This window comes from Anguilla anguilla, chromosome 3 (genome assembly GCF_013347855.1).
Source record: "Anguilla anguilla isolate fAngAng1 chromosome 3, fAngAng1.pri, whole genome shotgun sequence".
Taxonomy (NCBI): Eukaryota; Metazoa; Chordata; class Actinopteri; order Anguilliformes; family Anguillidae; genus Anguilla; species Anguilla anguilla.
In genome coordinates, this window is record NC_049203.1 from 11033656 (window position 1) to 11094603 (window position 60948).

The window sequence follows — 60948 nt, forward strand, 5'->3', positions numbered from 1 at the left end:
TTAGGCTAAAACTTGTTCTCCCCCCTCTCTGCTGATGTGTGGTTGAGCATTCTCGTGCAAAATGGCCGCCGTGTGTCACCCAGGTGGTTGTTACACATTGGTGGCGGTCGACACTCATCACTGTAAAGGACTTTGAGTGTGACAAAAGCACTATATAAATGCAAGTAATTATTATTAATATTGTTAATGAAATGTCTTACAGGATTGGTAAGGGAAGAGATGCATACTAGTGACTGAGTATGTAGAACAGGACACAAGATGTACCAACAAAGTGAAAAGTTCCAGAAGGAAACAGAGTTACAGGGTCCTTTGACAGGTTGAGGACCAATCTGAGTTCCCGGTCAAGACACTGTTCTTATTAATAGTTCTACAACACTACCTGCTCTATTAACCTGCTTTTGTCCAAAATTATCACAGATTAATTTTATATCTTTCAAAAAAAAAAAAGATCTTCCTATTAGTAACAATGAGTATCACAAATAAGTGAATTTTGAAAGCAGTATTTAATAGCTTTTTGTAATTTTGGTAGGACTGGCACTGCACTGGATTAACAGAAATTAATTTTTTATTTGAATTATTTCATGGATAAAACACTTTTTAATTTATTTTTGTTGTGTGGCTGTGACTGCTCAATGAGTTTTATAAGCTTTCAAAACTTGAAAATAGAAATGTATATGTGTTCAAATATCTTAACTGAGAATGATGCTCTGATGATCTTTTTCAACATTGTTGTAACAATTTTTAGCAGAACTGTAGCTAAAGTAAAAAACAAAAACAAACTGTGTTTCTCCTGTTTTCTTTATAATAGTGTTATCATTCCACCACACACAAATCTGCCCTTCTCAGAGCTCCCACCCACCAGCATGACCCAGGGTGGCTGGGCTGTGTAGGGGCCCCATCTGCACTCTCGCTGTTGTTTTTATTCTTCGTTGATGAGGGGGGAGGGGTGCTTGCAGTGCTGTGATTGGTCAGTGAGGTATCCGTGTAATGCAGTCTGCGCTGCCAGTAACATGTTTTTGCTGTAGGCTACATTTTTTTATGCTAAGAATGGAATGAGAAAGGTGTGTTTTACAATTCACTATTTCACCCTGTGTTTATTCTTGTTCTGTGGCCTCGTATGATATTTCTCAAGCCAATAGCATCTCAGAAGGCTGCAAAAACTCCAAAATGCCAATGTGTATGGGACAGTCACTAGTGCAACCAGCACTTAAGCCATATCCAAATCTCCTAGTGTGGTGTGGTGTGGTGTTTAGTCCCTGACCAGGAAACCCTCGGTGCTGTGATTCCATCTCTAACTGCAACTCTCTCTACTTTGCCCCTGTCTCTGAATACAATAAATGGAGGGCCGACAGTCTGTTCTTTCTGTTAAACATGTTCTGGGAGCTGTGCCTGGGAATATGTCCAGGCTTTGATGCACCATAGACACAGTTAAAAAGGAGAGTTTTTTTTCTACCTTTAAAAGGGTAGGCTAGTGTTTGAGCTGCCCCCAATTTAGGGCATTTGAAACATCAAATTAAAAGTTCTTTGAGCTGCCCTTCTATGTTAAGTGAAAAAAAAATGGATTATGCTCTTGAAATGCCAATGTAAGGACAGCATATTTCGTAATGATTAAAATTGTGCCAGCTATACTTAATGGTATTTGTGAGGATTCAGATGGTTAACTCGTAGAAAAGTCCTATTTCAGTCAGTGCTCTGCATCCAAAATCTGCTTTAAAACCCGAGGACACGATTCATATGATTTATTTTGCAACCCCGCTAAGTTGGTGACTAGACTGCTTTATGAAACTCTTAGGTTTTCTGTAATGGTTTCACGTTCATTCTCAGAATTTTAATGACGATGGCCCCAATGACTTTTACAGATTATGTGCAGTAGGCTAGCAGTAACAGTCGCACTATGCTAAAATAATTAAGCTTTCGTGGCTATAAACAGTTTTCAGCCAGAATGAGCAGGACCGCGACAGTAGCCTATACATAAAAGCTAGAAACTGTCAGACTGCTCACGATTTGAATTGAGCAATATTTACTGAGGTTTTATGTGAATGCGACTTTGGCGCCAATGCTCCGCCGCTTATCTCTCCCTGTTTCACAAGCCGTCCAACACAATAACAGGGAGTGACCATTGCAAACCCCCCACCCCCTACCCCTACCCCTACCCCTACCGCTACCCCCTACCACCACCACATCCACCATGGGGATCATATGACGAGCAGAGCTCACAGGTGGATGCTGGGGTGGTGGTGGGGGCGCAAAAGCTTTTCTAAAAGGCATACATATACAGGACTAGGAAGGGGTAGTCAAGCAAGGCTAGCAGCAGCATGGCAGAATGAGCAGGTAAGGGTTAGTGGCTTAAACAGCCCTCCCATTAAGGGCCTTAGCATCATGTGAGCCGACGGTGACTTGGCGCTTCTTGAGCTGTCTGCCCGAGCTAGCTCCGCGAGCTTCACATCATTAAGAAACATTTTTTCTTAAATTAAGCACTCGGCATCCGAAATCTGTTAGAAAACCCGTGGTTATGATTCATGGGATTTATTTTACGACCCCACTAAGCTTCTGACTAGACTGCTTTACACAACTCTTAGGTTTTCGTTCTCAGAATTTTAATGACTAGGGCCCAGTGAGGTGCATGGGTTCTGTGCAGTAGCAGTAGCACTATGATAAAACAATTAATTTTATATCCGTGGCTAACTGTTTTCAGCCAGAATGTGTTAATATGCATATAAACTGGGACAATTTAACAATTATGAGGAAACTGTCAGAACAGAGAGGGAGACGGGGAGACATTTTTTTATAGATCTGGGACTGTCGTCCTCGATAGCCTATTTGGCTGCTCATATAGGGGGAAAAAGGCTATCACATATTCAGGCTTAAAACCTAATCAACAGTATATGGCCTAAAGTTGGCCTCCGTTGTGGTTCTGGAAGCAAATATCTGTATTATAAGTGCAATCAATCCCGCCACATACATTTTACCACTTATATTTAACTTAATTGTGGGAAACAAATAAACTCATTTGAGTTTTTGATTAGTTTGACTATTAACATTATACATAAGTACGGAGTATGCATACCAATATATATATATATATATATATATTTTTTTTTTTTATTTTTTTTTTTTAAATAAAATTTAAAAAGAACTTATTTTGAGCAGAGGCCAAGTCTCTTGAGGCCAAGAGAAATTTTGTTAATTTCTGCTAATGTGCCTCGTAATACATACAGACTTATGACTGTGTTGATTCATGCAATTTGAACGCTAATGAAACAGAACTAAACGATCTACAATTTATGCTGTGAAACAACCGTGCAAATAGACTCCCTGGGTGCGGTTCTTCTCGGACTACAGTTTCGCTCAAATACCGTGTAAATCCACTAGCATTTATATAACTGCTTTAATATAGCATCGGTGTTCAACAAGTGCGCTAGCACAGTGCACATCTAAGTGGCTCAAAACGTGTAGCATTTTCTGTGCACCCAAAATGCAGTCTTTACTGGCGAGGGCATTGTAAATTTAAAGTTTTGAATTTAAAGCTCTGTTTAACCGTCGAAGAAGCCAGTTTATTTCCGCCCAGTTGCTTAGTAGGATCCTTGCTGCTGTGGAGAGAGCAGAGGTTTTCTGAAAAAATCCCAGAACTTTCTCAAATGTAGGCATCTCAGATATTCCAGCATGATGATACTGGGTAGTTTTCTTATGAAACTCTCCAATCTTGTCTGATCACATTGCATCTTTGGTATGAACTGGGCTTACAACTAAAATTACCAGACCTAATGAGGGAAAAACCTGTGTCTCCTGCCATTCGTACCGCAATAATGAACCCTCTTTCAAAGTCACTTAGATCTTTTCCTCTAACCATCTTGAAAATCAGCTGGGTTTGCTCAGCATTTTCATACATGCCACAGAGCATGATAGGATGTTAATTGCTTAATTGTATCATGCAGTACACCTGTATGGAAGCATCCGCATTCGTTATGTTTCTCCACTCATTTATTCAGGGTTTTCCTTTACTTTGTCACCCATCTGCATATTGCAAAATTGCTAATTCAAAAAAATGGCTAGCATAAAGTTATGAGCAGGAGAACTAGCCCTGGAGATGAATAGGCTATTAAGAGGACTACGAGTCGGAGTTTTTGACCGACATGTGAATCTTGCTCTCAAAATACAGAAATCAAATAAGAGACTGCGTGCATTGAGAGTTAGCCTACTTTTTGCTGAAAATCGCAGCCCAGCGCAGGGATGCTAATATGCAGATGAGTTAACACCGGTTTCATTTTATAGCCTATTCAGTTTCGGTGATAAGAATTGATATCGAAATGCACGCTGTTCCCCAGATTTTCAAGTAGCCAGATGGATTGAAAATACAGGAGAAAATGAGCCTAGCATATAGGCCTACAAGCATCCACTGTTGAAGGTTCAGTCATATGTTTGACAAAGCTCATGTGAACATATTTGACTGATTAAACTACTGTTTAATTAATTTCAGATTCAAGTTTAAATGGCGATCCAGCTCTGGGCTATTTTAAATTGGACTTCACACTTTCAGACGTGCTATGATAATAAAAAATTGGTATTTTAAGTTATGATTAATTGAATTCTGTAAATAGCTTACCATGATTAATATGTAATGTTTAAATTACATATTAAAGGTAAAATTTTAGCTCTTATCTGCAGTCTTTCACCAGAGGGCTAAATTCACTGACTTTGTAATATTTTGGTTCCCGCGCTGAAATTGTCTTTCCATTACACATTGGTCATTTTCATTTGAGTCATCCACTGAGTGACTCAGTCTTTCCTTTCCCACTCTCAAGTAGGCCTGGAATGTTCATCTGTCACCAGCAGACAGAAATTTATAAATAAATCTTCAAATTATGCATCTCAATTTTCATGGCAACCTTTGTTCCTGCTGGGTGATGGATCCATCTAAATATAGCAGTCCTTGATGAATTGGTGTGCCCCAAACCCTGGACCTGACTGTGCCAGTGTCAACAGTGGCTCAGAGCCCGGCAGGGTGCTGTGCAGTTGGCCTCAACTTCACCCAGGGAGGGAGGGTCTCAGTTCGCATGGTTTTCCCTCCTACTCCTGCAGGAGCATCTCCTCTGATCTGAAGTGATGGAGGCTATCAATATCTATACTCAAAAAGATGAAAATTACTTGAACTAGACTTTCGCATCCTTTTAAACAATATCTCTTATCGTATTATCTTGGTATTTTGTGCTTGTGTTTTTTCATTAGCTAATCTGAAAAACAGACAGCCAGCATGGTTGATTTGCATTGTGGTGTGTGATGTCGTGCCAAATTTCTGCTTGGGAAGTGAACACTCTTAATGTCAACAATGCCTCAGTGAAAATGCTGAGTGGTTTTGCTTACAGTACAGTAGAGTAATGCAAAAATAAAGAGTCAGAAGATGTTAATGTTAGATCATGTTAAAGAAACATACACACACACTTACACATTACTGGAGAGGGTCACAGTGTTCCCAGACCTTTACAGTAAGTGTTGTACAAGAGAACAGACAGCATTTTTGGGGAGACGTCAGTGTCTGGAATCATGCCATGCTTGCGGGCATAGTGATCACCCCGTCCTGTGACAGAGATTCTGTATGTTTCCTTTTATGGCTTACAGCTTCCCTCTCCCTGAGGCCAATCCTCGGTTAGGTTAAGTGATTTCATTTGCTTCTCGGTGCGACAAAGCCTTCTGCTCATATGATGCGATTAAATATTCCATTAATGCATGTGTTTAGAAATGTAAGATATGAAAGCTGATTTTGGTTTATTTATTATTAATAAAATAACTATTTTTACCTTTTAAAATCCTATCTAACTCACTAACCATGCTTCATAATCATGGATTATGGGTTTTGGCCTGATTATAGCCAGTGGTGATGATGAATAAGAAAAATAAAAAGACATGAGTTATGAAGTACTTCAGTGTGAAACATGAAGTACTTCAGTGTGCATAGCCTAGAATCCTGGCCCATTTGCAGGGGGATGCCTGGGGAGCCTGGCTCATTTTCAATGAGGTGTCTGTGGATTCTGGCCTATTTGCAAATGGATGCCTGACGATTCTGACTGATCTTCCACGGAGGGCTCCCAGGAAGATCAGCCTATTGGTGCTAGCCTACGGGACAGCTAAATGAACCACTCCGTTATATCTTCACAAGATATAATGTAATTCTTCATATCCTACACACCAGCCAGACCTCTCTGTTCTACAACCTCTGGGCACCTGGCCCCTCCCCCCTGTGTGCCTACACTTCCCTTTCACATCTCGTAACTGTGTGAAACCAAGATGGGTGGTGACAACAGACACTGTTTCCGATAGTTGGAAAGATGCATGTCTGCGCCACAATGGTGGGAGTTGGTTTAAAACGGATGTTTCTGTGGAGGTTTCTAAGTTAGCTGGCTTTCCCCCGCAACCTATAGATCTTATAAAGATAAGGGGAGTGAAGAACATTTAATGGATGTGAGTGAACCTGAACGGGAAAGGGCAGGGGCAAGCGCGCTGGGTGGGGCCGAGGAAGGCGTACTGCGTAGAAGAGTGCACAGCAATGACGTCATGAGGAGAGGAGTAGTGCTTATCGGGCAAGCAGAGACAAGAGTATATGCCGACAAGCATGCTGGCAACCCAAATGGAGCATGGTTCCTGATTCACCGTGTCTGCCTGAGAGAACATGCTGTTGTTCTGTCTGCCATGACTCCCTCAGACTATGGCGGTGGGTCAGGGCGGTGGGAAATTCCTGTGATAGTCTGCTAGCCATACACACGCTAATACTTGTATTTTTTTTGAGAGTTTCTGTTCTGGACCCATGCAAGAGTACAGTATGCGATAAGCAAATTAGACAATCCCCATCACTGTCTGTCTTGTCCATGTCTTGTGTAGGTAAATTTATGCCACTGTTTAGGGCCGCAACTAATGGAAAAATTTCACATAGGTCACCAAAATCACAGGTCACATGACTGGTGCTGTTATCAAGACATGTACCATAATGCATTGCACTGACACGGGCTGGGTTTAATTAGAACAAATACCAGTTTAAGCTCATAATGTGAAGGTTATGTTCAAGCTGTACCATACATTTCCTGCTGAATCTACACAATGAGTGGCCTGAAACATTTAAATTAGTTATTTTATTATTAGTAATACTGCGCAACTACGCAGAAATTCTCATGAAGTACTCTGTGCAGTGATCATGCCCGCTGACACCTTTCTGTTTTATTCAGCGTTTATTCATGATATTACAATAATATATTTCTGTTTTTCAGAAAAATAATTTTTTTAAAATGATAATTAAAAGAAATACTGAATCAGAAATGCTCATTGAAAGTGAGATTAAATATTGTGAAACGTGCAGCTGAAAACAGTTCAGTGCATTATACTTGGATTAAAATAATAATAAGCATGGTGGAGATGGTAATTGAAATAATCACTGCTTAATCATACCTTTTTATGTATTCAACAAGATGTCTAGGTCTGATTACGCAGTGATAGGTTTGTGGTCATGGATAATGGGAGATTCATGCGTGTATGTGCTAAAAACCTATTTAAGGGCTCCCCCTAGTGAAATATGTGGGAAGAAGCATTTGATCGGGATTGTGACAGATTGCATAAAATTATGGGCTGTCGGTATGTACTGTTATTATACGGTTTATTTATTTGACAGACATTAATATTAACAGCTGTTTACAAGGCTATCACAATTAGATGCAATCCTTGAACTGTAATTACTGCTGCAAGAACAAGGTATGAACAAGAGATAGGTATGCATGTACAATGTGCATCACACTGGCAAATCCAGAGGGGCTTCACCGGGACAGGGGGAATCAGGGGGATTCAAGCTCAACAGAGCTCACTTGTGAAGTGTCCTAGGTACTTTCCCTCTCCTCGGACTCTGGAGACCCCCTCCCTCCAAACAAAAATGTATACATTTCTGTCCAAGCAAATGAAAGGATGTTTGTCTGGATCACATTTTCCTGAGCTAGAACAATGGGAATTAAGTCCAGTAGTGTGTGTTTGTGTTTGTGTATGTGCGTGTGTTCGTGTGTGACAGAGAAAACTGTGATGTAATTGCTTCAGTAGCGAGCATACAAAGCAATCATGTCAAATGTCTCCACTGAATTACAGTACACTGTTCCAAAGTAGCCAGACTGTCAGGGCGGTGTTGTGAGGCCCTGAGTGTGTAGAGTGAAGCCGTCCTTATTTCCTGTGGTTTTTGCTGACCAGGAACAGCCGAATTCATTTGAATGCCCTGGCAGAGACTCGGATGTGTGTCCACACCCCAGGACACAAACGGACCTGTAGGCAGGCAGACAGTGCCACCCCGAGGATGGTTTCTCAGCCTGTGAGGAGCCAGACTACGCTTTAATTATTGTCAGAGTTTAGAAGAGAGGCGTGGACCATCAGAGCCTGTGGAAAAACTGGTCCCAGGGGGCAGCAAAGAGTATCATGAATCTGGACGTGGTTGATCTTTCCACAGAACAAGGGTGTAAGACTCCTATTCCACACCAGCAGAACCGATTCAGATTGATTCATTTGATTCATGATTCTTTTTTTTTTCTCAGATTCTGCATGAGCAAGTGGTGATTAGGTTATTCTGACATGCTGTCATTAGTATCGAGACATTCACATGGTTGAACATGTTCTGTAAAATAGTTGGATTAAGCTCTCTTCAGCTAGCCTGATGTCAGGTATTGTGAAACAAACCCAAAGTATGGAGAGGCTTCACAGAAGAATTTTGCTAATTATACTTATTCTATACCTTATAATGAAGGCATGAAATTTGACAAATGCTTGTTGCTGAATATTTTACTGAACAAGAACAAAATACAGAGTGGTTTATTTCACAGAAAATATTGGTTGTATATAGTACTGGAGCATATTTGAGAGTAATTTTCGAGCCCAGAAGGAAGTGAAATACAAAGGGGTCCATATTTTTAATTAATGAGTTCAGATTAATATGTCTCCCCCACCTGCTGCTAGAAATGGTTGTCTGTGCTCTTGCTGTATTCACAGAAACTCTCACTGTGTTCATCATAATGTCCGGTTCAGGGTTTCTGACTTAAGATTTCCAAATGAAAAAAGCATAAACAATTGCGAGCAGGATAAGACCAGCTCATCTCATGATTTGGTCCCCAAAACTTTGAGAAGCATTTTAAATGAAGCTGGCACACTGAATGCACCTCTTTGAATGCCCTCACTTGACAGTTCCCCAGGGATAACTTGGCTGCGTTCCTTAATTGTGGCCAGAGTTCATTTAAATGGGATGACTGCCATGCCTGAGCATGCTCACCTTTATAGGTTTTGGTTGACTGGACAGCTGAGGCTAGGAGCTACTTTGGATATCCGCTGCATTACAGAGTAATGATCCGTCACAGGCCCGTGACCCCAATACATCCCAGCAGTGCTGAGTGGGCATTAGAAAAGAAATGATTATCCTCTTACTGGGAACAGATCCCATGTACTACAGAGAGAGAGAGAGAGAGCACAAAGCTAAGAAATGTACATCACAAAGTTTATAATTTTATTAAAATCTAATTCAGGGATATGCCTTTTCTGCCGCACTAAACTAACCTGCAATAAAAATGCTAAATGTAAGACTAATGTTGCGGTAGGGAGTGCCATGGGCCAATACACAATTGGCCATAGCACAACTCAGGAGGGAGGGTTTTACTTTGAAAGTATTCCCCTCCTCATAAACCAAATCTACTTTGGTCAGTCAGATCTCTCTTTGTGCAGTCCGTTAGCAAAAGAAACGTGAAGTTCAGTAGGTGGATTTCAGAGTAAAAGGTGGTAAAACTGGTTCTATGTGGTTCAGAGTACACACTGCTGGTGCTCATCCTCCCAAACAGACATAGGACATTGTAGTAGATGGGACATAATAATGGTAGGCCATACAGTAGATTCTGTAGGTTTGGGAAAGCCTAAGCTTGCAGTGCCAGTAATTACTGGTCTTGTGGGTAAATGTGCGTAAGACCAGTGACCTAACCTTGGCTAGAGAGCGGGGAAGCCCAATGACTCAGTGCTGCCCAGGAAAAACTTTGTGCTGCCTGAGGTTAGCATTGGGTGAGATGGAATGTTTCACAGAACCGGTGGAACTTTGTATACGCTGGGCCTAGGAAAAAAAAGCAAAGAGAATGCTGTAATAAATTCAAACTACACAACAAGGCTCACACTACCCAGACACCAAAGGTCACCAACGTCATGCCTGCCCAGTGCAGTCCAGCTGTCCCATGTGGCCATGCGTGCATGATGACTAACATCTGCAGTCATGATCTCAGTTGTGAAGGTGCTCCATCGTGTGGTCGAGTTTTGGCAAAACAGCCATGCCTTGGCTGGACTCATTTCCCCCCTCCCCCTTTTTAAAAAAAATCTGCCTCTTTCAGGTCATAGGCATATCAATCACACAGTCTTCATATGGGATAGCCCTGCACTACAATATAAATGAAATTACAGTTGCTTTCTGTACAGAATGCTAACTGTATCTGTCCGGTTGTGGTGTTGCTTAAGTGCACGCGTAAACCGAAGGGGTAATATGGGTAGATGCGGCAAAATTATTACTTCTGTAGGACGGCAAAGACGGTCATTATGTTGATGTGTCCATGAAGTGTTCACTTTCATTGGGAATAATCCATGTTACTCCCTTTTGATAACGTATGCAAAATTGTATAATTAGATCCGCTGATCCAATAATACGTTTGATCACCTTGATTGCTAGTCATGCGCGTGCATAGTATTTTGGAAACACGGACAATATCCTTAAACTGAGTGAGAAAATTGACAAAATTGTCAGTAAAAAACAAATCTAAGAAGTTCAAAGTCCAAATGCACTAAAAAATAAGCGGATTAGCTGCAAGACGGTGTCTGAGACAGATCACCTCTATTCGCAACGCAGTTCTCCAAGTTTCACAGAAGTGCCGTGGGCATGACGCAATGTCTACCGCTGAAAAAAGCAGCTGATCCCATAATTACACTTCTTCTTCTTCCTGTATTTTTTGCCCGTTTCACATTTGCGGCTCAGCTTCAACATTAATTTCCCGGCTGCGACTCAACTAGTGATGTCTGGGAATTGTCGAGGAACTGGCGACTCTCAGAGGAAACGCACTCGACCACCGGCTTGGTGGCTAGGAAAACAAACAGCCGCTGGGAATGTGCCCGTTGGTCTGAAACGTCCATTTATGCTACTTAGAAGGTCACAGATCGAACCTAACTAGAATGATGAGAAAATAATACAACTGCACCTATTACACTTCTATATTTGAAACACTTTATCACCTGTTTGTACTTTGCAATATATTGCATTTGCGTACGTATTTTCAATCATCATTGATCAGATTGTCATGCTCTGTGTTCCTTCAGGTGCTTTTTAGAGTTAATGTTACCCAGCATATGGACAAATGTTTCCTTTAAATGTATTTTTATAAGCATCTATTCAATGGCATCTCGCACATACAGGAATGCCTTGCATCTCTAATGCTGTCTGGATAAAGGTGATATATATGAGGGTCCTGCACAGTGTCTAGTCCTGAAATTTCACTCTTAGATCAGTGTACCTACAGAATCTCAGCCATCTTACATAGCCTAAAGGGAAGGCCTATGGTTATGTATACCGCAATCAAAATGTATTTCACTTTAACTGTTGTTTTTACATATGAAATACTGTCACATATTCAAACTGAAAACAGCGCAAGTGAATGTTTCTTTATAAGTGCTGCTTTTGAAGGAAGCAATTTCTTGTTATATTTTAGGACTGTTGACTCTTGCCAGCACTTAGAAAACCCAGAATATATGATATTCAGGCTAAACAGCACTCCTGTCTTTATCTACTATTCCCTTGGTGATCTATTTTATTGTGGCTTGTAAGTGTTGGATCCTTTGTGTGTGTTTTTACTCCACCTAGCAACTGCAAATATCAAGCTCTGTTTTCTGATGTAGCTGGGATTCCTTCTGTATTTGTACATCCATGAAAAAAGAGAAGTTTTGATGTGGAATGCCTTCTACTTTTAATCTTTTACGGTTTATGAATGTGAAATGTGATAATCGGTGGTGCAGTGGGTAGCACTGTTGCCTCACAGCAAAATGATTGTGGGTTCGAATTTCGGCTTGGGCCTTTCAGTGTGGAGTTTGCATGTTCACCCCGTGTCCATGTGGGTTTCCTCCCACAGTCCAAAGACTTGCAGGTAGGCTAATTGGAGACTCTAAATTTCCCATAGATATGAGGGTGCGAGTGAATGGTGTGTGTGCCCTGCGATAGATTGTAGCGGCCTGTCCAGGATGTAATCCTGCCTCTCGCCCAATGCATGCTGGGATAGGCTCCAGCACCCCCCCTGCGACCCTGCCCTGGATAAGCGGGTATAGATAATGGATGGATGGATGAATATAGCCAATATGACATATTTCAGGTTTGCTAAGCACTGGCAAGAGTCAAGTCCTAAAATACACCCTATTGTGGATTTAGTCCAATCCAAATGACACAATTTAAGATGAAATTCATCATAATATTGATCACTTTTTCCATGTGTGGTCTCGTTGCTATAATATTTCTATTGTTCGCCGGTGGTCCAACACTGCAGCGATGCTCAGCAGCAACTCTCACATTCAATTCACACCTATAAAAGCAGTGCTTCTCTCCAGCAGCGATTATGAACGTGGGCATTTCAGCGGAGCTCGGTGTCAACGGGGGAGAGCCGGGGAGAGGCACGTGTTTTGTTTGTGCGTGCGTCCAGGTGTTTGCATATGTGTATGTCTTGGCCGTGGATGGCACAGCAGAGGAGGCGGAGAAATGTGAGAGCTGCCTGCAAACTTTCTCCAGAGCGCTGCAGTCATTTCCTTAGAGACGGAAAACAAACACACTCTCCCTTTTCAGGGAGGAAGTGACTCAACCGCCGCTCTCTCTGACTTACGCTCCTCGTGCTTGGACAGATCGTTTGATGCACCGACCAGACTCCTGTTTCCCATTGTTCTCCGTCAATTTACAGTATTCACTAATACTATACATTTTTACAATTCAATATTATTCCTTCCTATAATTCAGAAAAAAATAAAATGCACCATGTTTACTCTACAACTGTAAATATTTAGAAAATATTGGTATTAGGATGCTATCCCACAAGAGAGTATATATTTTTGTTATCAGCGGTCACTGTACAGTATAAGGGACACTATCCTTGTTTTTCTAAATAATTTATCTCTTTGAAAAAAAGCTTTTATATCCAGAGGTTATCCAAAACTCACATTGTCAAATTTGGCAGGCGTGTATGGATGTTGGGCCCTATTTGATTAGCTGCCATTGGGCAAGTATTTTGGTTACTAAATCAAATACAGCTGCCAAATGTTGACATTACTGAAAATTCTGTTAAATCAACCAAAAAGAAACACAGCCCTGAAAGTGAGCGTGCTGTACATAGTCCACATATAGGTAACATACATCTTTAGTGACAAACAGCTGGCATGAACATATACTTTGCCCAACATTTTAATTGTACTTCATAAATTGTTTTGTGATCTATAATTAATTTTCAGGAACTCTAGGAAAACAACCCCTGGCAAATCCTTTACCTATGTTGTGTGAATAACAATATGTGCTACATGGATGAACTGATAATAAACTGTACATGAGATTTATTTAGCAGATGCTCATATTCAGGCTGACTTTACTGGAGAGCGTAAGTGCATTCACCTAATTGATTTTAAACAAGATGTAATGTATCTTATAGCAAATAGGACATTAATCACCTGCATCATTTTAAAGAACTATATTTTCCTTAAGAATTATATATATATATATATATATATATATATGTATATATAGCACTTCTATTTAACTTGGTCAGTTGCAAGAAAAATTGAATGTGACAGGTTATCCTCCTTCAACCTGTAGAATGGACCTCCAATTTATGCTCACAGGATACCACACTAAATACAGCATAGGTTTTTAGTTACAGTGCTGTCATTATTTGTTAACTGTATGTTCCGAACATTACATCATATTTCCTGCAGGTCACGTGTCCAATTAGTGCCCACCTATGGATCCTGGTGGTCTAGGTAAACCCACCATACTCCAGGTCAGTTACCGACTGTCAGTTAACAGCGACTTGCAGAGCTGCGTCATTATCGCGGTGTGTGTGTGTGTGTGTGAGAGAGAGAGAGAGAGAGAGCGCTAAACTTCTGCTGCCTGGCCGAACGCCAACAGCCCGCTCTCTCTAGCACTGAAGCACTGGCTCCCTCTAGCTTTCCTTTTTTCTTCCCCTCCCTCCTACCCAAAGTTTCAGATACGCACACATCAACCATCCACGCAACGGCGCGGAGTCAGAAGAAAAACATATTCAGCAAACAGAAAACAAAGTTACTTTACTCCAGTATTTATCCAGCTGACATAAAGCCAATCTGTCTCTTTAAAGTAAGCTATTTGTAAACTTTTTTTTCTGTCGCGTTTTCACTCTGTTGCGTTTTGCTATGCGGGAAGACGCGAAGTGGCTACAGTGCAGCTAGTTGTTTTTCACTTCTTTCATAGAAGAAAGTGTAGAATCGTTGCGCTAGTTGCTGTTACCTTCATTTTGCTGTTTTACGATTCTTGCGGCAAGTTGAGGAAATCTACAGTTTCCAGCGTTGTGGAACGAGATTAAGTGAAGAGAACAAGAAAGTAAGAAGTGGCCGAAGACTTGCTGGTAGTTTACGCAACTTTTTTTTGCCTCCGTGCACCTAACCCCGCGCCGCGTCAAGTAGTTAAGGATGCTAGCATGCCCTCTCTGACCATTTCCCACCTCGTTCTCATCTGGCTGGGCGTACAGAGACTGGCCCTAGGCGCCGAGCGCATCTCGGCCCGAGAGCGCTTCAAGGTAGTTATCTCCCCTGTGATCTGTAAGAGGACGTGTCTAAAGGGGCAGTGCCACCACACCTGCGAGCAGGGCAACAACACCACGCTCATTGGCGAGAACGGCCGGTCCGCGGACACCCTCACCGGGCCCGGCTTCAGAGTCGGTGAGTAAGCACACTTGAGTGTCCTTAGCAATTTTAATGGGTAAAGGTTTTTTTTCCCCGAAATCGTTTAAATATGAGGAGAATGCATTCATAACTTTATTTCAAAATAAACTAACATACCCTACATTAGCGGACACATTTATTAATAACACGTTTGTTTATGGCTAAATCATCGCAGAAATAATAGATATAACCCCTCAGCGTGGGTCTCGCTTTGTGTCTTCGATCTAACCAGAACTTGTATCTAACCAGACTGACTATTTGTGTGGTTTGCATTTTGAATAGCTATATACATAGACAGCCGTGGTTTACTGTTGCAGAGGGAGTTACACAGAGAGTCGTTTGATGTGCTCTTGCGAAGTTTAGATTTCAGAACTGAGGAGTTGCAGGGCTGTGTAGTTCATCACAGTTAGACTAAGTTTCCTTGAAAGTACATTTCAAACTAAGTCACAGCCTGAATTTAGCGTTAGTATTCCATTCGCATCCATTTAATTACTGCTGCAAGTGCATAATGCATTGCAGTTGTTTGTTTTGTATTGCATTTTCAGACGCAAGATGAAGATGCTTCCTTTAATTGCTTTTGTTATTACGGTCACTCTGTGTATCTTGTGTAGCAATTAAAGGCAAGTGAGGCATTTACTCAAGAGCAAAGTCTATAGCGGTCTTTCCAGTCTTAAGTCTTTCTTTGGGAAAAAAAAAAAAAAGCCAACGGCAGCCTGAGTCTGAATGGAGTAGAATGATACAATTGTGTGGTTATCAGATGAATGTCAGCCATTGCTGTGTTTGTATTAGCTAGACAATGTGGGCATGTGAATTATTTATATATATATATATATATATATATATATATATATATATATATATATATATATATATATATATATATATATATATATATATACACACACTGCTTGGCCAAAAGTATGTGGACACCTGACATCCAACATTAATTATGGGCATTAATATGGAGTTGGTCCACCCTTTGCTGCTGTAACAACCTCCACTCTTCAGGGCACACACACCATCCACATACCATTCAGTCACACACTCTTACCTATGGGCAATTTAGAGTCTCCAATTGGCCTACCTGTATGTTTTTGGACTGTGTAGGAAACCGTAGAAGCTGGAGTACACAGGGAGAACGTGCAAACTCCACACAGAAAGGCCTCACTTTGGATCATGAGCAGTTCATTTTTTCTGCAGATTTTCCTCTTTCCATCAACTTGGTACATGTTAATACTCATCTCTTCTGTTCATTAGATTTTGTTCCAGAACTCTACAGGTGTTTATGTACTTTTTAGCGAATGCTAACCTGGCCTGTTCTTGAGGCTTATCAGTGGTTTGTATCTTGCGGTGAACCCTCTCAGGTTATGCTGGTGTGGTCTTCTCTTTATGGTAGTCTGTGAAATATCTGTGTCTACATCCTGCAGTGCTCTTGATCTGTTTGACAGTTGAAAAGGGGTTTTTTCTTCACAATAGAAAGCATTCTTCGGCCATCCACAACAGTGGTCTTCTGTGGTCTACCAGATTGTTTGCTCTTGCTGAGCTCACCAGTGCATCCTTGCTTCTTCACAACAGTTGATGACAGATGTACCTAACAAAGTTTTGCCTGTGTCTCTGATCAATTTATTTAGATTTTTCAGCCTCATGATGGCCTGCTTTGCTGGCATTGACGCTTCTTTGTTCCTTATTTTGAGAGATAACAGCAACAGGCTCCAAATGTCACACCTAGAATCAACTCTTGACCTTTTATTAGCTTTCTTGTGCATGAACTAATGATGCAGTGACACACAGCTAACCATGACACAGCTGAGCGGTCTTTTGTGCAGTTACTTTTGGTACGCTAAAATAAGGAGAGTACTTATATAAAGGGCTGTAATTCCTACATGGAGCATCAGTTATGGATGTAAATACCCTCAAATTTAAGCTGATAGTGTGTGCTTACATATTCTTTGTTTAATTTCAAATCCAATGTGGTGGAGACCAGAGCCAAAACTGCAAAAAAAATTTAAACGATCTCCCCCACATTGTCTAACTGGCATACATCAACTATGTCTCCACCTTATCGGACTGAATGTGGTAGGGCATGGTGCCACGGAGTCTACTTTCTGTAGCGTTGCACTGAAAGATTACCGTTTCCCTCCCCCTGGCTAAGGAAGAAACACTGCGTCTGAGCAGGTCATGCACTTTGCAGCACAAAGAAAGCTGGCCACTGCTCCAGATTATGGCAAAGATTATTACTGTCAGACTTTACATCTTGTGAGGCTTATCTTGTCTAATGGAATATGACAGATGACATAGCGAGAATGATTTTTTTCCCCTTCATTTATTGTTAGGCTCTCCAATACTGCACTCTTGGATTTTCGTTTCTGTTGATTCCAAATTTGGTTTCCTTCTGCCATAATGGCCCTGAGAATATTTTATCTTGGTTTTTTTTTTTTTTTTTTCCCTCTCAGGCCCCATAATCGTGTCAGTCAGGTTTACTTTAGGACCCGAGATGGTACGAAAATAAACTTTGGCCGTAGAATAAATGAGGCCCCCGTCTCGTATGTTGTGAAAGCCACATTTGTGAGCAATCAGGCCAGAACGACTTCAACTGGCCTGGTGTGATTTGGTTTATGAAGTCAAAGGTCTTGAAATCAAAGCAAAGGTTTTACCACAATATCCAGGAGGCAGAAAAAGCTCACAAACTATAAAGGCCCTTGCAAAGAAGTCAGCCAAAGGACATATTTGAAGCAACTAATTGACTTTGCACTTATGGATTATAATGCACAAGACTAGGGTTTTTTTCATCATGGGTATCTTGCCCATTGAGACAAGTAGATGAATATCTCACTTTACCCATTGATGTAGGTGGAGTCTAATTCAAACAGCAAGAAAATAGCTACATCAGACTCCAATGGTAGCCTCGCAGATCAACCCGTGGACACATTCCAAGATTGTATATGCTTGGCGATTATTGTTCTTTTATTGAAACCCAATCAACGGTCATTTAAATTCATTGTTGCTTGTCTTTTCATGATTCCCTTGGCTGAAATATAATTTGCCTCATTGATCAAAACGAGTGTAATAGAAATCTATATGACTGCCGTAACCGAACCCTGGTTAATTAACCAAACATCTGTTGTTATTTTTTATTTAAACTGTTTACAGATTCCAGAGAGTGCTTTGGTTATTGTTACTGTACTGTAAAGTGCATTTAGCCTGTCCTTTGTCCCATTGTGTGGGTTTGTTTGGCAGGGATACAGTGTGTTTCAACAGACTGCAACTTGAGCCAGTGTCAGCTCTTGGCAGGATGTGTGTGTGTGTGTGTGTGTACATGCTCATGATGATCAGTAGCTGTGGTCAGCTGTCCCTGGCCTTTAGAATGTGAATCACCAGTCTTACGGTGTAGATCCAGTCTTCTGGTCACACACAATGCATGACACAGACCTGTCCTCCCCAGTGGAATTGCACCGTCCATGCTTTCAGCTGAGATAAGTGTGCACAGTCCAATGGGAAGAGCGTTGCTTGTTACCCACACCCTCTGCTTTTGGTGGCCTTTGTGTACAATCTCTGTTCAGAGCATGCAGGGTTTCTCATAAAGATGAGCTTGTGTGGGTGGGCTGTACCTCTTAATGAAAGGAGGATGGAAACAGCACAACAGAGGAGGCTATAAAACTGACATGTTGAAACGCTGTGTGTGCTGGAACCTTTGCTCATAGCATCATGTGCAGTCATCTGTGTCACCTGTGCTTTGTCCTAAATATGCTGCGGTTTAGTTGTATGATATATTAATCATTATAGTGAAAATGATTGTAAATGGCATTTTGTGTTAAATTATTTTCCATTGGCCAGTTTTGTGGACAAATTTGTCTGTGTAATCTTCTTGGTAGATTAATTTTTACTTCAGGGTCACGTTTGTGGTCTGTGCTCAGATAGCACATAATTGGATTTGGAAAAAAAAAACACTGCCCAGGTTATTTATTTTTTTGTCTGTTGTTTGGATTGGTTTTCTGGCCCATTTCCTTGTTAGTGATGATTGTGCTTCTGTGGTCACTACCTTTTTAAAAAGTTTGTTTTGGAGCGGTACACACTCCAGTTTTTTGTAATGTAGAACATGTTGAGCTTTGTTCGCTAGCATGCTATTTATAGTTACTGCTGGAAATGAGTTCTTCCTAGCAAAGGGCTCTTTGTTTATAAACATACTGATTCAGGCCATGGCCTGAAGGTGACTCAAAGGACCTCAAGAGAAAAAAAAAAACAAATTCACTACTAAAAATATCGACTCCTTCGAAGTTGCCAGTTATACGTTTCCCTGCTGCTAAAAAAATGGACACGTGTCCATTAAAGAATGAAATTGTGAAAACATATATAAATGATATAGTTGGCAAAAACTTGGTGTACGAGCGTGTGAGATTTTTTGAGTGGCATTTTTGGAATGGGCTCACCTGTGAGTGGATATCCTGAGCATCACAGAATGGGCATTCTGGGACATTCTCATTGTCACAGGTTGTGGACTCAGACAACTGCACTGTACTGTTGCACTGTTTGTGACCTGTGTCCGCTTCTTGAGGTGGAGTTGCATTTAGTATTTGGGATTTTTGCTTGGGTGTAACAGTGTAATATAGACCTGTGACAAAAGCACTGTTGTTGACTTGAACCAACAAGCTAGTTCGCAGGAATTTAGTCTGAAAATAAAAGTTTTCATTCCCATGCTGATAGAATTTGACAGAATAGATTTGATAGAATAGGAATTCAGTCCTCAGTTAATTGAATAGAGAACATTTTGTAATTAAATGTAACTGTGGGGAGGAAAAAAACCAACCAACATGAATGAAAAATAATTAAAACACATTTAATCCATGGTATTTTTAATATAAGTGACATGTAAACAAGCAAAACCTTCCCGGGAAACAATCTGACCAGGTTTTTGAATGCAAGAACATTATGTGAGACCTACTTGTGTGGGCTGCAGTACCTGGAGGGCCAAGAGTCATTGCAAGCACTTGACACAAGACTTGACCCCAAAGGGCTTGGGGCAGACTTTGATTCAAGCTATTTTTATGACAGTAATGTGAGTAATCTCAGTCAGTATTGTTTGCTGAGTGGCGGTGAGTAGAACAGCATTTGGCGTGGGACATAAGTCATAAGTTCACACACGTCCATCTCCTTAAACACAAGGCTCAGCCAAGCAGGTAAAACTGACAGATGTTCCTTTTTAGTAAGAAGTTGGCCAGTAATGTGAAGAGACTTTTTTTTTTTGGTGGGGGGGGGGGGGGGGGGGGGTTGTGAGCTAAGTATTATGTATGTCATGAAGTATTTTATCAATGATTTATCATCTTATTATCCCGTGAAGAGGCTTAGTGGAACTTTCAGCAGCTGTATGTCTTTTTATTGCTTTCTCCAGTTAGCTGTAAAATACTCTGCTGTGCAGCCTGCATTTTCGCTGCTTAAATTGTCAGTGCTTACTCAAACTGTGCGATAAGCACTTCTGCCTGTCTGGCCAAGCTCATTCTGCCTGGCTTAGGCTTCAGACTTCTGAGGGTGACTCAAGGTGTGTGTCGGTGATCCTAGCAGCAGTATCTGGATGAGAGTGTCTGGTATCTTTTTGATGGTATTAAGTTAGATGTCAGCACTGTGATTTCATGAATGCTAATAGTGAATGAATGTGCTACAGCTATGCTGTGTTTACATGCTGCGGTGGTCCTCTGACATGTAGACATATACCAGGTTTAAAGCAGGGTACTGTGGAGATGCAGCACTGCCTTGTACTCCTACACGTGCACACACAAACAAACACACACACACATAAATCCCCTTATTTATTCAAACTGGGATATACAGTATGTCTAGTACGCAGCTTAAGTATGCTTTTATTTATGCTGAATTTTTCAGTAGTGTGCTGTGTCTATCAAGCAGGGATTATAAAATTTGACTGTAAAATTGCTCTACACTGATGCTATGATCATACACAATGCTAATTTACAAAAGATGTATTTAATTACAAGACATTTCCATTCTTCTTGCTCTACTCAGGTCCCTCGTTACTTGTTTTCATCTTAAGAGGTTTTCCAATCGCCCGTCTGTGTTTCTGACACTTTCACAGTGTTTTGTTTTAACACGGACTCGAGAGAAGCCACACGTCCACATGAAAAAAGTGGACAGTCTGAATCACTTTTTATTTTCAGGCCCAAATGAACACGGTGAGGTTGGGAATAAGTGCTCAGTGTTTACCGAGCTTCGCGCTCGTTTCTTCTCCTCCTGCCTTTTATGGCACGGCGCTCTTGTTTGTTAGGCAGCCCGCTTTCTTAGGGTTGCTACCACCGTGGAATTCCACGTCCGCCGAACCGTCGGACCGCCGTAGCCTTCATGTCAAACCGGGGGCCGTTCGCGGCCGTCCCCGGGGAGCCAGACTCCCGCAGGTTTTAACGCTCTCTGTCATTAGAGACGCAAAGTTATTTACCTGTGACGGATATAATCACAACCGTGAAGGTATTGCACTTTCGGAAAAAAGGGCCTAAACTTGAACTTTATGTGGCTTACGGGATACCTTGTGGTTAAGGGATTAACTTCCTTGGACAGGAAGTTTTGCGGGGGCAAAACTTTTTTTAAAGGCTCTGAGAACGTGACAGTTATTGAGCAGGAAGTGGGCCATCACTGCCAAAACCCGGTTAGCATCTATGGTACTTCTCATCATTTCCACTCAATGGGAAATATAGTATACCTCAGCATACTTGGAGTATGAGTATATAAACCTTAAGCTAAAAGGACAGAAGACAATATGAGAAACAGTGTGACACTGTACATTTCATAACTTCTCATATAAAGTAATAGTATGCTGTGGTATACAAACATACATAGTAAACTATTAGTGTATAAGCCATGCAAATGTCACAAATGTGTATAAGGCATGTAAATGTCATAAATGTCAACTTTTGGGGCCTCTATATTCATAATATTTCAAACAGTTTTCAGTTTGTTTTTCTTCACTGGTTTTCTGTACTGTGATACACACACACACTTTCCAATGTTGTGCCTACTGGGTGCTGTGGTTAGACCTCGGGTGTTTGGACAACCCCAACCATAAGCGCTCCAGACCAGTCTAACTATGCCTTGTAGTGTGTGCGGGTACACAGCCAAAACAGGCTTTTAAAAGAGATCATCCATAAATTCTGACAATACAATTTCTCTATATGCAAAGTAGATTCCAAAGGAGTGTGTTCATCTTACGCCACAACTGCAGTGTCACTTGTAAGTGTTTTAAGAAGAATATAGTTTTTCAGATGCTCATTTTTCTTATATATATATATATATTCAGGATTCAACCGGGGTCAGACAAGTACTTGTTTTTTTTTCCTTTTCCGTAAACATTTATGGAAGCCCTCTTCATGATCCTGCCACTGTTTTTGTCTCTGACAGGCTGCTATAGTCATCAAATGCATTTAAGTATTTATTTTAGCAAGTATTTTTCATCAGCTTATAGTCCTTTTATCGTCTACTCCAGTCAGTGACTCCATTCAAGTGAAGCTCAGGAGAGCAGGGGAGGAAAAACATTCCAGACCAAATAATTTTTTGGCTCTCAACACAAAGTCATTTTTATGAGTGGGAAGAACTCTTACCTTTCCTCTACAATGTGTCAGAGGTTACTCCTCTCACTTCAGTGATGCAGTGATGCATGCTCAAAGAAACAAGCAAACAAACACCTGTGTTTGCTAAGCTTTAAAAGTGTACGCTGCACGGGGCAGGGAAGGGGTGGGGGGGTTAGGGGAGGGGGGGGGGAGTGAAAGAGAGCGGTTATTTAAAGCGGGGGCGCTGGAATGCGATGCCATGAGCCAGAGAGCCCCAGCCGTTGCAGTCTGGAAAGTGATCAGAGAGGCACAAACGAAATAACAGCACAGCTACCAGGAGGGCGAAGGGGAACGGAGGCTAGATTAATGAAAGAACAGATAGGCTGGTTTCCACCCGGTCCCCTGAGGAAATGGAAAATTATATTTGGCATTTGCCTGCCAACTGTCATTAAATGTGCCCCTGCTTGGCTCTGTCGCGTCCGAGCTGCAGTTATTTGTTTACTTTCTCACCATGTAATCGTTCCATCTCACATTATTAGCTAAATGTGATTGTTTGACACAGATGCCTTGCAGCCCGTGAGCTCCTGAGGGGGGTTTGTTTGGGTGTTTTTGCTATATCCAGTGTAGACACACCTGCCTCCACTGCTGCCTTTTCTCTGAGTTATGGGTTTATAGTATTAAGATTTGCCTCAACAAGCCTTTTTTTAAAAAGGGAAAGATGAGTGAAAAGACCAAACCGTCATGGATCTCATGCAGAAGGCAGTGCTGTTTTAAGTCAGATTAATCCAAAATGGCCCCCCTGTCGTTCTCTTGTTGTCACAGAGGGTGGAGGGAAACTGCACTCCTGCCTCACCCTGTCGTGTCAAAATGTATTTCCTATTCCATCACAATCCCCTTCCCAAAAAAAAGCCCTTTTTGTCCTGTCCCATCCAGGCATTATTTAGAGCCCATCCTTTTATTGAAAGCCAAAGTAAGAAATTTGCATGGAGTGATTCCATTTATTACCTCAAGCATAGTGTTTTTGGAGTATATAAAAGTCATATGCATGTAATTTATTTAATATGCAATAGCCACTCTGGAAACTGTGTGATTCTTATCACTTTGAAGGCCTAACAAATCTTAGCTATCCTGCTGGTTAAACGCATTCAAATTAGGCTTGATTTATGCTCGGAGTGCTGTTACTAAAAGAGCTTTCTGTTCTTGTGCAATAAATGGCGTTATAATGAAAACATTTCAGCCCTCTAAGGTTAAACTCACCCCGTGGCCTTTCCTGGCTGCCGAGTTTTAAATAACTCCCTTTGTCGTCCCCTCCCAGAGAGTTTAATATTGTAGTGTTCCAGCCCAAAATTTGTTCTTGTTTTAATTCCCCAAACTGCCAGGGGAATCCCGTCTTCTTGCAGCACTCTGGTCCCAGCAGTTACTGAGCGATGAAGGGGATACTGTGTTCAGGATCAGGATGGAGGATTCATATTGCAGGCACTACAGGCCTGATATGCCGAAGCAGTACCCATTTTAGGACTGACTTAATCAGCCATAGGCGGCTGTAGACTCTCCAGAGGCTGCTGTTTCTACCCTACAGTGATGTCAGCGATAGTGGGTTTCAGGGTTCGGTTTCAAGGATGTCTAGATCAATATGTGTTGTCGAGTGTCAAATGTTGTCAAGATTAATAGTTTCCAAATGAGAAAGGATGTTGTTTTTGGGAATGCTGAGTACGTGTGACCAAAACTGCACATTTCATGAAGAGGAATGGGAATTTTATATCCAGAATTTGTGCCAGGGCAGTGGAACCTAGTCGGTGATGTCAGTGCTACTTCCTGTCAGACAGGACAGTGGGTGGCAACGGTGAGAACGGAACCCGCTGAGCAGAGAACTGTGGGTAGACGGACGTCTCTCCCCCACAGTCACAGGCTGTGGGCCGACTTCTGTTCCCAGGAAACTCTCACCCTGGACCTCCTGTCACGATGGGACTGAAAGTGAAATGCTTTCACAGTTTTATCAGGAGACATGCATCCGCTTACTGAAAGTATTAGCTTAAGACATGAATTCTGGGTAATTATTAAATACCCAAAACTAATTTTTGTTCATCCAGCCAGTTTTAAGGAAAAGTGAATAAAGTCCATCAGTTCAATGAGGCTGCATTTCAGTGTAGTGCTGAACAAATCTGAAACAGGCCGGGGTTTTGACAAAGCGAATGAGTGTGATTCAAGGCCTTTACGCTTGTCTTTTAAAGTATTGTCTGCAAAACCGCATTTCCTTTGTATATCTTGTTCTGTTTAGGTCTCTAAATTATATTTTTCTGAATTTTATTTCAGTCTATTTTAAGGGAGGTTGATCGTGGAGGAGTGAGTCACTGAAGTAAGTGAATGGCTGTGCGCTTGGAGTGTGTGATTTATGCTGTGTGTTCCTCAGGCTATGTGGAGAGCGCCATACTGCTCTCGCTAGCTTCGTCTAATGTACAGAATGTTCCGCTATAGAAAATCTGTATCTTTTTATTACCGCGATATAATATGAAACATAAAAAAAACGCTTTGACTCTCATCTGAACTGAATTGTCTCGGAATCCTTCATTGGTTCTGGAACCGGAGCTCGTAGCGGCACGTGTGGCGGAGATGAAGCCGAAAGTTATGAGCGCGCGCGCGTGCTGGCCTTCCCTTCCCCCAAACCCGCAATTAGCGCTGCAGCGAGGGGAAGACGGTAAACAGAGCCTGGCGAGCCCGGGCGACGGCGAACGGAGGCGCTTCACGCGCACGCCGCGCTGATGATAGTTATTATCCAATTCTGACTAATTAAACTGCAGCGCGGGAGAGCGGGGAGGATGGCGAACGGGATGGGGGGGGGGGGGGACAGACGGCGCTGCCGTGCCGTCCGCGGCTAATTACGGCGAGACGTCGCGATCGTGCGCTTATTTTAAAACCCGCTCCCGAGTCCTGTGCCAGCCGGAGGGGGAGATGCTGGCTAGGAGTGGTACTGGCTTCCTGCGAAGTGTCTTTGTGACGGTTCTCTGCAAAAGGCCCTATACAAAATAGACTGATTTGTGAATACGAAAGAATGTGAAACTGGGCACAAGGCTTTCCTTTTACTGTTCAACACATTCCACAGGTGCTCAGCATGCCATGTTGTGGCTCTCTCTCTCTCTCTCTCTCTCTCTCTCTCTCTGTGGTGCAGAAAGGCTGTGGAGGTTGCAGGTGTGACTATGAGCTGCAGAATCAGATCTCCTTCAGTCTGGGCTTCTATTTAGAGGAACTCTCAGAGTTTAGAAGTTATGATTCCTTTGGAATTATATTCCATAGGCCTCCCTTTCAGTGTTCACTCTGCTCTACAATACGGTAGTGCAGTACATCCTGTAATATACCATAGGGCACATATATATCTACATGTGTATATATACAGACACACACACACATGTGCACTATGGCATGCGCATTTCTGTTCGTCAGTGTCTGTCTGACTGTATGGTACATATTAATGACACGGTACAGCCGTCTGGGCATGCGAACAGCGTTACTGAGGAATGGCAAGCATGCAATTCAGGAAAACTATTTTCTCAGAATCTGGGAAAGAAATGACACGCTTGCAAAACTTTCTCAGCTTTTTCCCCATTTTTTCTTTGCTTTTCAGAACTGTTTTTATTCTTCTTATTGTTCCAAACGTCACCTGTGAGGAGGATCTCCTCTCACAAGCAAATCTTTTAACTTTAAATTATGGCATTGTGAGAAGAGGGCTTTCACTGCCCCATCATGTAAAACTCTTTCTTGGGTTTCTTCAAACATGCACTTTTCATCTTCTCATGGTTTTATGGCTTGTGGTGTGATTTTCAGGTTATTTCAGAAAGAAAGAGATATCACATTTTGACAATACATGTGTTAGAAATGTGGAAGGACAATGTTTTAATGGGAATTTCAAATGCAAAGCACATCGTTGTTTTTAATACTGATTTAAGATAGTAATTATTAGTGCTTGTGGTTTAAATGCATAGAAATGTTTGCCCCTTGAATAAAGAAAAACATTTCTGATATTTTAATTTAATGGAAAATCATTGTCAGCATCTTCATAATTATCAAACACTTGGCATTGTGTTTTGGTTTAATAATCTCAGGTAGATATGCAGAAAAAAGTGTAGTGCTTACGCTCAGTTATAAGTCAAAGTTAATGCTGATTGAAAATAGGGCACTGTGTTGCACCTTTGGAAACACTGAGCCTGGTAACTAGCTATCGGTGCAACACCAGATGGTAAGGGAGTTAAGATTTGGTACTGGGTACAGTATATTATGGATTTATGTGAATATGTAGCAGCAGTAGACAGTCTTAGTGGAGACTCATAATGTGCTGTTATTTTCCAGCAGATTCACGACAGTCAAACTCCCAGTGGGCCCTTGCTACAATTACAGCACCTGGTCCAGTGCTTGGAGCATTGCGCAGGCAGCTGCTTTCAGAGCTCTGCGCGACTTTGAGTCGTTTTACTCAGATTGCAGAAGTGCAGCTGCAGTCTGGATCAGCGCTAATTATTTTCCAACCTCAACTAGTACGAGCTCCACTGTCTGCAAGCACAATAGGAGCTGAATGGTGCTGACTGCTATATCTAGGAATACAGCTACAATCTCATCATTCAGTTTGTTTTGCTTGCTTGCTAAATGTTACTTATTTTTCACATTTTTGTTTGCTAATTTTTCCAGTGAAAAACTTTTATTGTTTTTGGTCTGGGAGTTATACTTCTATGTTAGGCAGATTAATAGTTAGCCTACTATTATTTTTTCAAAGTCTTCGTACTGAAGGTATCAAAGTACAAAGTATCGTACTGAAGGGTACGTCATTTAATTAGCTAGCTAGGCACCGTAGCTATAATCAAGTGATGACCTACCAAGCCCTTTTCTATGAAACTAACTCGAACACCAGCACCTAGTTCTCTCTGAAATAACCTTTGATTCAGGTTGCACTATGGTTACAAACGTTGCACTATGACGCACTGCCTCTTTAAGGGGGTTGGGTCTCACCGAGGCACTCTCCCAAATCAGTTCTCTCCACTTTCCAGCAGTCCGACCAATCTTTTTTTTTCCCTTCTTTTTCAATTTTCTGTCTTGTTCTGGATTTTTTCACACATCAGCTGAGATTAAAAAGAAAGGGAAGCAGATATTGTTCTCTCCTTTTTCAGTTTAGTTGTGAATCAGAAGCATCTCTTTGATAGCAACACATTTTAAATGGCCCTATGAGAGTGTGGGGGGATTTCTGAGTGCCTGCTCTCTGTCTCCCTCTCTCTCCCTCTCTCTGCTTCTGAGTCACTCTAGTGTTCTTTCTCTCCCTTGTCTGTCTCCTCTCCCCCCCCCCCCCCCCCCCCCACTCTCTGTCTGGGTCCCATCTTCCTCCTGTCACATCCACTCTGTGAATAATTGCTTTAGCTCTCTCTCCTCCGGACTGTCAGAGTGAAGGGAGAACGGCCCATCTCCTGGCCTGGAGCCACTGTTCTGTACAAGGGAGACTCACGCCGACGGCCCCCAGGCTGGCTTTGGTCACTCTGCCTCTTCCTGAGAGCTCATTGGCCCAGCCACCTTCTCCATTGCCCAGCTCCTCCTGGGAGCCTCCTGGCTTGAATGTGATTGGATCACTGCTGTGTGAAGCTAGGGTTTTCCCAAACACTTTCACACGGGATCACAACACGAGCACTCGACCGCTTCATTCCATTAATTTCTGCCTGTGTTGATGCAGTGTATCATGTGGTCTTGCCAGTTCTGACTTTCAGCTGATGAAAGAAAGCTTGGAAATGGACAAGCCCCGTATTTGACTTTGTGGTCTATTTAGGCAGAGGTTGACACCCTGGAAGGCATCAACTTTAAAGAACGCAAATGTACAGTGACACATTTGTTTTCACAGTAACAGGCAGCCCTATAATTAGGGATTGGAAGTTATTTTCAGTACCGTTCAGAAGTTGAAAAGTCAAGAATCTCATAAAAATGTATGCTGTATATCATGATCATTTAAAGGTTCCTTCCTAATTTAACTTTTTAGACTAAGACTGGCATTTTAGTTACTTGCAACGCTTAATTTATTTTTATCTGATGTTTATTTTCTTTCAAAATATTGATAATGTGGGTTTTCATAGAAAGGCAGCCGAAGGCTGCAGGACTGGGCGGAACTTTCTGTGCTCCATTTCCAGCGGCTGCAGGAAAGCAGAGCCTAATATGGCCGTGAGTCTGGATGGGCGTCAAGCCACCAGGACTGTGGGGAAGTCAGAGATGCTCAGTACACACCTCCCATAGAGCATTACATAAGCGTAAACTAATCAGTGAGTGTGTCCACAGCCCGGTCATTAGAGAAAAAGCTGAATTCACATTTTCTGTCAGGTCGAAGCATACTAGAAAAGAGGAGAAGGGAAGAGTTTTGCCCTGAAGGGTAGGATTTCAGGGAGGGTTACCCTGAAGCGGTTCAGTCTCAGTTTTACTGTATCCTGAGGTAACAGTTTGACAAACAAGACAGAGCTGTGTGCTTACTGGGATACTGGTGTTGCTCACCATTTTGGCTTTCACCATCATGGTTGCACACAGAGTCCAAACTCTGGGCCTTTGATACATGATCTCAGTGTAGATTGCAAGGCTTAAGTCCGGTGCAATTTTATTTTTTCCGTATTGTGAACATATCCTGTGAAAAGTCCAAAACCTACAATGAATTTATCCTACCTACTAGTGTTGTGCATCTGTCAAATGGCAGATATAGCCAATAGCCTAGAAGTCATAGAATTCCATTGTTTTCCAAAAAACTATTAAAACAAGTCAAAGAGACATATTTTTGCTTTGGACAGCATAATTCATCATTGCGACGAATCTAGCCCTTGTTCTTTTTATTGAAACATCTTTATGAAGTAACAGCAATTGTTACTGTGGGGGATGTCAGTTTGTCGATGTGTGGAAAGTAGTTTGGTGCAGTACCGAATTACTGGAGACAGTGACCATCAAAATAAACAATTAGTTTTGAAGTAAATTTGGTAAGAAATACACTAGCCATGATTTTTTTATGAAAATGAAAATATGTCAATCTGAGATGTACTTAGCACACAATTTTAATGAATGGCTTCCTGGCTGAGCACTAAAAGGGGTAGGAGAATATCAGACTGTATTGAGAGTCAGTCAGAATAATTGTACATTTTTCATAGGATGTGTAATATGAAAAAAATAAAATTACACCTTATTCCAACAACTTATTCTTTGATTAAACAACCCTACAGAATAGCTTATATTTCCTTTAACTTCATTATTATTGGAAGGTAGTTAGGAACAGAAAGACAAAAGGGCCTTCTTTTCTAGATCTGTGAGGTTGAGCAGATCCTGAGAGGTTTTCTGGAGTACATCATTTTTCTGTGGAATTTATAACACGCCACAGCTTTTTCACACCACTAATGCTGTTCAGAATATTTTTGATGGAATACAGATAGCTAACAAAAATGCTAAAACAATCCAGTGAACATTTTTGTGGTGAAAAGTCGGTGGAAAGTTTAGGTATCCAGGTGAAAACCCAGCTACATTTGGTTCAAAAGAATTTGCTCGCTGACTAGGGCGTTGCCAGGCTATATCCGGGTAAAACCTGAGCTATATTGGGGTTAACCTAGTCTGTTTATGTCCATATGTCTCTCAGCCTAGACTTTCACCCCTTTAGATGTCTATATGCCAGGTTTTGCTCACTGGGGACAGTGCTGTAATACTGAACCTTCCAGACGGTTCTGTTGGGCGCATTTTCTTGGCATGGTTTAAAGCACTTTCTTCATTCAGAGTGAATTGAAGATGCCAGTGCCCCCATCCACAGGGCATCAGTTCGCCCAGTAGTTTGAGGAGGATGAAACGGACATCCCCCACACGTCATGGCCTTCACAGACACCACACCTGAACCCAATCAAGCATTTATGGAATGTTCTGGATCAACACGTTGAACAGCGTGATCCAATGACTGCAGTTCAGCTCAGTGGACTAAGCTGCCACCTTTGGTAATTGGTTCAGCTGGTCAAATTGGGAGTCTTCTGGAGATGTTGCGGATTGCATTGGTCTGGATTGTATTTTTTGTTGCCCTGTGAGGTCATAGTTAATTCCGCAGCTGGCCTGTTGTGTCAGCATTGTTCCTGTCACAATGAGAGTTGACTCTTGATTCTCTCACCGTATTGCACTGTCTGGACTCTGATTCAACTTTGATTAATGTCCTTCTGTGATTTATTGTTTCAGCAATGTACCAAGTGTTTTTTCTACACCACCACCTTCAGCTTGATTAAATGGCTACCTTCACACTCCTTGAATACAGTTTTCAAGATATCATACCATATCATGTTCTTTTGGGTTTAATATACCTTTTTCCACGCATTAATTATTGTAGAATGTATATATGGTAAGTGCAAAGTGCATTACTTTGTTTTCCGTGCAAAATGTATTTATGAACATTATTGAGTATTCATTAACTCTAGCAAAAGGTTGCACACTTTCTTCATGCATGTAAAGGCCACATTCACTTGCAAGACAAGATGAAGAACAACGGCTGCATTACTTTGATAGATGTAGGAATCCAGGGATAGCATTGCTTTTGACGATTGCATCTTTAGTTTCTGTGAAATGTAATGATGGATGTTTACTTGTAACTTTGCATCATTTGATATCAATAATTTCTCGCTCTCACCCGCTCTCTCTCTCTCTCTGTCTTTCTCTCTCTCTCTCCCCCCCTCCCCCTCCCCCTCCATCTCTCTATCTCTCTCTCCCTCTCTCCCTCTCTTTCTCTTTCTCTTTCTCTCTCTCTCCGTCTCTCTCTCTTTCACTCTCTCTCCCTCCATCGCTCTCTCTCTCTCCCTCCATCTCTCCCTCTCTCTCTCTCTCTGCAGTTGTGTGCCCTCTCACATGTATGAATGGGGGGGTGTGTAACTCGCACAGCCACTGCCTGTGCCCGCCTGGCTTCACGGGTCGGCTGTGCCAGTTCCCCTCGCGCCAGCTGACGGGGACGAAGGGGGCGCAGGGCAACGCGCAGCCGGCGGGCCCCGATACCCGGAGCCCCGGGGACCAGCCGGGCGCTGGCCGGCACGTGGCACAGACCCAGTCTGTCTTCACCGTACCCCTGGCAAATGGAGGTGGGCACCACTCTTCAGAAGGTATCCCCTCACACACTGACCCATGATAGGAGAACTTAGTAATGGGAAAAACCCTCCCCCACACATTGCATGTCTTGGAGACGTAGTGTAGGAAGTAATCCAAAAAAGTTTCCGATAGTTGTGGTACTGTTTTCAGAGATTGTCCAGGTTCACTTTTGGAGACTGGGACTATGGGATGCATAATGACTTGGCTCAAACCTTCTTTTTGCAGGATAGTTTCCACGCTAATTGTGGACTGAACTCATCTGTTGTAGCTGACAGTGTAATTAGCTGCTTATATAATTCAGCGAATAGGTTGTACTCTTCACGGTTATTGCAAACAGAGATAATTCGCCAAAGTTCAGGCAACATGCTGTGTCAATTCATGTTTAATTAATCCGTCCCTAAGTGTTCTGAATTATTAAAAGGTTAATGGAACTTTCTAATTACACCCCTTAATCTGGGAGGTACAAGCCATCTGTTCTGCTGCCATTTTCACATGGAAGTTGATTATACTGCTTTTTCTGAAGAATAATTAGTATTTCAAGTGCTTGTATCACATAGCATGAGGCAATGATTATCTGCTCTGATAATCAGTATCTGTGCTTTAAAGTGCTTGGCAGGTGTATTGCTTGTAATTATAGGTGTACAGTAACACAAGGCTAAATTGGTCACTGTCACATCACTTTATTCTACCATGTGTGGAGTGTAACAAACACGAAAGGTTTGTTAGTTGGCTGTTGGATAATTGAGTGAATGAAAGGTTTCTGCTCATCATGCCTGAATATATACTGTGAGTGTGGGAGAGATGTTTTCAGCATTTTCAGTCCTCCTCCGTCTCTGTCTCCAGTGCAGTATAAAGTCCGTGTCCACCACGACCCGGACACCTCTGTTGTCATCCATCCCATGGAGCAAGCGGAAGCCAAACCTCCGCAGAAGGCGCCTCCCCGTGTCCCGCCACAGACGCACAAGCCACGGGGGCGGTGCTTCCAGGAGACCACGCCCAAACAGGCTGTGAGTTGACAGGATGTTCAGGAGTCAGTCTGACCGTCTAAATGAAGTGCTGCACAAGGACTTTGTGTGTGTGATATCACCTTCAAGAAGGTACAGAAAGCCCATTTCTATTCAATGAGTGTGTAGTTAACTGGACAACCAACAATAAGTATTGTAAACAGAAGTAAATACCACTATAAAGCTAGGCTATCTTTACATAGCTATACCTATAGCATTATCCCAAAAGAAAATCTGAACAAAATAAGGACTTCTAAAAGGACTGAAGGGAGCCATGGTGCAATGTGAAGAGGTGGGTCATCAGTCTGAATCATAAGATGGGCAGGGCTGAAATTGGCGGCCAGTGGATGATGACCGCCAGAACTAAGAGCTGGGTGGAGTAGGTGGTGACAAAGGGGCAGACTCTGTGGATGTTGTACTGGAAGAATCCGCATGCCTGACATACCGCTTTGACGTTCTAAGAGAGGGATAGTTAGTGGTCCGGTAGCACTCTGGGATTTCTGGCGGGTGAAGCGGGTGACACCGTGGTGCCGGTCAGGGTGAGTCAAAGGTCAGCGAGAGGGGGAGGGGGAGGGGGAGGGGGAGGGGGAGGACTCGGCTGGGAAGTACCGCATCTCAGTTTTAACCGAGCTGAGCGTCAGACCGTGGTTTCCCTTCCAGTTTAAGATGTCTTGTTGGAACGCTGAGAGACCAGTGTGGCTGAGGGAGGGAGGCACACACACAAGCCTCATGTTTTTGTGGAATTTCAGTACTTTCTGAAACTCTTTTGGAACAATGAATATCTGGAGTCACTTACATGTGCCACACCCTCTGTTCTGCTAACAGTTACCAGTGCATTTACATGGTTGATTTCATGGCTGTTAATTACAGTCGCATAGCCAAGTAAGCACTGTACATGAACTGATGGGATATAATTATTTGGTATTAAGACAAGCTATTTGTCCTTATGGTTTTAAGCATGTGTAATGCCAAGCCTTTATTAAACTTTTGTTATACTTTATATAACTGTTAGAGTTTAACTTTGGTTGGAGCTTGTTGCCTTCTGTTTTGCCAGGAACATCCGCTTCTAATTTGGAGTTTGAGGCACAGTGGGCAGCCCCCCTGCTTGTGCAAGAAGCATTGTTTTATTTAAACACTACGGGCCTGATTTACTAAGACCTTTAGCATATGCAAAACCTTTTATCACACGCGGAAACCAATAACATGACCAATGATTGGACATGCTGCTTGTTTTGGACCAATCGTTGGTTGTGTTATTAATTTTGCATGTGCTAAAGCTCTCAGTAAATCAGGCCCTAAAAGTTCTAACGATCAGATTTCCTTCTCTCAGTGTAGCAGTACCCCCCTCCCTGGACTGACCAATCAGGAGGATTGTTGTGGCAGCATAGGAAACTCCTGGGGGCAAAACAAATGCCACAAATGTCCAGAGCTGCCATGTGAGTACCCTGTACCTACCTCCTGCCCCAATCTGTTTAAATCTACCAGCCCCTGTTCCTACCCCCTGTCCCACTCTGGGTGAACCTACTAGCCCCTGTACCTACCCCCTGCCCCAGTCTATTTAATCCTACCGGTCCCTGTTCCTACCTCCTGTCCCACTCTGGGTGAACCTACCAGTCCCTGGTCCTACCCCCTGCCCCACTCTAGTTCTAGCTGTTTCCTGTTTAAAATGTTATTTACCTGTCAGATGTTTCTCTCTGCAGACCCTTGTGTATCTTTGTCTATAGTGGAGAGGGATAGCTACATATTCTTTTTTTTCTTTCTTTTTTGGCTGGACCGCAACAGCGGGGCCAGCCCTACAAAATGTCTGTGAGTGATTGACTGACTGAGTGATGAAGTGACACCATTGGTCTGCCGAGTTATGAAGTTACACCATTGGTCGGCTCAAATCACGTGTGTTAGGTCCAGCCATATACTAGGTTTTGACCTGGTCTTGTTTAGGATGCGATAAATTTCATGCATTCTAATCTAGCCTAAAACATATCATTTCTAATGCACTTTTATTTTTAACCCACCACTCTAATTTTAAATGTATGTTAGATAATAAACATAAAAACCATTGGAGGATTTCACCCTCTTTATATATAAACTTACAATATCCCTTGGGTTAATGCGGTGTATTCCCCTGTGAAGCTGTGTGACGGCCTTGAAATTCTGTCTTTGCAGAAGGTGGAATATGACCCTGCTTCATTTTCAGAAATTCAGAAAAAAAAGGTTTGAGCCAGCATTTCTGCGAGATTGTGGAAACTTGGCTTTGAACAGAGAGAGAGCTTTTCCACTTTTTGCACCGTGGAGCTCCATTCCTGGGCTTTGAGTCAGGCGGCGCACGGAGCGGGCTTTATAATTGTTAATAAAATCGATCCCCGTCTGACTCGGGACAGTGTGTCCTCATTAGGCGCCCCGGGGCCTCTGGCCTGTTCCTGACTGTTCCCACCCGCGGCCGGAGATATGGAACTTATTATCTCCCCCATCGTACCCCCTCTGCGCTCCTCAGCACAGCAGTGTTCTCACACTGCTTTGGGTAAAATTGACGTGGCGCGCGTCCAGAGCCGAGGAAATGCGGAGATATCCGCTGTAGATGGGCAGAGGAATACAAATGTTAGGGAGGCAAAGAGCAGAACTGTTCATGGGTTGGAAAAGGAGACCTGAAAAAATTTGGGGGCAGTTAAAAAAAAACACAACAGAATGAAATGATCAGTGTTGCCGACCAAAAGCATCGTTTGAAATGTTGCTTGCTAGTTAGTAATGTTAGCTTTTTTGTTTCAAGGAAGTTTCACAATTGTAGAATGAACCAAAAAAAATATCACTTCTGTGGAACATGGCCAATATTATTGGGAATCCCTCTACAATTTAGCGAGAACCTTTTCAGCTGTGTTTATTTAACAAAGAGCAGTCTGAGCTCTTTCAGTCTCTTTTAAAGTTGCCAATAGCACCACTCACTTCTGCAGAAAGCAGAATAAACTCCAGTGCATTGTATGTCCAGTATTATTTCACTCTTTATGTATGTTTTAAGATCTGCATTGTATACAAATGTAATAAAAATGTAATGTTTTAGTGTAACATTTTAAAGTTTATAGTCTGTAAACTTAAACACTCCCTCCCCTATAATTACTTTTTTAGATGTGGAATTTTCTATGGAAAGACACAACTCCCACATTAGCTATAGGTTAACTATAGGAGACTTCAGTCAGAGAGTCAGTTCCAGTGCCCATACAAGGACATGGTAGTGGTTTGAGAGCATAGCATAACTAGAGCAGAGCAGGAGGTGCTTTCTGTAGCAAAGAAGCCTGGAGCAGATTTTTAAAAATATGTTCCAGCAAAGCAGGATGAAAAGCAGAAATCTGTAAAAAAAAAAAAAAAAAAAAAAAAAAAAAAAAAAAAGAGAAAAAAAAGAAGAAATGGACTAGCTGGTTCAGAATGGCAGGAATAGACCTGGGGAATCGAGGGTAGAAGGATGACCGTGACGATCACCACAGTCTGTGGCACACAGCAGTACTAAGCTGCTAGATTTCACCTGCTACTGGGAATGTAGAGATGGCAGGGGAGAACTGTGAGGCGGTGGGGCCAGTCAGTAAGGAGTGGTTCATTAAAAAAGTGTTGCTGAGAAGTCCTGATAGCGTGGATTACTTAATCACAGAAAAATTCTCTTTCAGAGCAAACACCGCTGTTATATTAAATTGATGATCCACTGCCTCAAGGGATGTAATCCAAAAGACAAGAGTCTGAAAAGTGTCCCATAATTCAAATCATGTGTCAAAAATGATTTTAATAACTTTATTGATTGGTATGCTGGAAAAGAAGCTAACCCATTTATCTTTTTTGATGGCAAATTATTTAGACAATTTGTGATAGATGTTGCTATTTTATTTATTCTGCTTTTAGCTGCATATTACTATCCAGCTGAAAAATATATGGCTAGATTTTTTGAATTTTATTTTTAGAAATACTTAGAAATACAGCCAAACTAAACTTATACGGGAAGATTACTACAGAGTCTCAATAAACTAGTGCCAAATTTTACTGTTTAGTAATGATGACTGAATATGTAATTCTGAGGGGATTTTGTTGCATTTTCAGTCTCTCTCTCTCTCTTTATTTCAATCTCTTGTTCCCTCTTCTCACTCTCTGTTACAGTTCCCGGAGTCCACAAGTTAATAATTGAGGACTACGGCTCCACCTGTCCACAGGGCTACAAGAGACTGAACAACACTCACTGCCACGGTAGTGTCATCACATTAGCATTAGCAGCTTGTGCAGTGTTTCTCACATTAGTAGCAATGATACAGTTTGTCCCCACACAGATATGAGAAAGTTGCAAAGTTGTAATGTGTCCCTACATTAATAGTGAAATAACAGTGCATCCCTAATTGTCAATACCAATGACTCAGGACATCCCTACAGACACTGCAATGGTGCACTGCATCCCAGTACACATAGCAGTTTCACAGTGTTACCCTACAACAGTAGCAATACCAGAGCATGTAAGTAAGTGTATTTGTATTGATAGTGAAACAGGCATTTCACAGGAAGCACATTCCACCAAATTCACCAGGTTATCCTTTGTAGTGATCCTCAATAGAATCTCTAGAGAATTTTCACTTTATATTCACCAGCCATTTCAGACCAAAGAAATCAGGTGATCATCCATGTACTCAACTGCTTGAACTGATCGATTAAGTGCTGAGTATTAGCGAAACGCCAGCACACCCTGGGGCCCTTGTGGGCCAGGGTAGAGTAGCCCTGCTCTAGAATGCTTTCCACAGTACTGACTGAAATCTCTACAGCTGTATAGGACAGAACTCACCAGACCAATAGCAGTTATCTCAAAGGAACAATTTTCTGTTACTCTAAACTCCAGACAGCTGCTGTCACTGTGGGCAGCCATTCTGAAGCACATTGTGGAGGAAAACAGACCTCTCACGAATGGAAATGATCTTTTCACCTGTGCAGTTACGCCCCTGAATTTAACTCTCTCGTTCTCTCTCTCGTGCTCCCTGTTGGCCCCTCTCGCGCAGACATAAACGAGTGCACCATGCAAGGGGTGTGCCAGAACGGAGACTGCCTGAACACCCAGGGCAGCTTCCTGTGCGCGTGCAAGCCGGGCTTCGTCCTGGACCGAACGCGCTGCGTGGGTGAGAGCTCCCTCAGCCGTCCTGCCGCGCTCCGCTCGGGGAGATTTACTGGAAGCCAGCGAAAACCCTGCCCTAAATCTTCACGTGCCTGTTTCACAGGCCGAGCTGTTCCCCTCAATCACGCTACGCCGATCTGGAATGTGTTTGGTCGAGAGGCGCAACGCATTCAATTTTCCTGGTGTACAAATCCGTAACAGATTTTAATTTGTATGAGGGCAGTAACCTCGTGTGTAAATTAAAAGGTCTGCCATTGACGGGTGCACATGTAGGAATTCCTTTTCTTTAAAAAAAAAAAAACAGCAACAGTATTCAGTTATACATTTTTTGTATGACTATATAAATCGCCACAGAACCAGATGTGAAAACAGGTGCACATTTACTGTGTGTAAATGGGACCGAGTCATGAAACAGTCATAAAATTTCATCCGCACTGATTATTTGAAACGGCACAAGTAATGAGGGAGAGCTGGTCCCAATTTTCGCTTTCCGCTACAAGCAATAATTGTGTTTCTATACTTTATCAACCCTGTTAATATCAAAATCTAAAAATAGCCACTTGAAATGTATGTGCTGTAATGTATACATATAACATCTGCTTTAGATAGCACAATTTATATTCTTTCTGCAATCTGATCTGTCCTGTCTCTGACACTATACAACTCCCTTCCCCAATCCCCGGTCCAACCTGACCCCCTCCCTCCCCACGTCCTTCTCTCCATCCCTCCGGTTCCCACAATCCTTTGCTCACCTGTGCAGCGGAGCCCCCGGGGGATCTGGGCCTGTGCTTCCTCCTGGTGGGGCAGGGGGGGCAGTGTGAGCACGCTCTGCCCACTCAGCTGTCTCAGGAGATGTGCTGCTGCACCGTGGGAAAGGCCTGGGGCAGCGGCTGTGAGAGGTGCCCCCAGGATGGCACGGGTCAGTGTGTGTGTGTGTGTGTGTGTGTGTGTGAGTGGGAGTGTGTGTGCATGTGCGTGTGTGTAGGGGGGTGCGTGTGTGCGTGTGTGTGTGTGTGTGTGTGTGTGTGTGTGTGTGTGTGAGTGCGCACGCGCGCGTGTGTGTGTGTGAGTGTGAGTGGGAGTGTGTGTGCATGTGCGTGTGTGTAGGGGGGTGCGTGTGTGCGTGTGTGTGTGCCTGTGTGTGAGTGTGTGTGTGTGTGTTTGTGTGTGCATGCCTGTGTGCGTGTGTGTGTGCAAGTGTGCATGCATTTGTGTGTGTGTGTGTGTGTGTGTGTGTGTGCATTTGTGTGTGTATGTATATGTGTGTGGTCCGATCCCACACACATACACATGGTGTGTGAACTATACACCAGGAATGTTTCTTTGATTATATCAGTCCCATTGGGTTTCATAATTATAACAAGGACAATGATCTTTGAGCCTGACCTTGTTTTTCTCAGAGATATTTTAGTTTTGAATCATCAATGCTAATCATTCACTGCATGCTTTCAAATGTTTTTTCTATGTGATAGCTATTAAGGTACAGATCTCTTCATTTAGTAGTCATTTCCTGCCATGGTATGGTATGGGAGTGTTTTACACAGATCAGATTTACTCTTAGCATTACTGTAGATTGGCTCCTATTCCCAGTGATGTCACTGTTTAATTTAATCAAGAGAGCAGTGTTTCATGAGTGAAGCCCTAGTTAAACTCGAAACTAACATCAGTGTGTCTCTTCCTCTCTCAGCATCCTTCAGCAAGATCTGTCCTGCTGGAAAGGGGTACATATTACACAGTTACAGGGACACCCTGACCATCCCCCCACAGACCCTGCCGATCTACCCAAACCTAGAGAAGGAGACCCCAAAAACTGAAAATGAGAGGCAAGGTGAGCACCACAGTGAGGCAGACAGAAAAGAGAGATATTTTTAATTTTTTAAAATTGACTTTTTTGAGTAGTCTTCCTTTCAAACAGTCATGAACAATTGGTTTAAAAGCCTTCACCACACTGTAATTACCCCTCATATAGTGAACGCACAGCACCCTCGAGCATGGTTATACTGCTAATCTTCCATAGAGAAGCAGGTTGTGAGTAAGTGATGTCATGTGGCTTTTCTCTTTCTCTGTTTCAGTGGTGAAGTTCCCACCAGTAAGTTGCCCTTTTTAACGTGTGTCCAGTGCTGCTCTACGCCACCCCTCAAAGGCTTCCTCTGTTAGAGTCTCTGGACCAATCGTGCAGAGCTCAAAGCATGTGATGAGTTTTCAAAAACACCTTTTTTCAAGTTAAATTTCATTTTTATTTTGGATTTTGACCATTATCTGCATGGGCTGGCCTTTCTCTGTCTTGATTTGTTGAATCACCCCAGCTGGGCCAATGCTGTGTTCGTAGTTCCTAATGTTTTTGATATTCATGTTTAGGTTACGTGTCATTCATGCCTCGTTTTGTAGCATTGCGTTGTTTTCTGTGTATGTTTGTCGTGTGATCACCCTGCATGCGGGGTCGCATGTTGGGTGTGTGATGTCGCTGGCTGCCTGCAGTGAGAGATGCATGAGGGGTGACATAGGGGTGACATAGCTCAGGAGGTAAGACCGATTGTCTGGCAGTCGGAGGGTTGCCAGTTCAAACCCCGCCCTGGGCGTGTCAAAGTGTCCTTGAGCAAGACACCTAACCCCTAACCCCTAACTGCTCTGGCGAATGAGAGGCATCAATTGTAAAGCGCTTTGGATAAAAGCGCTATATAAATGCAGTCCATTTACCATATAAATGCAGTCCATTTACCATATGTTGGTTCTCCTCAGCTGGATCCTGAGGTTGTGGAGGCCACCCCTCCCATGCAGCTGTCCACCACCAGCACCCAGGGGCCCAAGCTGCCAGGTACTGATCCCAGACCAGCTGTCTGCAGGCTGTGCAGGCAGCCCAGGTCTATTCCTCTCCTCTTCTCTTCTCTTCTTTTCACGCATCAGCTGGGAATGAGATATTATTCCCTCCTGTTTTCAGTCCAGTTAGGAATCTGAGGTATCTCTTTGACAGCAACACATTTTAAATGGTCATATGAGGATAGAATAAGCGTTAGGGGATTTCTGAGTGTTCTATCTCTCTCTCTTTCTCTTGGTCTCTCACTCTCTCTCTCTCTCTCTCTCTCTCTCTCCAGTGATTGTGGCCAAACCCTCACCCCCTCCCATTGTGAAGGTTCCGCCCGAGAACAGCCCGCTGGAAGTTGGGCAGACGCAGTACCCACGTGAGTACCTCAGGAAGCGCGGCCTTTGTGTGTTGGAAGGCCCTGCCCGGTGTGAAAGCGGCAGTTTGTGAAAGCCCACCGTAGCCTCCCCAAATGCAGTGTGGCCTTGTCTTTGTCCCCCCCCCCCCCCCCGGCGCTCCAGAGACGGACGAGTGTCGGCAGAACAGGAACGTCTGCGGGCACGGGGAGTGCGTGAGCGGGTTCAGCGGGTTCAGCTGCCACTGCAACGCCGGGTACCGCCCCCATCCGCAGAGGAGGAGCTGCGTGGGTGAGCGCACTGTTTACCTTGCCGGGCGCGACGCGTACGGCCTCTTATTGGACTGCGCTACAGTGTTTTCACTGGCTTACGCCACAGGGCCGGTTAAGCTACTAATTTGTGGTCTGTGGAGAGAAAAAATAAAGATTATAGCATGTAGAAGCTTGTGCAGACATGTACCGTATGAAAAGGTTTTTATTTTTTTTGCTAAATAAAGTACAACCAGGGGCTTTTATGATTGTTTTTAGATTTTTTAAATCAAACATATTTTGACATACTAAGCAGGATTTTTACCTTGAAAATATTATTAAATAACCAAGGCATGTCTATGATGCACTGGCAATCTCTGTCTTTGTGCACTCTACCTGTATTTTTTATTCTAAGATGTATTTGGGTCTTTTCTTGGCGTGGCTCTCTTTCTGAGATGGGTGGGTGTGGCTACAGAGCCCGTGGTTTAAGATCTGTTTGCACGTTGTGCAGTCTGTCTAATGTTACCTGGACTATGACCTGTACCAGGGGGTCAGGGTGCGGGAGGGTACCCCTGGCAGGCTGGACTTTCATGACACCCTTGGCCTTGTCCATCTTCGCAGATGAGAACGAGTGCGAAGGGGAGCCCTGCGGACCTGGGAGGGGCTTATGCATCAACACCGTGGGATCCTACAGGTGTCACTGTAACCATGGCTACAAGCTCCAGTACGGAAAGCTCACGTGCGTAGGTGAGCGATGGGGAGTGCTGCAACTTTAGCATTCAGCAGGCTAATATTTCAGCAAGTTTAAATATCCCTCTCTGCTATGATTACAATGAACAAATTTAAGATCTGTGAATTTCATTTGTAAAAACAATAATCAAAGCACTTACCATATCTCAGAGAAGAATTCAGTAAAATTTTACTTGGCAAACCATTTTTACTCTGCTTACTTTTTCTATTCCAATTCGTTTCAACACATGCTGAAAAAACAGGAAACGACCTTGCTAATGCAATGTAAATATTCATAAAGATACTGGAGCACTGAGCTTGGCATTGTTCCTAGAGCTGAATGCATCACTGTAGTGAAAAATAAGTATATCTTACAAAACAATCAGTGAAAATATTTAGGGAACTCTGTCAAGTACAGTTAGCAAAAAAGAAAAGAAAAAAGAAAAGCTAAACGTTAGCACCTTAGCCAGCGAGCTGATTTAGCGATGCTTACAGTGCACAATGGTTTGTTTTGACATCTGCATAATCAGCGATTATCTATGAAACCTTACTGCTCTTTATTCTCTCTGCACACCATGGGGGGATAGCTGGCTACAGATGGCTAAACACAAGAGACCTGAAGTCAGTTACACTAATGATAGCTGAGCACAGCCTTGTGGCATCGGTCACAACATCTTTATACCCCACTTAATTTTGTGAGTCAACTCTGGTTTGAAAAGCCGGATTGACTTTCTTTTGGCTGGTGTCGTTCCTTATGGGAATCCAGCTTCCTGAGTCCCTGTATTTAGCGGCTATTCCTGGGCAGTTTTCAGTGGCGTTTTACTTTATGTCTTTCATGCCAGTGGGATACGAGAGTTTTCCTCCTTTGAAGTCCTGGGGGTGCTGCAGCTCTAGTATGTAACAAAGACGCCTCTCGCTCGACGGCTGATGACCAGCTGGAGTGGTGGGTCGTTTGACCGCCGCGGTCAAACAATTAGCCTCGGTTCTAGTGACTGAGATCAGAGAAAGGAGGGACCAGGAATGGGGAACTGCAGCAGGGACTTGCTGCCCTGGATACCTGAGCTGTTGGCTCGGGGGTACCAGGTAACGCAGGTTGAGTTCAGCATAGCCCCGTTTCCAGTTGTGCTCTGGATCAGAACGGCCTGGATTTTCACTTCCTGACAGATGTGAACGAATGCGCCAAGCCGAACACCTGCGGAGAGGGGGGGCAGTGCGTCAACCTGCCCGGAACGTACAAGTGCCAGTGCTATGAGGGCTATAAGAGCAAGTCGCATCAACAAGTGGCTTGTGAAGGTCAGAATGCCTGCATCTCCCTGCACAGAACATCACATACTACAGGCCTTGGAGGCTGAAAATTGCAGTGTTCCCATAATTTTTTAACAGACCCATTTGTGTGTGTGTTTTTTGTGTGCTTGTTTGTTTGGATGTATGTGTGTGTGTGTGTGTGTGCTTGTTTGTTTGCATGCGTGTGTGTGTGTTTGTGTGCGTGTGGGTTTTCAGACATTGATGAGTGCCTGGACCCCAACAGCTGCCCAAACCAGCAGTGTGAGAACACGCCCGGCTCCTACGAGTGCACACCCTGCCAGCCGGGGTACCACGCCCGGGGCGGGGTCTGCTACGGTGAGTCCCTGGTGTTTCCACATCACACCCCCGACAGACACACACACATCAGCCAAAGAGGTTCTCCCTTCTCATCCTTCATTTATTTGTCCCCCTGTACACAATCTGACTCCTCTCGACTGTTTACCATTCCTTAAACAGCATTACCCAGCAGCCCCTGCTTCTGATGTACCTGCACAATCTTATCTCCTTGCCAGGCTCCCATTGCATTCCACAATATTTATGCTAATAAAATACACTTGCCCAAAGCATTTGTACCCTTCACAAGGATAAAGTACTGTGTTGCACAGCAGTTATATTTACAGTGACTATTTTTTTACATTTTGTTCTTCCACTTAATTTTTATTCTGTTATTTCTCTCAGCAAATACTTGTCAGCGTCTGTTTACAACATTGAAATATCGGTGATACCCTTTGGTTAAAGTAGTCTGTAAGTATTTGCAGTGTGTGCAATTAAACACATGTCCTCTGTTTTATTTATTTAAGCTTGCCAAGATTCTGCAAGACAGAGCTTTATTCTAGAAAGAGGAATTCTCAGTGCTTAAAGTCATACTGTCTGGTTTTGTCTTCATGAACCGTGCCCCACGAGAGAATTAGCAGTCACTTCAGAAAGAGTGGAAACCTCTGCCGTGTTTTCCAGATGTGGATCCAACAAGATTTCACGTACCTTTGCTCTTTCTTTCATTACCTCTCCGTTTCCATAAACACCGTCTCTCCTCTGGTCCAGCAGCGGATTCCCTGAGATCATAGGAAAGCAGGAAACTGACTTATCTCTTTATATTTCCAGCTGCACACAATATCTTGAGCAGGAGTCTTAACCTGTCGGATCCAGGCATGTACAAATCTGAATACCTAACCGCTGGTCCGGTGGAAACTTGCCGCCACTGAAACTGGGGTCAACCAACCAATCATCCTAAACGCAGTTGCAGCTGCATTGTTTTTGTGTGCAAATGGCTGCAATACAATCAATGCTAGCTAAACTTTTAAACTATTTTTTAAAATAACTAATGTACATCTGTCAGTTGCTCATACAATTTGGCCATTTTTATTTTAGTGAGAAGGTCTATATGACCGATAGATTGGTGCAGTTGTGCTGACCCCAGGACTGCATGTGGGGGACTGCGGGGAGGCCATGCAGTGACGGAGGCTAGTTGTACCCGGATCAGAGATGCCCACCCCCCCTTGCCCCCCCCCCCCCCCCCCCCCCCCCCCCGCTCTGGGTGGCTGTGCTTCTCTCGTCACCCCACCCTCCGGGATGTAGCGCCCCACCCTGCTCCATTTCCAGCTCCCGCTCCATTAAGCCCCTGATGAAACGCGGCTAAACCTGTACGTGCTACGTTATGCTTGCGGCAGCACTTCGGTATGGTCCGATGCTGGATCCCGGTAATGCCAAGATGGGTTTTGATCGCTATTTCATACTGTTTTTATCTGGAAAGTCCCTACGGAAGAGCTGGAAATGGGGAGATTCGCGAACATGTTCTTTCCAATGCACATGTTCTTTACCTTAAGGGCTGTGGTGAGTGGTGTGTGTGTGTTTGTGTGTGTGTGTGTATGCGTGCGTGGGTGTGTGTGTGTGTGTGTGTACAATGAAAGCATTGCTTATACTTGTGAAGGGGAGAGAGCGAGAGAGAGGGGAAAGGGAGAGATGGAGAGAGGGGTGCTTTCTCCATGTGTTCTCCAAGCTTGTTGTGCGACTTCTCAGCTATCAATGCATTAAGAGCCATATTGCTTAAATTAACCAAAGCTATTCACAATGTAGCTGGTGTCTTAGGCCAGTAAACAATGGATACAGTCAAGACTATATCCTGGTACAAAGCTCAATTTCCAGTTCATACATGTGGAGTTGTAGTTATGACAATATGATTATTACATGTATGTGAGTTAGAATACATGTGAATAACAGTTAATGAATTAAAACATATCTTTCCAAAGTTTTTTGTCAGGAGGTCCAATATCGCGTAGCATTCCCGCAGCTTCATACCGCTTTGCACTTAAGCAGCGTGGGCGGGTGGGATTCTGAAGGGGGAAATGAAAGTTACGCTGTGCGGTTATACTTCCTGTCCCACTCACATTAGGGCCAAAACAGACCGCCTTTTGTCTGCTTTTGCGGTGTAAGGATGGGCGGGCACGGTTTTTGTTACCTGGGGGGTTTGTTTCATTCCCGTTGTTGTGGGCTGCCCCTGCACCCCCAGATGTGGACGAGTGCCAGGCGAGAGGCACGTGCCCCAACGGACACTGTCAGAACCTTCAGGGAAGCTACCGCTGCCAGTGCAACGAAGGCTTCGAACCCGAGTCCGATGGCAAGAGCTGCAAAGGTCAGTTTTAGGGCTGGATCCAGGCCCCAGCTAACGCAAAACGTTCTCGCAATGTTGCTGCCATGCAGCGGCAACGTTATGACATTGACCAAACATTCCAGTCACGCTGTGAAGACATTTTGTGTTAGCTGGGGGACCTGCTGCTGTGCTTCAGAGTTGAATGGTTCGGGAATGGTTGTTTTTCAAACGTGTTTTGGCAGAGGTCTGGTGGGCTGCTGGCAGACTTGTGTTAGAGTCATTTAAATTAATTTTAGGAAACTCTGGCAAGTCTTTGAGAACACTCTATTTTTTTTGCAAACTCTTTCTCGTTGACAAAAGGCTTACCAATGTAGTTATGTAGTTATGTTTTGTTTATATATTACAGGATGTATGCAAGAGTGTTTAAAACACGCATTTTATGTCATCTTATTGACTCTGGGGGATCAAACAACCCACACTGTATATTTATAAAAGTATGAGAAGCTGAACATAGAAACTCATTGCAGTGTAAAATGAAGTATGTGTACTTATAAATTCAGTACACGTAATCTATATTGGACTCTGTTGATTTAACACTGAGGATATTTCTGTGTAACAGAGCGGTCTGAAAGGCCGGTAATGGTTATTGTGGCTGGTGCTGAGGGGATGGTGTGTTGCTGCCTCCTGCAGATACCGACGAGTGCGAGGACGACAGGCTGTGTGCAAACGGCCGCTGTGTGAACACAGAGGGGTCCTTCCTCTGCGAGTGTTACCTCGGATACCGGCTCACCCAGGAGGGAAGCCACTGCGAAGGTGACGGATGCTATTTTCACTGCTATTTACAAAAACTAGCAGTGACCCGCTGCCCGATGATGACCGTCAGACACACGGACACCAATCGTACGTTTTCATGTGTCGTTTTTGGTATGCGTGTGTTTATTTTAGATATAAATGAGTGTGAAAGGTCCTTTAACTGCCAGCGGGGGCGCTGTATGAACATGATGGGGTCCTATCGGTGTGTGTGTCCGGAGGGCTTCCAGCTGGTCAACGGGAGACGCTGCCAAGGTATTTTATACCATGTGTCCGCCTCTCTCTTTCTCCCCATAACTTTCCCACAACCTTTCTCCCAGTGGTTTTCGGTATATTGTAAGGTAATGATTCTCTTATATTTGGAAAAGTTTTCAAGAATTTTCTGCGTCACCTGAACATGTCTTTTCTGCAAACTCCATATAGATTTGGGCTTGCGGCATCCAAAACGACGCAACGATTACAATGCATGTGTTAGATATTTCTGCCTTTGTGGAAAGCAGCAGCATCATCAGACATGGAATGGAGCGCTTAAAGATGATGCTGTATAATTGCAGACATATGTCACGTCCATATGTTTTTATATATTCCTTTATTAATAAGCCTTCTAAGTATGCGGCTGGCAAGGCACAGCATCTCTGGTACTGGACAGTAGGAGAGGGCCACAGCTGTAATGAAGCTGAACTGGAGGGTGTGTTGGGGTGATGCAGGGTTGTGATGTGCAGTCGTAATGAAGCTGAGTTGGAGCGTGTGCGAATGATGCAGGGTTGCTGGTTTGTGTATCTCCTGACAGACGTGGACGAGTGCAACAAGGACAGGAGCCTGTGCCGGCCGCACGGCGTGTGTGAGAACAGGCAGGGCAGCTACGTCTGCGTCTGCAACGACGGCTTCATCAACTCCGAGGACAGCCACAGCTGCGAAGGTACTGTACCACAGGCCTCCATATGGGTCCCCCACTTCCCCTGCGTGTGTCAGTGAACAGATGCGCCCACTTCCCAGATGTTTGTCAGTGAATAGATGAGTTACTATGGAGACCAAATGCTGAGTAATGTGGCTGGCTTTCTGCCCCCGCAGCTGTTGAGATCTTCGTGGAGGACAAGAAGGAGTGTTACCTGAACCTGGACGACACAGTGTTCTGTGACAGCGTCCTGGCAACCAACATCACCAAACAGGAGTGCTGTTGCTCCATCGGCGTGGGCTGGGGCGACCAGTGCGAGATCTACCCCTGTCCCGTCCACAACTCTGGTACCTCCAGAATATTGAATTAAAGTACATTCGAAAGTGGAAAGCCATCAGAATGTTTTCCAAGGAACGGTTTGTAACTTCTGAAAATATATCCGTGTATATAAGCTGTGTATTGGTTACTACCACTACAGCTTGATAATCAATGGCTTTAAAATCAGGTTAAAACATTGTCCCTTTTCCCATATCATCCAATGTTTACAGTCAGCTCAAAGCAGTGTGCGGCTTGAATGTAAGGTTTGTAAGCTGTGTGGCATGGGTGGGTCAGGTTCCCCCCCAACCCTAATCTCCCCGTCGTTTCCCTACCGTTTGCCTTTGCAGTCGAGTTCCTCTCTCTGTGTCCCATCGGCAAAGGATTCTACAATGAAGAGAGCGTGGCAATGCACAGGGGTGAGCTCTAAAATCTCTGATGACTTGGCATTCTGTAAAGGCAAAAAAAAAAGTTACCTTCACACTCTGTCTCATTTTAGTGACTAATCTAAAACATGTGCACAAGACTGTTTTCTAGGCAATTTCATGGCACCATAAAAATTGTTGGGACTAGATGGACCAGGGGACTCCTAAAACAATTTAACTCTGATAGTCTGGATGTTCATTATGGGAATAACATCAATGTTTTCATGGCTATTAGTAAAATCAATATAAAGAACAAACTGTATGTGTAATAACAGGTGTACAGTATACAGTGGGCATGGTTAGTTAATCAGTGGACTTGGGAATGTTAGAAAGCCTTATACTTTCTCAGACAGTGCTCACAACATTGTCACACGCACACACACACACACACACACACACGCAGGTACAGATTGTCATATTTTTTAAAAATATTTTTGTGTTTTCCTGAAACTGTTTGGGACAAAGCTAACAATTAGTGGGACTCTGTTTTATATTCATTCTTCTTTTATACATACAAAATTAAAGTTTGCTAAAGTTACCGTGTGACATCACCGCTCTTCCACACAGAGCGCTGTACGTTGTGCGCCATCTTGGTTCTCAGCTGTCGCTCTCCGTCTCCTTTTTGCAGACATCGATGAGTGTGTTCTCTTTGCCGATGAGATCTGCAAAGAGGGCCGCTGCATGAACACCCAGCCAGGCTACGAGTGCTACTGCCAGCAGGGCTTCTACTACGACGGCAACCTGCTGGAGTGCATCGGTAAATCAGCTCCTTAACCATCGCCAGGGCCTCTATCCACACACATAGCTTTTAACCGCTAGTGGGGGACTGTTTGAGACCAAAACTGCAACTGACCCAAGAAGCCTGACAGATGGGTTTGCTGTAATTGATTACTTTTTACCTTGCCGTGTATTGGGGAGTGCCATGTACATTTAACAGTATATTCACAATCCATAACTTTGCAGAATCCATACTTGCTATTCCAAATATCGATGTAAGTTAATGCTAAAGTAGGTATTTCAGAAATATTGCTACAAAAAGGATTTCAGAAGCTAGCGGTGTGTCTTGATATATATACAATACTTACAATGCAATAGTTTCATCATTGCGTGAATCAGGTAGATGAGTTCTCCATAACTTGTTTATTAATGATAATTAGGTGTCTCAGACAGTTTTTTTTTTACAAGTTACCCCCTTTCTACTTCTTGGGTATTTTCTGAGCCATTTAGCAGTGATTATGTGGGGGAGCCTGCATACAGCAATAGAATTTAGTGAGGTTTCTGCCCAAACTTAAATGAAATCAGTGGTAGTTTATTTCTGTAGATAAGGTAGAAGCTGTTATTACTATACAGTGTTGGAGTTATTTTGCAGCCCTGGCTGCCCTTACTGATGGTGTTTGTTCACCTGAGTCCCCCGTACTGAATGGAGTAGTGTGAAGCGTATTTCACTGACCCTTGCCGCTCTGTAGTTGTGGCACCGGCGTGCGAATCGGCAGCCCTGTCTGCGGTCAGACTTTTCACGTCCTCCCGCCCGCGGTTTCCGTGCAACCCCGTGTCCTTATGTGCCCCCCCCCCCCCCCCAGATGTGGACGAGTGCCACGACGAGTCGCTGTGCGCCAACGGGCGATGCGTGAACACGCGCGGCTCCTTCTACTGCACCTGCAGCCCCCCCTGGACGCCCGACGCCTCCAACAAGAAGTGTGTGGTCCCTGTGCTCGCAGGTCAGTGCTGCGAGGGCCCTCGTGAGTCACACAGGCACTGACTGAGCTCATTACAAAGCCACAGACTCTCAGTGTTCAACACTTTCTGAGTGTTAACTTTACAGTGTCGTAGTGAACAGGCCAGCTCTCGGCTGTGGGGTAAAATGAACGTACTCTGAAAATCTAAAAACGTTATTATAATGGACCGTATTGTCTTCGGCATTGGCAACTGCCACTTGTGTTCCTTTGTTAGTGCTCACGTTTCCAGTGTGTGTTGGAAGTTACAGTAGATTTCATTGTGCATGCAATACAGAAAATGGATTTCCATCTGTCTCAGATTGTCATGGTTTACTGTACATCTGCTTACTGCCCTCTCTGGTGATATGAACTCAGAAGTCAAGGTTTCTAGTCTCTCATTAGCTGTAGGCAACTTTCAAGGTAAAAATGTGATTTTGAAGTGTTTTTAATTTGGGTGTCTGTGTAAGCCCCGTTTTAGGATTGACTCATGAAAAGCAGTGTAACTGGTGTGTTATATGGACCACCAACAAACTCATCTAGGCAGGAATTCATTAAGGTTGATTTGGATTCATTTGCTGCCATATTTTTGTTTATCGTTATGCATTTTAGTTTACGCTAAAAACATTTTGGTTTTCAGGTTATTCTGTGCTAATTGACTGAAGTCAGCTTTATTAGACAATTCCACCCGCTCTCTCTATTCGTGAGATTGTTTAACAGAGAGAGTCCTTGAGTTGCTAAATGCAGTCACAGAGGTCAGCCAACCAATCAGCACTCTGGTCTCCACATAATTAACTGTGATTGGTTTCTCAGCCGTTCACATTTGTCCCTTATTATTCATTTGTATTTTCTTTCACTCCTGGACTCTCACTGCATATACTGTGTACCAAGTTTCCTGGGTTTTCAAGGTTAATAGCGGTGTGTTGTTGCTGGTGCCCACAGGGTGTGAAACTCGCGAAAATGCAAATCCTTTGGCTCACAAAACACAAAACAAGTCCTGGTGCATTGCTGTAAAGGCTTGTTGATTACACACAATCGGAAAGGTGTGAGCATAGGGTCTAATTGATGCAAGTACCACATTTGGCATGTCTGGGCAGTTTATGTTGCATACTGTTGCATTTTGTTTCCACTGAAAAATACTCCACATCTGTTTCTAATTTACCCTGGTTGGTGGTGAAACCACCTGTGGCTCATTTCAAGCTTTCAAACCACTTTTTTTTTTTAAACTACAATATAATCGTCCCTTTCAGGGCGGACTTGACTTAGCCTAATCCGATCGTAAGCCCTTCTTAAGCACACAGAGGTCTCCGGGAGCAACGCCGAGGCCACAGACGGCCCTAAGGCTAGCTTTGTCGCGCGTTCTGTAGGTGTGGACGAATGCCGTGACCCCGCCAACTGTAAAAACGGCCAATGCGTGGACACCGCCGACTCCTACTACTGTCTCTGCACGCCACCCTGGACCCTGGGGACTGACCGCAACAGCTGCATCCCCCCCGAGGAGCAGGGAGGTGAGTGGACCGCGCGATGGATTGGACGCTGTTCGGCACTGGAACATCTATGGAGCCCGGTAGCTAATTTAGCTCTGTTGCTAGTCCAATCAAGACCTCTTGGTCTGTCAATTTCTTTTTTCTTTTTTTTTTTTTTTGTTATCAGAATTTAAATGGCTTGGATATTTATTAAGAGGTACACGGTGTCTCTTACCGAAGAGCTTGCAGTAGGGAAGTAGAAATTTCGGTAGAGAACCGATGAGCCTTTTGGAAAATCTGTCTGTAGGAAACTGAATTAGATGCCAGGTGTCTGGGAGGTGTAGTCCAGGAAAGGGAACTGGATGTGCTGCAGAGGAGGGAGGGCTATGTAGGATGTTTCTGAGAGGGTTTACTATTTCACATGATCTATAGTATTTTTAGTAACTACTGATTTATCTTAAATTCATGTTTATATGCCTATTGATTCCATAAAACGAAACTGTTGAACTGAAGATTATGTTTCAGGGGGAAAAAAACAGATATACCCTAAAGGTTTACATTTTGATTTAATATGTTGTATCCTAGAAATATTTCAAGATGTTGAAGCTACTGATACTCTGAGTTATACCTCACGTACAGTTATAGCGTTCTATTTTTTGGTTCATAAACCTGTTATTGAGGCCAGATTGAAAAATATTTATGATGCAGGGCTAAAATGCTTGGCCTTGAATTTATATTTTATGAAGTGAAAAGGTTCTTTGTAAGACTAAACCAGTTTTATAATTTAAAAGGACACTGCAAACAAACCCTGTGCACTTGCTTTTATTTATCAAGAACACTTCTCACAGTATTTCATATAGGTGTTTTACACTAGTAACTCAAGGTACACTTTTAGCATTTGGGTATTTGTGTCCTACCGACAGTTTAAGCTTACATATGGAATCAAATTAATTTCACAGGCATCTGTGACAAAATTTGGTTTTATGATCATACAGACTGATTGCAGCAGCATAGCTTACAGGAACAGGAGTTCCATGGCAACAGGACACCCCTGGTTTTAAAAAAACTTGCCAGAACCGTTACTGGTACTTCAAGGTTGAAGAACATGATTGCACAATAGATATATTCAGCACAGTATATTAAGTACAGCAGCTATCATTGTGACTCTTGGTATTGGACAGTGACTGTGTGAGTGAATGGTGGGGTGGTTATTACAGGAATGGATGGCAGTAAGATCATAACTGCCGGGTGTTTTAGCAGAAGTGCTTTTAATAATATTTACACCACCCTGCGAAGCTTCACCTCCACTATCCAGTCCCCAGAAGGCTGTAAATTAGCAGGGCTCAACCTGCAGTGGTAGTGGAGGGAGACAAACCGGTAAATCTATGTGTAAATCGTCCAAATTGCACCCACCAGCGAATTAAAATATTAATATTACCCACCAGCACCCAGCACTGGCCCTTCACTCCCCCCCCCCCCGCCTCCACCCCTCCCTGTCCCTTCACCAGCTCCCCCCAGCACGATGAACCGGTGGCTCCAAACCTGTGATCTGTTCAGAGGCCTGTGATGACGTAATACTTTGTGACTGGTTTGTGTGGTGATCCTTGCAGATGTGAATGAATGCCAGGACCCCTCGTACTGTAAGAATGGAGTGTGTATCAACACGCCCGGGTCCTTTCACTGTCTATGCACTCAGCCTCTCACCTTCAGTGCGGCGCTGAAACAGTGCGTCTATGACGGTGGGTATGACCAATCGCTGCTCATCGTCCTGTCAGGCTCAGAGTTCAGGCTGACCTGTTCATCTGCCCTCCTGCCTGCTCCTCCTTTTTTTTTTAACCTCCTCCACCACCACTGCACCCCCCCTCCCCCATCCTCTCCCTCTCCCTCCCCCCCCCCCCCCCCCCCCCCCCCCCCCCAACCCAACCCAACCTGATGCTTTGCGCCGTCCGCTTGTTGGGACACATGGCAACAGCTTCGCGTTTGTCGGTGTCTTCGGGACTGGAATCTTAACAGCTTCGAAATCTTTTCGCAAATTTTTTATTTTTTGTTTTTTGTCTCCACCTCTGGTTTCGGCCAAATGGCGACTATTTTAAGGTATCTGCATGGTATTTGTGGATCTGGATTGATGGATTTTTGAATTGGATGTGGAGAGAAGTCTGTGTAAGGCACCAGATGTAAGGGAGGTGGAAATATGGGCGTAGGGAGGGCTGTGGGAGAGCTGCTTGACCCTCTCTGATCTGGAAGGAAGTTGGGTTGGGGGAACTCTTAAAGCTCCCTGTGATGTGATTAGATTGCTGGCATGGCTTATTGTTCTAGATTGAAAGCCTTGCTGTGGCATCTGTCTAAGGGGAAACGTGTCATCTTTGAGTGTGTGTGTGTGTTCGTGTGCACGCAGGTATGTGTGTACATACGTACATACGTATGTGTGTGTGAGTGTGCACATGTATGTGTGTGCATACGTGTGTGTGTGTGCGTGTGCGTGTGTGTGTGTTTGACAGCTCAGGTAAGATCGAGGAATGGCATTTCTCCTGACTTTGTTTTCTTTTATCTGTTTCTGATGCGTGAATCCTTTTTCTATTCTCATTTTTTGCCAAAAATAACTTTGTTCAGCATAATTGCAAGCGTAGCATCCAATGTTTCCAGTGTTACTGTAAATTGCCAGAGAAAGTGCTTTGCAAATGTGGAGAAAATGTGTAAAAGCACGTTGGAAACATTTGCATGTAACTGTTCAGTCTGATCATTAAATGTGCTACAACAAGCATTCCTCAGTGGCTGAGTTGGGTTTTGTTCCTTTGCCAGCTGTGACTGAGAGACAGTGGTTAAACACACAGGTGCACATCTGCCAGGTTTCTGCAGGTTACCATTAGGTGCCTCTGGCTGTTAAAACAGGTGCCCTCAGGTTGCCAGTGGAGACCAGTGATGTGCTCCTGCTCTGATTGGCGCCAAGTCTCCTGTTGTACACCGTGTGACTTGTGCTGTGGGACCTGCCATTGGCTCACGGGTATTCCAGCTGCAGTGCTCCCCGTGCGGTATCATAGCAGCGGCACGAGACTGTAGTTTAGCTGTGGGGGGGGGGCGTGAAAAACATTGATTTTCCTCAACGGGTTTCACAAATTCTCACTTCTCAAGTATAACAAGAGAATACTGAGCTATTTTCTTATTAATACTTATTAATACTTTGTAAATGTAAAAATATTTTTTATTAGGTTGACAGTTTGTTTTGGAATAACGAAGGGTTTTACGTAGCGAGGCGCTGCTAGACAGGATCTGACTGACGGTAGTGTGGAGGTGGGAAAGCTGGGTTCGGAATTTGACTCGGATGCAAAATTTATCAGCACTGATTTTCATGACGAATAGAGTGGGATCATCAGTGGACACGGAGACTGTCTTCTGCACTCTGGAACTATGGGGTTCATTTGACTAGAGGTGAAGAGTGCCCTCTACTGGCCCTTCAGCACATTACGATCAACAAGCTGGCTTTCACTGGAGGTTTCTCCTCTTTTCAGCTATGCTTATCTTATGGCATCTTTCAGACAGTGGCTTTTGGGTGGTGTAAATGCTGGCTGTTAAGAGAAGCTGTGTAATCTTTTTAGCAGGTGAAACATTCTTTCTAACTTTGAGGGTTTACTAATATTTATACACAATAACTCACATTTAGTATGTTGCAGGTGCATGTTTTACTCACTTTAACTCTTTTCCGATTAATGAAACAAGTTCATGGAATCTGTGAGCTCTGAAAAAAACGTAACTGAATGGAAAGCTGGGTTTGCATAATTAAAAAGGTTGAGATAAAAATGTTTAATCTAGTGGACGAATTGTAATTAAATATATAGGGCAAAACTGGAGTGGCGGACTGAAAGATCTGGAATGTTCATGCTTTAATGTTTAAGTTTTGTGTAATTTGTGATTGGTTAATCTTATGGGGTCGCGACCCCTCAGATTTTTCACGGCTCTTGTACTGGGACCCAGCTGAAAAGCCTTGCCCTAGCGGTGAAGGTTCAGAGCATTGGGGGGGGGGGGGGCAGGACACTGCGGGCTGCCAGGCCCGGGGCTGGCTGTGTCACCTTGTGCTTCTCTCTCTTCCTCTCCCCTCCGTCTTTGCGTCCCCAGACCGGACGGCCGCCCACAAGGACGTGTGCTTCGGCCAGGTGGACGAGGACCTGATCTGCACGCGGCCGCAGACGGGGCTCATGCTCACCTACTCGGAGTGCTGCTGCCACTACGGGCTGGGCTGGGGGCCCGAGTGCCGCACCTGTCCCCAGAGGAACTCCGGTGCGGCTCGCTCCTCGCCGTTAGCGGCCTGCCCAGCGCTAGCAGGGGCACGGCGCTAACCACACGTGCGCTGTTCGCTCGTGTATTTTCCACAGTGTGAGGTTTTAAAGTGCTGGCTTGTTCTTGACAAATAGTTTCGGGAGTCCAGCACTCAGAAGAAGGTGCCGATAAAACAAACTGTGTTTGTGAAAACAAGAACACAGTGTTATTGAGGTGAAGCATCCATGAGTGATAATAGCTCACCCTTGTAGAGAATCTTCAGCCTGCCCAGTGTGAGTGTGTGTGTGTGTGTGTGTGTGTGTGTGTGTGTGTGTGTGTTTGTGAGAGTCATAAGCCAGGTCCATGAGGTGCTTTGCATCTAGAAATTATGCCTTGGATTTATTCATAAAGTCAAATTAAGGCAAATGTTAAAAGCCAATGTCGATTGACTCCAGGCCCCAGTTTGAGGGGGCGGGCTCTTCAGAGATTTTATCTCTGTGAAAGTGGCGCTGAACACTGACAAGCATGACCTGCTCTGCTCCCCAGCCATGTTCAACCGGCTCTGTGACATGTACCTGGACACCGAGTCTGATGGGGAAGGAGATTTGCTCCCATCATTTGCCAACTACAACCCAGGTAAAAAAAAAAATGTCTTAATGCGTACACTGTAGCTGCTCCATAAATGCTTGCCTGAGAATTAAATGGTGAAGACAAATACTGTTTCAGTCCAAGAGAATGATTTATTGATTTGATTCATTGACCTTCATCAAACCAAAGGCCTTCAAGTGTAATGAAGTTGCTTTTGTAATGTTCCCTCTTGCACATCTGAATGCATAATGTACACATTTATTGCTGGAACACGTACCATCTAATTAAGGAAAAATTGATATATAGGAATACCTCCCTCCCCTTTTTCCACATCCCTGTTTTTCTCCCTTCCTCCCCCTCTCTCTCTTGCTCTCTCCCTCCTCCCCCCCTCTCTTTCCCTCCCTGCCTCTCCCCCTCTCTCTCCCTCCCTCCCTCTCTCTCTCTCTCTCTCTCCCTCCCCCAACTGGGGCTCAGAAGGAGACAGTTCTGAGGAGGACTCGGATGAGTGCAGCTGTGCTAACGGTCGCTGTGTGCGGTCCTACCTGGGGACCATGTGCGAGTGTAATCCTGGCTTCCGAATGGACCACTCTCGGACCCACTGTACAGGTGTGTCACTGTCTTCACAGTCTTCGGAGAAGCTGTCCCACAGGCAGTCTAAAGAGGGGAGATTTACATAGGACTGCACCCCCACTTTATTACACAGAAAAAGAAATAGGCATTGATATCAGACATTTTATGGTATATTTTAAGGTCTGGCATTAACACTAAGTGAAATAACTTATGTGAATCTGGAAAAACAAGCTACTGTCTTTAGAAATATATAGTTACCAGATTTACAAAGATTCACTGATTGTAGGGTTTACAGATTATATAACCTGACTGTTTTTCAACTCTTCCCATCTCTGTCTCACAGATATCAATGAGTGTGCTGAACCAGGCCTGCGGTTGAACTCTTGTATAAATGCCCGCTGTGTCAACACCTTGGGCTCCTTCAGATGCTTCTGCAAACGCGACTTCATCCCCTCAAGAATACCCAACATGTGCATCCCTCGACGAGCTCAATAACAACGCTCCCTCTCTCTCTCTCCGGTCTCTGTTCATCTCCCTTTCTGTCACTCATTCTGTCTCACTTTCCACTTTCTCTTCCTCCCTTCTCTCCAATCTCTCACCATCCTGTCTTTTATCTTTCTCTATTTCTTGTTTTCATTCTCTTTCTTTTCCCCTCTCACTCTCCTCTTTGGCTTCAGCTCTCACTGATGCCTGTCTTCCTTCCTCTTTCTTGGCGTTCCTCTTTCTCCTCTATCTGTGATTTCTCTCTCACTCTGCCCTCCCTTTCTCTTTCCCTCGTCTCTCGCTCAAGATGCTCTCGCGTTAAAGACGATCTGTTGCACTGCCTTTCTCACTACTGTTGTTCTTTATCCTTCTCCAGCAGCGAGTCGTTCACATTATGGTGTCAAATCAGACCAGAAGTGAAGTCTTTTTATTTATCAAAGCCGCTGTGGCCAGTCAGCGCACGACAGTGGGGTGGGTATAGCTTTCAGAACACTGAGCTCCACACCTGAGGACCATGGGCTTCTATCTCAGGAAACAGCTGTACCCTTAAACTAAAGGTGTTTAACATCAACTCTTCCTGCCAAAAAAAAAAAAAAAACCATCAGTTTTTGTAAATGGGTTACGGAATGTGTATGTTGTAAAATTGTAAGTCACTCTGAATAAGTCATTCTGATAAAAAAAAAAAATGTAAAGTGATTATATTACATGCCTACCCCTCCGTTCCCTTTCTCACTGTCTTTTTCTTCTTTGTTGCTTTGGGAAATGGGAAATCTATCACAGATAATCCCATCCCTCAGCTTTGCCTCAGAAGCACTGTTTATAAACCTAGTCAGAATGTCCTCATTTTAAAAAGACAGCTTGTTTTTCATATATAACTGCCGAGCCGACAGCCCCCCATCCCCACCACCTCCCACTTGATGTTTACTCTCCTCATATGTCTTGTTTGCCAAAAACATCTATTCTGAGAATAGACGCGCTACTGTTAAGTGTTGAAAAGGCAAAACACTAACTTAAAAGTATGTAGACCTATGAAGTATTTCTGATACTGTACCTTAAAACATGCAGTTTGAACTATGCATAGATAAAATAATTAACTACCAAAATGACCCTGGAATATATGTCTTGAAGGAAATATTTTGATTCCCTTTTATGTCTTGTGGCATGTATCTGTCTATGTGTAGGAAGCCTGCTCCATGCCTACTCTATGCTTATATTGTTGGTAGAAACCAAAGATGCAGTTGATACTCTATCAGTACTATGAACCCGCCCGCCCCCCCCCCCCCCCCCCCCCCCCCCCCAGACCGGTCTTGCATTTCTTTAAATAAGGTCAGCAAATATTGCAATGGCATGAATTGTAGAAATATAGTGCATGTATGTTGTAAATATAAGCCAAAATGATCTGCAATGGGTATCAAACTGTGAAAACATTGTGTATAATTGCAGAATATATGGTGGTTTAACTGTGAAGTAGTCTCAGTTCTCACAACAGTGGCGATCAATATTTTTTAAACTGAGCCTTAATAAGATATGATTCCTTCAAAACAATGACTGTGAGCTGACCTGTTTCAGAAAGCAAGATGACTGAGTTAGCTGGATAACTGTGCTGAGGAAAACCTGGAACCTTCCCATATCTGGAACATGGACTGAAGTTAAAAGAGCCGTTCTGGGTTTTACTCAGCATAGTTATCCTGCTTCGTGAAATACCTCCCTGGACTTCAGTGTGAAAAGCATCAATGGCCAACAGCAGCATCGGTTCAATTGCACCAATGACAGCGGATTACTAGTAAACCTGAGCATTTCAAAATGTGATTTAAAAAATTAGGGTAAAAATTGTTTTAAAAATAAATAAAAATTAAAGCCGCAAGCGGCGTTGGAAGGGGTCCAAGCAGTGGCAGCATCGCGCCCCCTATTGAGCAATTTTAAAATGGCTTTGTCCTCACGATCATACGCCTTCACCCACCATATCTACTGAATATCATGATGATCGGAGGATATATTGATGACTTATGGCCAATTGTGAGCTAAGAGACGCTGTCGGATGACTTAGTTACGTCGCCATGGATGTGTCCTGGCCGCTTCCCGTCAAGGCCTTTACTATGTCGTAACACTTAGATGGCATGTCGTAACACTTAGATGGTCCGGCGTGCATGCACAGCTGCAGTGTTTCTGCGCCGCAACTGAAAAAGGCGTCACACTAGAGTTGTCACGATACCGAAATTTTGATTTTGATACTGATACCAGGTTTAGTATTACGATACTCAATACTGAAATGATACTTGAAACTTAAACGGTGCTAATTCGATACTCGGTACCTAACGATACTGAAATTACCTTAATAGATCAGAAACGTAATGTCCACAAGGGTTGACCTCATTTTCTAATTCATGGTTTATTAACAACCTGGTTCATTAACAACCTGTAAGTTGAAGTCTCTTCAACATATTAATATGCATAGGCCTATAGTGTTACAACACTGAACAATAGAAAAATATGTTAAATATATTTCAAAAATTAAACAGTTGTAAAGTAAATACTCTTTAAAACAGGTCTTTCGCCTTTAAATAGATTTAAAAACAGCATATTTTAATAACAATAAAGCATCTATCTATAATAAAATATTTCCAAATTGGAACACCTATTGCTACTGAAGTGAACTGAGTCAAAGCTTGCCCTGTATCCAGGAAGTGAATGCACAAGCGCAGGTCACCTCACTTGGCAACCTTAGTTGCTACTGCCATCTAGCGAAGATTCTGACAAACTACACTTTTCATCCTCTAAATCAGTAATGCGGGAGACACATTTCCCTGGCTTTTACATTTGACGCAGAACTACCGTCGGAAAATTCAAATACGAAACCGTTTTTTTTTTGTTTTTTTTTTAATTACCTAAAAAGTGCTGAAGTTTTGGTATACCGTGCAACACTACGTCAGACACATATACCAATCCATTGCTCAGTTTAGCAGAGAATGCACATTTCAGAGCGCCTCAGAGACAGATAGAATAATAACACATAAATACACATTTCAAATAATAAATACGACATTGAGAAAAAACGACACAATAAACGAAACAAAAGACGAGTTATCAAGTCGCGACCTACGCGCAGAGCAGCCGACCGTTTTATTTATTTATTGACAGATGAGAAGCAACAGGAATCACAAACGGATTGTCCAAGACAATATATGACCACTCAGTCGCAATAGGGACATCTCTACGCGTGAAACCAGTGGTAAGATTGTATAATTATTCAAAGTTTAGTCCCAGATATTGAATGTAGAATGACATGGCATAATTTAAAAAAAAAACTTTGTCTCGTTTATTTCGTTATTCAGTGAGCAGCGTTTTCACTGCTGTATTGGCATATTTCAGGGCTAACGCCGGGTTTATCTTGTTGCTACAGAATATTACATTAGCCTACATTACAGGCATTTGGCAGACGCTCTTATCCAGAGCGACGTACAACAAAGTGTGTAACCATAACCAGGAATAAGCGTGCCGAAAACCATAGAGAGAAATACCGTTCCAAGTGCAGGGAACAACCGCATAGTTCACCTTGGACCCTGTAGTTTAAACTGATTAACGCTAACACAAACAAGAACAGCAACAACGCAGTCTATGAGAACATTCAAGCAATAGTTAAGACGAGTTAAGACTAAGTCACCTACGGAA

At 43.4% G+C, this 60948-nt stretch overlaps 2 protein-coding genes across 5 annotated transcripts in view; both read left to right on the forward strand.

The window, feature by feature from the left end:
• Window positions 1-780, forward strand: part of LOC118222532 (LRRN4 C-terminal-like protein) — a 2869-nt gene extending 2089 nt beyond the window's left edge. The window contains exon 2 of the mRNA XM_035408189.1: window positions 1-780. This exon is cut by the window's left edge and continues 1286 nt beyond it. The gene's annotated coding sequence lies outside the window, so the exon portion shown is untranslated.
• Window positions 781-14240: 13460 nt separating this feature from the next.
• Window positions 14241-58385, forward strand: LOC118224067 (latent-transforming growth factor beta-binding protein 3-like). 4 transcript variants are annotated; one of them, XM_035411238.1, is made up of 29 exons: window positions 14241-14967; window positions 31361-31624; window positions 32454-32617; window positions 33945-34050; window positions 36746-36832; window positions 37627-37743; window positions 38500-38658; window positions 39427-39567; window positions 39812-39828; window positions 40479-40554; window positions 40832-40918; window positions 41061-41186; window positions 41765-41890; window positions 43037-43165; window positions 43373-43492; window positions 45684-45806; window positions 46455-46577; window positions 46710-46829; window positions 47365-47493; window positions 47646-47816; window positions 48135-48203; window positions 48838-48966; window positions 49790-49927; window positions 51289-51429; window positions 52998-53126; window positions 55498-55659; window positions 56185-56274; window positions 56701-56832; window positions 57140-58385. In XM_035411238.1, the coding sequence occupies exons 1-29, from the start codon at window positions 14727-14729 to the stop codon at window positions 57289-57291; spliced, it is 3768 nt and encodes a 1255-aa protein (XP_035267129.1). In that variant the 5' UTR covers window positions 14241-14726; the 3' UTR covers window positions 57292-58385. The 4 variants fall into 4 exon arrangements, with proteins under 4 accessions (XP_035267129.1, XP_035267130.1, XP_035267131.1 ...); XM_035411239.1 differs by having other exon boundaries at window positions 56704-56832; XM_035411240.1 differs by having other exon boundaries at window positions 31361-31603.
• The last annotated feature ends 2563 nt before the right edge of the window (window positions 58386-60948 follow it).

Bases quoted from the DNA above. Each gene is read 5' to 3' on its own strand.
- LOC118224067 (XM_035411238.1), top strand. From the start codon at position 14,727: ATGCCCTCTCTGACCATTTCCCACCTCGTTCTCATCTGGCTGGGCGTA. The intron at 41,891-43,036 runs GTGAGCGATGGG...ACTTCCTGACAG, and splicing joins CGGAAAGCTCACGTGCGTAG to ATGTGAACGAATGCGCCAAG. The intron at 49,928-51,288 runs GTCAGTGCTGCG...CGCGTTCTGTAG, and splicing joins TGTGGTCCCTGTGCTCGCAG to GTGTGGACGAATGCCGTGAC.